Source organism: Limanda limanda, chromosome 9 (genome assembly GCF_963576545.1).
Source record: "Limanda limanda chromosome 9, fLimLim1.1, whole genome shotgun sequence".
Taxonomy (NCBI): Eukaryota; Metazoa; Chordata; class Actinopteri; order Pleuronectiformes; family Pleuronectidae; genus Limanda; species Limanda limanda.
The window spans coordinates 3,042,636-3,113,084 of NC_083644.1; the positions used below are offsets into that span (position 1 = coordinate 3,042,636).

A 70,449-nucleotide genomic window follows, 5' to 3' on the forward strand; every position below is an offset into this window, starting at 1 on the left:
AGATAATTAACAGTTAACATCACAGAGGCTTTGTGTGATTTGGCGTCAGAAACAGTTGTTTGTACATGTGTGTATTTTATCAAACAATGATAATTTAAAGTTACAGCTGTTTTTCTTGTCATTTCCTGACAAATCATAAAAGCATTTGAAATCTTCATGATCTTAAACAGATTCTGAAGGTGTAACTAACTCATATTTATTCTTTATTGCACATCACATTTCTGCGGCAGCTTAAATCAAACAGCTTTCTTCTACAGATTTCTTGACCTCTTCTTATTTTCACGTGTCCATCTCCACATGTTGGACCAAACCTCCACTTTCAATGTGTCTCCATCTCGTGGCGTGCGAGTGCGGCGGGTAACGTGCTCCCATTAGCCATTAGCCATTTCTCCTTTTGTAAACTACTGTTGGCCTACGTGTTTCATAGTCAAACATAAAACAGCACACAAATATGCAGCAAAAAAAGGTTTATTTCGGTACACACAGAGAACAGTACAGTACTGACACAGCCAGCATGAGAATGCAAGTTACAGTATGGACACAGAGAGGTCAACACAGAGGGCTACAGTGAGACACTGTAGAAAAGGAACAATATTTGATTACAGGTACAATACATGCATGTGTCAGTGCTGAATGTTTGGTACTAACAAGCACAAACTCTCTCTGTAACTCCTTGATGCGTCTGTGTTCTGTTCGAATGGGACCCTGTTCACTGGTTTCATCCGCATGGCATTCCTATGAAGAATACGGTCCAATGTAGAGAGGCTAACATGGTCAACCAGGATCCTAGTTTTTATTTGTCTGAGTGTGATAGCGTTGTTCTCATGAACCATATCTACAATTTCAGTCTCCTGTTCGGCTGTGAACATGCGTGTTCTTCCTCCACGGTGTGGTTCTCTTACAGTCCTGCAGAATATAAATACTGTGAGCACACTGTATTCTATTCTATTCCATTGTTCATCAAACAAAACAGAGGCTGAAGACACTTTTATGCTGCAGTCCTGATTGCAAATTGCTCAACAGACCTGAATGTTTAGAGATTTGAGTATTTGTGTGTTGTAGGTTGATGCTTTGAGATTTTATTTGAGAAGTGTGTGTTACAACTGAACATTGTGTGTAGTGTTTTGACAACAAGGTGATGTGTAATTTACATCAGAGTGTAAAGAAGGAAAGTCAGAGTCTAAACCCTGTACAACACTCCGCTCCATATACACTCACTTCACATCATATGTGATATGTGTTAATATAAACCATATTGATATTATATATCATTTTATACAATAATATTGTCTTTTGCACACTCTGTCTACATATTCTTACACTCATAGTATATTATATTATCTATTGTATAGTCAAATACTTATATTTATACCTCTACTATCATATATTATATCATACTCTCTGTATATTCTTTGTATATATATGTTGTGCAATAGGAGTAGACTTGACGTTGGCTAATTATTAATAATCATGAAATGATTATTAAAATAATAAAAATTATCTATCAAAAATAATTAAATTATTAATTGAAGATGATCAGTAATCAAATAACAATAAAACCACTAATGAGAAAATAGGAATTATCAATTAGAAAGTACAAGCTATCAATTAACAATGATAAGGTTATCAACCAAGAATAATGAAAATAATTAGTCAAAAACAATAAAATTATCAATTTAAGAATAATACTATCTATATTAATAATTGAGAAAGGGGGGGCACCACCCTGGTTTCCAGGGACCAACGATGTCAAGCTATAATTATCAGTCATAATGATAAATGTCAAATTAATAATGTCAATATTTTAATATTAACGATTACTTAATAAACAGTGAAGGCTTCTAAGTTCGAGCACAGGCAATCATAATCCAGCTGTATTCACACACTTATGCAGAAATTATCACAGACTACAGATACTTTAATTACAAAAGTATTTATTAAAAAGGGGAAATAAAGTTATGTTATTCAATGATTCCTCATTTTAACAAGCTCCAATATTTCAAAGATAAACACAGCAGCAGCACTTATCACAATTCAGAAAATACATGGACAACCTGCGGTCTACCTATGTATGTCTGTCTCTATGTGTGTCTGTGTCAAAGTGTCTCTCTGTGTGTGTGTGTCTATGTGTGTGTGTGTGAAATAAAGTTAGTGTTATTTAATGATTCATCATCTTAACAAACTCCCATATTTCAAAGATCACAACAGCAGCAGCATTTATCACAATTTAGAAGACACATGTATCCACCTATGTGTATCTGAGTGTGTATGCATCTGTCTGTGTCTATCAAAGTGTCTGTGTGGGTGTGTGTGTGTGTGGGTGTGTGTGTGTGTGAGAGAGCGAGAGAGAGAGAAAAGGGAGGGGGCGTGGCGATGACGCAGTCACGTAGTGACGTCACATCCAAGATGGAGGCCGACAATGTTAGGCTTAAAACTACAAAACAAAATGGCGGGTTCGTTATGAATTTAGAGCCAGAATTGAGGGCGGGTCTACCGATGAATAATCTCAAATGGCCGCCGGACCACGTGTGAGGCACAAAGGAGGAGGTGGAACAAAGGATTCTTTGTTCCGGTTTAGCTTTGGCTTCAAAATGGCGGCCAGATGTTTTCAGGCCCTTTAAATATAGATTTAACTGTTACATGAACTGTATTCTAAATACAGATCGGAACGGGTGTATAGGTCGGTTTAGAAGGAGAGAGAGAGAGAGAGAAGAGAAGGCATGCAAGGAGAGTTCAAAGAAGCTCTTAAAAACACCGTCAGAAACAAGTTACATTTACTTTACCGCTCAGCACTCAAACGGCGTTGTGTGCTGAAGTCTGACGGTAAAATCTCTGTAAGGTTCTTCAGACGGGAACGAGTGCAACCGGAGACGTTTAGTCACGGCGCTTAAAAACTGTGGCACAAGGCCGTAACCGGAAATGAACCGGAAGTAGCCGAATCGTCGTGGCTAAACAATGAGACACGGAGGTCTCCCAAACAAATACACTCAAATATTAAACAATATGCTACGTATCTAAACTAACATCTGCCCAGACAACATAAGTCTCTTACTGTACAACCCTCGCGATCTGCCTGCGCGAATGCGCGGATGTGTCGGGGGCCAGTGAATCACGTGGTCTCTCTCACGAGCGGAGCTCCTGGCTCGGCCGCTGGACCGGGCAAGGAGCGGATTTTCTCGTGCTCCGTGACGGAATGAAACTTCGTCTTCTTCTGTAACAGCGGAGATCGTGCTGCTTTACAGGAACGGAGTGAATTGTCTCTTACTCCTCAGCGGGATGAACGTCGCGCTTCTGCAGGGAACGGCTTTGTGGAAGCCGTTTGTGGATCGTTGGAAAAAAGGAAAGTCTATGGAAGTGTCGGAGTCCGTCCAGCGGGGCACTTCCTGTTTCGGTTTTTCAAGTTAAAACAGGAAAGGTTCTATCAAGATAAAACTTTGACTGAGATAAAAGAAGAAAATGAAACGACTTCAAATAAAATGATATTAAACAAACGTCTAATCGCCTCCTTAGTTACTGAGTCGTGTGGTTAGACCTCTTGAGGTCAGAAAACAACTTGAGCAGCGTGGAAAAGAGGAGGACAAAGAGAGTCTCTTAAAAATACCGAGTTAACTAGTAGAACCCCTAGGGGTTCTGTTGTTGCTGGGGAATCTGGGTGAAGAGAGAGAGGTTTCTGTGAGCTCAGCCTTTTTAAGTCATGTTCCAGGTGACTCCCCCCTGGGAGGAGGGGTCAGGGGTCAGTGTGGCCCTCCAGCCAATTGAGTTGTCAGGATTTGGCCCCCAGGGGCGGGCTTACAGTGGGGACCCAGGAAGTGACCTGCTGCCACATGGTGATAAGGGCCCCATGCTGGATTTTTAAATGTAAGGGGTTACCCGAGCCTGGCCTAAGGTTTTACGACTCTTTGTTCTAAGTCGGATCACTGGGCCTTGCCCAACATATAAGTCTATATACACATATGTATACATGTTATAATTATTATTATTATTATTATATATACTGTTGCTGCCATTATTACTATATACTGCTATTATATTGGTATAATTACTATCATATATAAATATATATTATATTATATACTATATATACTGTACTATTTTTATATACTGTCTAAAAATAACATTACCATCATATCATCAGTACTATTACCATCATCTTGCCACTGCACATTATCTACCTATTTATCTTGTGTTTCTATTTTTTATTCTTTCTACCTCAATAGTTTTTATTTTATTGTATTGTAATGTATTTTATTGTATTCAATATACCGGCTGCTATGACGACTTAATTTCCCTTCGGGGATGAATAAAGTAATCTATCTATCTAATGCATATAAGGGAGTGTGAAGAAGTTCCAAATTGGGTCAAGCGATTGGTACATGAAGTGAATGTTGTGCAAATTGTGCCGAATTTTCGCTTTTTGTGTGTTAACTGAGAAAAACTGTAACAGTTGGCATCACAGAGGCTTTGTGTGATTTGGCGTCAGAAACAGTTGTTTGTACATGTGTGTATTTTATTAAACAATGATAATTTAAAGTTACAGCTGTTTTTCATGTCATTTCATGATCTTAAACAGATTCTGAAGGTGTAACTAACTCATATTTATTCTTTATTGCACATCACATTTCTGCAGCAGCTTGAATCAAACAGATTTCTTCTACAGATTTCTTGACCTCTTCTTATTTTCACGTGTCCATCTCCACATGTTGGACCAAACCTCCACTTTCAATGTGTCTCCATCTCGTGGCGTGCGAGTGCGGCGGGTAACGTGCTCCCACAGGGGCCGTGGAAGTGGAACCTGGAACACATGTAGAGGAACGTTTGTCTGTGTTGATGTGACATAAGGATTTTATTGAGATGTATTTAAAAGTAAAAGGAAACACACTTGAAGCGCATGGTGGCCGGCGTGTCCTCCATGTTGAATTCGGCCACGGGGACGCCGCGGGCCGCCACCTGAGGAGCAAACATGGCCGCTGGATACACGATGGACGAGGTACCAACCTGCAGAGGAAGAAATTTGTAAAGTTAAATGTAAACTGAGAAGTGAGACCAAAAAAAAAATGTATTCCTTTTCTTTTAGAAGATTTTCAAAGATAAAGTATCTACTTTGGGGTGATGCTGCCATAACTTTTATCAAATACTATATATTTAACAGTAGGAAAATCAACTAATCAGTGAATGCTGTAATTGTTAAATTATTGTAGATTCTCCAATGTGACGTGTCTTCGTAATGTGAGGCTCTTTCGTTATTTCCTCATCTTTCTCTCTCAGGTTCCCAATTAAGATTCAGTCATAAATCTCTGGAGTTTCCTTCCTTTAATGAAGCTAATGATCTGCAGATTAGAGCAATAAAAAAAATCTAATCGTTATAAGTAGCCCTATTTAAAAACCCTTCATTAAAACTGGTTGTAAAGTCTTTGTCGCACACAAACACACATACTCACTCACACACACACACACTCACCACGAGACACAGGTCACAGCTGTCCAGCACTTTCTCTGCCCGGGTGAGGACGTCAGAGTCGAGCGTTTCTCCAAACCAAACCACAGCTGGTCTCAAGAGACCGTGACAACCTGTCTGCTCACACCTGAAACACACACACACAGAGACACACACACACAGAGACACACACACACACAGACAGTCAGATAACCTCATTTGAAAAGAGCACTACCTCAGATCAGGGGTGAGTTTGTACCTGGGCAGCTGTAGAACTGGGATCTGGGCGTCGTGGGTTTCCGGGTCAGGAGCTCTGAAAAGGGAGTTCGATAAAGAAGTTAATTAAATTCACTTAACACAGACGTTCCTGATTTCTGATATGAATATTTACTCAACTGAACAGGTACACGTGCACATTTCAGATACGTTTAAGGTAGTTTTATGTAAGATATGATTATTGGCAAGCAATTCATCTGGCCTTTGACAGAAAAAGTAAATTAAACATCAAAAAACTCTAAAAATCTCATAAATAACCTAGTATGATGATATAGATACTAAGAAATCGAGTCCTCACACTTATCTGTGTTCACATCTGAGCGTTTTTAACGTTACACACCTCCTGAACAAATTGACGACACAGTCTGTGTCAATAGATTTTAATAAGACACGACAACGTCTGATATTAATTTCTAAATCCAGCTGATGACGTCCTTCATTTCCTCTTGCAGCTGGGATGTAATTTGACAGTTGGACATTTGTCACAAGCATCAATTTGAAATGTCAGATATGTGACGCAGCGGCTGTGAAACTGACATTTCATTAGCGTCCCCGGTTTCCTCAGGTGTTGTTCGTCTCTCTGACACCTGACACACACCAGCGCTCTGTTGTCTCTGGCATTTCCAGCTCAGACGGATGTGATCAGTATCTCTCGGAACACATTTTCATGCTGAGGAGGAAAAGTGTGGAATTCACTGCCCGACACCAGACTGAGCTCTTACCCTTTCCCTGCCAGCGACGCACAGATGGGGCTCTTGTAATTCGCTGCTTGGTGACCACAGCTCATACAGCGGGTTCGGAACAGACTCCCTGGTTTCACAGACACGACACAAGAGACAGATAAGTGCTGGAACATCCACTCGTTTTACTGAAGACAGAAAATTGACCTCAAATTGTTCGATAAACTGACAAAATCTAATTTGTTGATTCTTATTTGAGCAGAATAAAGTTACGAGAACTCTTTCCTTCTCACCGTGGAGCTCCAGGATGTTTTGGGATCCAGCGCGGCGATGGAGCTCGTCGATGTTCTGAGTGATGACAGTAACTTCTCTCCCCTGCTGTGTGAGGCGCTCCTCACACTCGCTGATGGCCAGGTGGGCCGGGTTGGGATTCTTCGTGAGCATGACCTCGCGGCGGTAGTGATAAAACTCCCAAACACGCGAGGGATTCCGAGAGAAGGCCTCCGGAGTGGCGAGTTCCTGACACAGAAGAAATTAGAAGAACAATGACGTGTCTGTGATTCCTGCAGATTGAATGGTTTTATTAAATTACTGACACATGGACGAGTCAGCACGGAGGCGTCTGCGTAGAACTACGTCCTGATACGTCTTCAAGAATGTAACAAGGCCCCTGAGGATGTCCTCCGGGCTATTTTCAAACTTTCAGAGCAGTTTATAAGACTGTTTCTGAGATTCTTTATAGAATAGAGCGGAGAGGAGTCGACGTTTAGTTTCAGATGATCACTCAGGAAAAAGATTTATCGCTTTTTTGTCAAGGACATTTTTAATCTGATGTGTGGAGGTGGGAAAAAGATGCAAATTTCTCAAAGTTGATTTAGTTAAGTAATTAATGATTATTCTCATTATTCTGATGATTGTTAGCTCAGTCATGATTTTATCATTTAGTCTGTAACTGGGTGGATTTTTTCCTATAAATTGCCTATAAATTGTAAAAAAAATACAATTACAGTTTCCCAGGTTCTTTGACAGCTTTAAACTTTAGTCAACTAACTGGAATTCAAATCATGTTAAATTTACCGTAGTATAAAACAAATAAATACAAATACATAAATTAACTTGAATATAGTTTATTCAATTTCCCAAATTGTTGTTGAATAATTTATATAATTGTTTCTGAGTCAAAGGAATGAACGAGTAATTCCAGCTCTTTATATTTCAAGACCATTTAAAGCTATGAGGAGGGGAAGTCGTTTGACATTGGCCACAGATCTGAACCTGAGCAGGTGGAGCCGAGTTAAGACAGGAGCTCTCTCTCTCTCTCTTTTCTCTCTCTCTTTTCTCTCTCTCACTCTCTCTCTCTTTGCAGGTTTTCCTCAGTGGTTAAACTTTAATATCTCTCTGGGCTGTTTCATTAGCAACTTATACACAGTAAAAGAGTTGGTTAATGTAAATTTGTAAAAACAATTACACCATAAACAGGTTAAAGGTGAATTGAGGGCTCACCTGTGCTTGCCACTTCCTCCAGTACCCCCCCGCTCCTCTGAAGGTGGGCACTCCACTCTCAGCACTCACCCCCGCTCCGGTCAGGATGGCGACCTTCTTGGATTTGGAGAAAATCTCCCTGAACGCAGCCAGGTCTGAACATGAGAACCCAGCCGGACACAGGAGATAAATTAAATGACAGTTAACACGATGCTGTTGTTCATGTCGGTTCAGAAAGAGGAAGTGGACGCACACGTTTACCTGAACTGGGTCTGGCCATGTCTCCGCTGGCCCAGGGTTTCCTCAGGTGAGCATTCAGGTGAGAGGAGATCACGGCTCGACCGGTGAACTGTCGAAGTATCATCAAGTTGTGGAAACTGGAGAAAACACAGAAACATGCTGAAGGTGTTTTCTTCAAATGATTACAAGGCAGATTTTGATAAGGAGATACACATTACGGTTTAGGAAGATGAATAATTTGTTTACATTGAGCTTTGCAGGTAAGTTGTTCAAAGCATAAAAAATTATGTTCTGTGGATTTAACACAAAAAAAACTCCTTTATTAATATGATTCAGTCCAGATTAAACGTAAGAGGACCTAGAAGCTGCAGCAACAAAACAATGTGGATGATATAAAAAGATAAAGCAAACATGCATTTAATTATATTCAGACAATTAACAAATACAAATAAAAGACCAATAGCTCATCAATAGAAATAATTAAACATGAGTTAAGTGGTAATTAGATTAATGTTAAATCTCTTGAATTTGGGCTTATTGTTATCTGAGGATCTAGGAGTGAACAAACGCCTCATTGATGGTGGAGGAAAATAAACTTCAGAGTTTCATCTTTATTAGGACCAGCAGACAAATAGGAAACTAATAAATAATAAAACTCTTAAACAGCTTCAGTTTGAATAAGATGTGATCAGAAGAGTCAGAAACAGGTTTTAATCTCATAAAGGTCACTGCAGCTTTGTAAAGCTCAGAGGTCAAGTCAGTTAGCATGAAGCTAGCCTGCTACTTAACTTTACCTGCTAATCATAGCAAATTTAAGTTGGGATTAATTCAGTTATTCACTCATATCACGATTCCTCAAGCTAACATGTGAAGTCCTCCTCTGTTGTTGTTATGATAGCATTAAGCTAACATGTGAAGTATGAGCCTCCTCTGTTGTTGTTATGATAGCATTAAGCTAACATGTGAAGTATGAACCTTCCTCTGTTGTTGTTATGATAGCATTAAGCTAACAAGCTAACATGTGATGTATGGACCTTCCTCTGTTGTTGTTGTTATGCTAGCATTAAGCTAACAAGCTAAAATGTGAAGTATGAGCCTTGCTCTGTTGTTGTTATGATAGCATTAAGCTAACAAGCTAACATGTGAAGTATGAGCCTTCCTCTGTTGTTGTTATGATAGCATTAAGCTAACAAGCTAACATGTGAAGTATGAACCTTCCTCTGTTGTTGTTATGATAGCATTAAGCTAACAGCTAACATGTGAGGTAGAGACCTTCCTCTGTTGTTTTTGTTATGCTAGCATTAAGCCAACACGCTAAAATGTAAAGTGTGGACCTTCCTCTGTTGTTGTTGTTATGCTAGCATTAAGCTAACAAGCTAAAATGTGAAGTATGAGCCTTGCTCTGTTGTTGTTATGATAGCATTACGCTAACAAGCTAACATGTGAAGTATGAGCCTTCCTCTGTTGTTGTTATGATAGCATTAAGCCAACAAGCTAACATGTGAAGTATGAGCCTTGCTCTGTTGTTGTAATGCTAGCATTAAGCTAACAGCTAACATGTGAGGTAGAGACCTTCCTCTGTTGTTTTTGTTATGCTAGCATTAAGCCAACACGCTAAAATGTAAAGTGTGGACCTTCCTCTGTTGTTGTTGTTATGATAGCATTAAGCTAACAAGCTAAAATGTGAAGTATGAACCTTCCTCTGTTGTTGTTATGCTAGCATTAAGCCAACAAGCTAACATGTGAAGTATGAAACTTCCTCTGTTGTTGTTATGATAGCATTAAGCTAACAAGCTAACATGTGAAATATGGACCTTCCTCTGTTGTTGTTGCTATGATAGCATTAAGCTAACAAGCTAACATGTGAAGTATGAGCCTTCCTCTGTTGTTGTTATGATAGCATTAAGCTAACAGGCTAACATGTGAAGTATGAACCTTCCTCTGTTGTTGTTATGATAGCATTAAGCTAACAAGCTAACATGTGATGTATTGACCTTCCTCTGTTGTTGTTGTTATGCTAGCATTAAGCTAACAAGCTAAAATGTGAAGTATGAGCCTTGCTCTGTTGTTGTTATGATAGCATTACGCTAACAAGCTAACATGTGAAGTATGAGCCTTCCTCTGTTGTTGTTATGATAGCATTAAGCCAACAAGCTAACATGTGAAGTATGAGCCTTGCTCTGTTGTTGTAATGCTAGCGTTAAGCTAACAGCTAACATGTGAGGTAGAGACCTTCCTCTGTTGTTGTTATGCTAGCATTAAGCTAACAGCTAACATGTGAGGTAGAGACCTTCCTCTGTTGTTTTTGTTATGCTAGCATTAAGCCAACACGCTAAAATGTAAAGTGTGGACCTTCCTCTGTTGTTGTTGTTATGATAGCATTAAGCTAACAAGCTAAAATGTGAAGTATGAACCTTCCTCTGTTGTTGTTATGCTAGCATTAAGCCAACAAGCTAACATGTGAAGTATGAAACTTCCTCTGTTGTTGTTATGATAGCATTAAGCTAACAAGGTAACATGTGAAATATGGACCTTCCTCTGTTGTTGTTGCTATGATAGCATTAAGCTAACAAGCTAACATGTGAAGTATGAGCCTTCCTCTGTTGTTGTTGCTATGTTAGCATTAAGCTAACACGCTAGCTGGCTCTGGCACCCAGAGGCAGCAGAGACTCCAGCGGCTCCAGCAGCGTCTCCTTGCGGTGTGGTGACAGTCCGTCGTGCCCCTGGTTGTTCTGACTCCCAGTTAATAGCCGGGTCCTGCTGGTTGTTATGTGAGAGTTGACTTTAAACTACCTGTTGTTAGACGGAGCCCAGCTGGAGCCACAGGACGTGGAGGAACCCGGAAGTAAAGTCTTAGGTTTGGTCTCTTCTCATTGGTGGATTGGTTTTGGCTGGCAGGATATGAACCAATCAGCAGGAAGCAACGATAAATAAATAAACTGAGTTCATAAACAACGTGAGACCAGCAGAGAGAGCTCGAACTCCACAAATATATATAATATTTAATATGATTACATGTACAAATAATTAAATACAACACAAAACTAAACGTGAACATTACATATAGTCTTATGTTGATGTGATGTTCCTGTAAAAAGGAAGAAGATTGTGCAGGAAGTCCGCTCTTAGATCAGTTATTAATTAATCATACAGATAAATACATATTTAATTGGATCCTCTTTAGTGATGACGGTGGAATGATGAGTCAGCGTTTTCTCAACCTGCCCAAACTGCTCTGTGAGTCAATTACAGTTTAAATTGTACTTTAAGCTCATTAAGTAAACATTAACCTAGCACTTAACAGATTGTATTTAAAAGGGATTTAATGGAGGTGGGAAAAATATGCAAATTTCTCAAAGTTGATTTAAAGTACTTTATGATTATTCTCATAATTCTGAAGATTGTTAGCTCAGTCATGATTTTATAATTTAGTCTGTAACTGGGTTGAGTTGAGTTGAGTTGCATTTATGATATTCTGCTTATAAATTGCCTAACTCTGGAATTCAAATCATGTTCAATTTATCGGAATATAAAACAAATAAAGCAGCAGATCCTTAATTTGAGAAGCAGGAACTTGATTATAGTTTATTCAATTTCCAAAATTGTTGTGAATAATTAATTTTATTGTTTATTAATCGAAGGAATGACCGAGTTATTCCAGCTCTTTATTTCTAAATTCAAAGCTATGAGGAGGGGAAGTCATGTGACACTGGCCACAGATCTGGGACCTAGCTCTCTCTCTCTGCTCTCTCTCTCCCTCTCTCTCACTCTCTCTCCCTCACTGTCTCTCCCCCTTCTCTCTCTCTCTACCTCACTGTCTGTCTGTCTCTCTCTCTACCTCACTGTCTGTCGGTCTCTCTCTCTCTCTCTCCCTCACTGTCTCTCTCTCTCTTTCTCTATCTTCCTCTCTCTCTTCCTTTCTCTCTTCCTTTCTCTCTCTCTCTCTCTTCCTCTGTCTCTCTCTGTCTGTCTGTCTCTCTCTCTCTCCCTCACCCCCCCCTCTCTCTCTCTCCCTCTCTCTCCTTCTCCCCCTCACTCTCTCTCTCTCTCTCTCTTCTCTCTCTCTCTCTATCTTTCTCTGCTCTCTCTGCTCTCGCTCTCTGTCCCCCCCTATCTTTCTCTCACTCTCTCTCCCTCCTTCACCACCACACTAACCCCCCCACCCCTCCTGCCCGGTGCGGGTGCACGAGCCTCTTCCGCGGTGCCGAGCCTCCCTCCATCCCTCCCTCCCTCCCTCCCTCCCTCAGTCCCTCCCTCCCTCCCTCAGTCCCGCCGGTTCGGTCTCCCCGGTGGTCGCGGCCCGGCTGGCGGATGATGGCGGCGGCCCCCCCCCAGCAGGAGGAGGAGGAGGTGGACCGCAGACCGATCCGGAGAGTCCGCTCCAAGAGCGACACGCCTTACATCAGCGAGGCTCGGATCTCCCTGCACCTGGAGACAGGTAGGGGGAAGGGGGGGTGCTCGCCTCGTGTCTGGGTGCAGCAGGGGGGGGGGGGTGGTCGGTTCTCTCTCCCTCGTGTGGGAGAGACGAGGGAGAGAGAACCGAAGCAGCAGCAGCGGTGCTCGGAGGGTTAGTGGACGCCTTGTTCCTTCTGCATGTGAGCGGATGGATTCCTGCTCCTCCTGCTCCCCCTGCTCCTCCTGCTCCTGCTGCTCCTGCTGCTCCTCCTGCTACTCCTGCTCCTCCTCCTCCTCCTGCTCCTCCTTAGCCTGACTCCTCCTCGACGCTCGGCCGCAGTGAGGAGGTGTTGTGTTGTGTGAACCTGGGCCTCCTCCTCAGGCTCCTCATTTAAAATGCTGCCGTTATCATCACTGCGTTAGCTTGTCTGTGATGGTGGGGGGGTTGGGGGGGGGGGGTGAGGTTTTGGGGGGGGGGGGGGCTGTTGCGGTGAGATAAGTTATTGCATCCTTTGTTGCCATGGTCACGAAGCCATGGATCACTGCATCATCAGCATCAGCATCTGGATGCGAGTTTACAGCCAGATGTGTGCTCGCCATCATCCTCCTTTCACACACACACACACACACACACACACACACACACACACACACACACACACACACACACACACACACACACACACATTGTGAGTAGTTCCCTTACGCTTACATCCTAACTTTAACCAAAACCTTGACTTCTATTCATTGTGGACAAATTAACTAAATGGTTATCTTTATCCTTGGAGAAGTGACACAAACAAGTAAACACACACACACACACACACACACACACACACACACACACACACACACACACACACACACAGTTTTAACACTACAGGAGCTGTCCACTGCCCCTCGGTGCTGAAAAGGCCACCGAGCAGAATCAGCCCCCAGGATTCACTCTGCATTTCTCCACTGATTCAAACGTGAGAAACCTTTCCAGTATATAAATGAAACTGGGATTTGAAAAGCTGGTTTTAGACCCTCCCACAGAATGTGACAAATCCCAGTCACATGGTGTGTGACCCTGGTGGTGGAGACTCCACTCAGGCCTGAGTTTTTTCATTAAGAACACTGTTGTTCTGCTGCTTCGTGTTTAATTTGCTCTTTTTCCGTACATTATTCCACATAAGCCCTAATCACTTTAAGTATTGAGACTCTTAATATACATAAACTGCCATGTGTTATTGTGAAGCTATACTTACTCATAGAGAGATGTATGTGTTAAAACCAGCCACTCATAATCTTAATCATAATCTTAATGCGATCATGCATTACTCACATGCCTGCCCCCCCCCCCTTTCCGCCTCGTTAGACCTTGATGACTCACGGTGTTCAGACCCACCTCCTCATAATCTCCCTCCGCTGCCCTCTCTCTCTGGCCCTCAACCACTTTCCTCTCCATTTTGTTTTCTATTGAAATGCAGCACCTCCTCCCTCCTCCTCCTCCTCCTCCTCCTCCTCCTCCTCCTCCTCCTCCTCCCTCCTCCTCCTCCTCCTCCTCCTCTTCCTCCTCCTCCTCCTCCTCAGCTAATCTGGTAGCACAGATTCTTTCTCTGAGCTTAGTGGCCGGATTTATATCATCAGGCTTGAGCTTGAATCTGGAGGAGGGGGTTGGGTGGGGGGGGTGGGGTGTTGGGGGGGTTGCTGTGTTACTTGCTAACCGAGCCGCTCCTGGCTATTAGCTGAGGCTGGCGTGGCATCACAGAGAATCTGACGGGCGCTGCCAGCTCTGCCAGGAGAGGGACGGCTCTCACCTCTATCAGCCCACTCTGGTCTTGAGCTTGTGTGTGTCACTATTGTGTGTGTGTGTGTGTGTGTGTGTGTGTGTGTGTGTGTGTGTGTGTGTGTGTGTGTGTGTGTGTGTTAGTATGAATGCTTGCCCAGTGCATATGTGTGTTGGAGGCTGGTGTACATGAGCTCTAGTAAACATGAATTTATCACCGAGGTTTCCTCCAGACGTCTTGGTTCTGCTCTCTGGAGCCGTCACCAGGGAACCAGACTTAGGTGATTTCACATCATGTTTTTATTTCCACTGATGTAATAAGTTCAAAACCATCAATATACAACTTGATGTTTATTTATTTATCAATAAAGATCAACAAAGTGCGTCCACTTCCTCCTCTTGTCCAAAATTAAGAGCTGCCACAAACGAAAGCATCTTTCAGGGACATTCACATAACGTCTACTTTGATCGGGCTTAATATCAGATTTGTAAAGAGGGACGTATCCGCCCCAGAGGAGTTTTGGGAAGTTGACAAAGGAAACTCAACAACTGCAGATCTTAACTGGGCAATTGTTTCTCTGCTCTGCTTCAGAATCCAGGTCAGCTCAGTGAGAGCTTAGTCCTCCTCACAGAGACCGATCTGCAGGCATCACCACGCTCGCACTGAAACACAGAGGCAGCTCTGACACAGACCTGAATGAGAGAGGGAGACAGAGGAGGCTTAAAGGAGAGGAAGTGGAGGAGTAGACGGAGGAGGAGAGGACGGAGGTGTTTTGTTTGTAGCAGCGTAAAGACAGAGTGTTGGCTGTCGTCCACAGGCAGAGGAAGACTCTTCAGTCTCAATCACAGCAGCCGGGCCTGGAGCAGCACGGGGGAGGACGTGTGAGAGCTTTAAATGCAAAGGAGCTCTTCCCCACGCCTCGCCGTCTCCCACCCATCACACAAACCCAACCCCCCCCCCCCCCCCCGCTGCTCTTCATCCGACGGCACGTGGGTTCGTGATTTTAGCTCCGACAAGTCGCTCATTGTGCGGCGAGAGAAAACCTGAGCTGAGGAGAGTGAGTCAGACTGAAGTTCAGTGTCAACAGTCTGTGAGCTGCTGGGATCTCAGTGGTTACAAGGAAAACACAGAGTTTGGATGTTTACGTTGTAGATACGATGGTTTGTCTCTTGACGTTTTTGTCTGTGTTGTCTCTCATTTAGCAGCAATACACAAAAACTACTGGATGGATTTCCACAGAACTTTGTGAACAGATGCATTATGGGTCAGGGAAGAACCTGATACGTGTTCGTGCAGATTCAGATCAAAGGGGATCAAGGAATATGTTTGATCACTTTCCCTTAACGTTGTGAGATAAAATATTTTTCTTTATGCAGATATCTATTGTGAAGATTGCGAATATCTAGAAACAGGTGAGATCTTGTGCAGATCTGGATGATAATTCAGATTTTGGAGGTTGATCTTTATTCAGCTACTGTTCAGTATCTGTATTAGAGGATGATCAAATATCTGCTGGAATACATGAACGCTGCAGAATATATTATATCTTAATAGGACCTGCCTTGTTAAATGAAGGATACATAAAAAGGTGATTAAGTGGCCACTCAGCCTTGGTGGAGGTGTTTGCTCTCTGAGTGTCCTCCTAGTTAGCTGTATTATTAGTATATGAGTTTAATTATACTTTATAAATCAATTATAAGCACAGTTTGGAGTTATTTCAGATGGCAACACAATACATTTTGTCCAGAACTGGGACAGAACCTCAGTGAACTTGTTGCACTCAGCGATTTCACTGTTTGTCGAGAGAGGTGATGCAGAGACACGGCTCCAGATGAGATGATGCAAACGTTTCTCAGACTGCAGTATCTTTGGCTGCGTTGCATTATGGGTAACTGAGTTCAACTGTCTCTGGAGGACTTTCTGCCTCTCAGCCTGCAGATGCTTTGGTCCCAGAGGGAAGTGGAAGAGCTGTTGATGATTAAGCTCATGACAGGAAGGTGTTTTCTACTGGAAATGCTGCTACACATCCCATCAGATCTGTTCTGTAAGTGTTTGGCACTTGGTGTTGGCTGCACGGAGGAGTGTGAACAGGATGAAGTGTCCGTCAAACAAACCTGTCACTGGACATCACAATTTAAAGACTCAAGTCTTACTGCTGCAGATTAATTGGTCGGCAGAAATCAATGGTTGTGTATTTAAATACAAAAACAAACACAAACCAAAGTTTATTATCTGATTTTATTACCTGAATAAATGAAATAGCTTCACAAATCCCATGTTTCTGTGGAGCTGTATTTCTCAGTTACAGTGTTGTGCAGTTGTGTTGATGATTTGCTGTTGTTCTTGCCTGCTGGGCTGTGCCTCTGTCTGGCAGCCCCCCCCCTCGGTACCTGTCACCCCCTGTGGTTGTTTTCGAGTGTGTCCCCGCGATGCTTCAGCTGGAGGGAGGGGGGGGGGGGCGTTATCGTCAGGCAAAGTCAAAGCACACACGATCAGGATCTGTTTTATTTAGAAACAGTGTGTGAGTGTGTGTCTGTGCTGGTGAAGGCCACATATCAACACTCTGCAAACAGGAGAGGAGAGGGTGACTCATATCCCTGTGATACACCAGGTCTCACACACACACACACACACACACACACACACACACACACACACACACACACACACACACACACACACACACACACACACACACAGACCCTGCTGATCTGTCACTTTGTATTCATCGCGCTCGCAGCGGGGGGGCGGAGGTGGTTGGCTCTCGGAGCGGTGATAAAACAAACTGTAAACAGAAGAGAAAACACTGACCTCCGTGTGACCTCTGACCCTCAGACTTCTCCTGTCGTGTCACGTTATCAAGCTCGACCCCCCCGATGCTCTGCTGTTGTGTTGATGTCGACACGTTTCAGGAAGGAAGAAGAAGAAGAAGAAGAAGAAGAAGAAGAAGAAGAAGAAGAAGAAGAAGAAGAAGAAGAAGAAGAAGAAGAAGAAGAAGAAGAAGAAGAAGAAGAAGAAGAAGAAGAAGAAGAAGAAGAAGAAGACTTACAGAATCACACTTCATACAGTCAGAGCTGCACCTTTCTCCCAAACCTGTTAAAAACACATCAATGAGTCGTACTGTTGCCCAGGGAGACAAGTTCTTTCATCGCCACGAACACACACACACACACACACACACACACTCACACACACTCTATAGTTTATTTGGACTCAGCACCACACACACTGTTCTGCTAACCCAAATACGAGGACATCAAATGTGGATTATTCCAACGCTAAAAATAGTCCCGACACAGATGCACAGTTTTCTCTCCTTCGTGTAACGTTTGTTCTACAACGTCCAATTTTCAATAAGCTCTCAAAAATGAAACTTTATATTTGATTCACATCTTTAATATGAGCCACAATTTTATTCAAGTTAACAGGACGTTTGTTTTTTTGTCGCCTTCATCATATCGAAGTCACACTGTTATTAACTTCCACTGTTTGTATCATCTGCTGCTCTAGATAACAAATTCAAGATATTCAGATCATTGACTTTCTGATCAGAGCAGGTCCCGAAGCATGTTGGGCCTTGGCGGTTTTATTGTGTAGTGTTGTGAACTCTTCTGATGGTTTATCCACTGGAAGTCAGAGGAGATGTCTTCACCCTTCCTGCCTCTGTCGAGCGCTGGAGGAGCGATGCTGTGAAGCTGAGATCAGAGAACGAGTCGATGCTCCTGCTGTGAAGCTAATTATCTACAAAACGCTGCATCCTTGTTCTCGTCTCCGCTGAGGCTACGGAATACAAACAGAGAACTTCCCTCAAGAATCCTAATCCGAGCTGCAGAGGCCGGACAGATGCACGGGTGTGAGAACAGAGACACATGCAGCAGAGTGATTGAGATGAAACGTCTGGACGAGTCTTGTTTTAGTTTCAGGCTCCAAACAGCAGGTCTCCATCGTTCTGTCTCAGCTGCAGCTCGCTCACTTTCTCACTGAATCTCTATCGGCAGCGAAGCCTCAGTTCAGACTCAAATCAGCAGCAGCTTCATAAAGTCCAGAGGATGATTAATGTTTTCTCACCTGATGCAGACAGGAGGCCAGATGGGAGAAGAGGCTGATGTGTGATCAGAAATAGACGGGGGGGGGGGGGGGGGTCGGTGGAGATACATCATAACGACAGTAACGACCACATGTGGCTCAATTAATGATAATTAACCGAAGCAACATATTTGATCACTTACGATGGTTTTCCAGACGTGTGAATAGACTTTAGTTCATGTTGAATGAAAGTTCAGTCATCAGGACAGCGGGGGGGGGGGGAACTGGATTTTATCTGTTGTGCTCGAAGCTTCATTTAGAAAAACTCGACGGCAGCGGCTCTTTCCACGAATCGAAGTCGTGATGTTTTTGGTTGAATCCAAACTTCTCAATGTGGTGAACTCAAACTCGTCTGCACAGGATCCAGCTGCTTTTTAATAATTTGACCTTTTGACCTTTCGAAGCTGCTCTACAGTAAAAACTCTGTCAGTTGGTTCAGGTCTGCAGCGTTTAGCTCAAAGGAACGAGTTTAAAAACAAGTCTGACCCGTTAACTGTGGGTCGGGGGGGCCGCAGCAGCGCTTTCATTGATCGGGGCAGTTGTAGACACACACACACACACACACACACACACACACACACACACACACACACACACACACACACATACACACACACAAACACACACACACATACACACACTGATCCTGAACAATAATCAGTTTAATTTATCTAAAGAACACAGTGTTTCACAAGGAGGAAGAGAAGAGAGATATAACAATAACATTTAGTTTTCAGTTTAAAGGGCTCATTAGTCTTTCTTTATCATTGCTAGGATTTATATATATAGAACCTCTCGGGGCTGATGAGGTTCTGATGACCTGGAGACGAGCAGCTCACAGGAAGTAGCTCCTGAGAGCAGCTGCTGTCGGACACGAGAGGTTCAGGTGTAAAGAGCTCAGCGTCTCACAGGAAGTAAATAATCTGACAGCTGATAAACCGCTGCCGTCTCAGATGTGACATCACCACCTGTGTTCTGAAGCTGCTGCTCACGCTCTCATGTACCTGTGTGTGTGTGTGTGTGTCTGTGTGTAGGTGTGTGTTAGCATCCCCAAGTGCCTTTTAGTTTATTTCCACTGGTTGTGACAAGATAACAAAGATTATCGTGCAGATGGAGGCAGGAAGTCCAGTCAGTTTATGTGATGTCTTAATTAATGTTAAAACTTCTATTTAGAAATTAAGAAAAAGGCTAAATTGAAATGAAAAGTCAGAGTTTGAGAATCAGGGTTCTTCCTCAGGGAGATGAACTTCAGGCTCATCTGGTGACTGAGATATTTCCAAAGGACCAAAGTTGCAAAACACCAAATCTATCGACACCGTGAACCTTGATATTTACAGTCTGTGGTGTGAGCCAATCAGTGGCGTCTCCTCTGAATGTGAATCCCACCTGTCACTTCCTGTGAAGACATATCGAAGCTGAAGGTCGGAGTGTGTGTGAGGAAGCAGGAACATGGATTTAATGATCAGCTTCACTCGTCCAGTCTCCGTCTCATTAGAGGAATCTGTGGAACAGGGATTCTGAGTCACCCATTAAAATATCACTGAGAACGAATCCTGTGAGAGACATGATCTGTGTTGTTGTGTCGTTTCTGACTCACAACAGAGGCAACAATGCAGAAGACAACACTCATTTCACTGGATGAAGGTGTCTGTGTTGTTCACGTGTGAAAGGAAAACTGCAGAGAATGTCCTCAACCACTTCTGTGGACATCCTCCGGAGGTCATGTCTGAATTCAGCTTTAGGGACGTCCCTCACTTGGATGCTGCCGTGGCCTTGAAGGTCAAAGGTGGTTTGATATTGTGTCTCTTACCGGCTCGAACACTGTCCTGAGTTAATCTGCGATAACCATGTGACCTGTTCTCTGATTCATTCTTCTGCTGATACACAACCTTGTTGTTGGAGTTTAAAAAGCCTCCGTGAGTCACCGTGTGCAGGAGGAGGGAAGGTGCAGCGGGTGGTCCTGATCTCACTGTTAAAATCCATGAACGTCAACACACACACAGTGACATGAAGTGAGTAAACAACCCCGAGTGACAACACAAGCTTTGTGTGTCTGTGTTGTAACAGGAAGTAGAAAACAGCGAGAGGTGTTTGTGATCAGAGTCTCCTCCTCCTCCTCCTCCTCCTCATCAGTCTTCATCCTCCTCCTCATCAGTCTTCATCCCTCCTGCAGCTCAGAGTCTCTCACTGTCTCACACAGGAAGTAATTTCATTCACATCTCCTGTAAGTGAGCCCCACCTGCAGGAGGGTGCTTGTAACTGCAGGTGATGGCCCTTTATGCTCCCTGAGAGAGGAAGAGGAGGAAGAGGAGGAAGAGGAGGAAGAGGAGGGAGAGCAGCTCTCAGATCAGCTGCTGATGCTCCTTCACACTGACTGGACCAGAGCAGTGTTCACCCCACCTGGTTTATCTGCAGCACAGCAGAAGTTGAGCTTCTCACTTTACTGGAGATAAATGGCTGAAGAGGATGTGATTCTGTAAACACATGTTAACAGATCAAACACAATCCAATCAAGAAAACATCTTCATCAATTTGACGACTCAAGTGTTGTAAAAAGTCACAAATTGCTGCAAATTGCGAAAAACGACAACAAAGGAAATTGAAAATTGCATTGGATCTAAACACACGATGAACCTGCTGTTGGTTGATGCTTTATGAAGTGTGTTTGTGTGTCTGCATGTGTCTTCACATTGAAGTGGTTGTCTTAATTTGCACGTGTTGAACGCAACATCTCAGAAACACCTTGAGGGAATCTCTTCATGATTAGTACAAACATTCACTTGTATTCAAAGATGAAATGATTAGATTTTGGAAGTCGAGATCAGAGTGAACTCATGTTCTTGTGACTGACACGTTATCCCAGGAACACATCAAGAGGATCCTGAACTTAGACTGGTGGGTTTAGGATCAGGACAGGACAGCTGCTGGTGGTTGTTATATGATGTTGTTGTTGTTGTTGTTGTTGTTGAAAAGGTTTCTCAGGCTGCTGAGCTGTTACAGATTCAAACTGAAACCCTCTGGCCACAAGGCTGACGTTTGTTTTTCCATCATTGACGTCTGTCCAGGTTTTATCTGCTCTCTTCACTCAGCAGTTTCTCTCGTTGTAACTTAATTTCAGTCATGTGGACATTGTGTTTGGGACCAGTCCGACCTGCTGGTGGATTTAGCTGCAGAAATGAGTCGATGTGCAGGATATTCAAAAAGACACTTTTCTATCACATGAAAGTGGAAAACACAGATGTTCAGTTTTCTATTGCTCTGTAGTAAATGTATGAATCTTCAGCTTGTGTGTTTTTACATCAGTTCCTTCCTGATGACACATTCCCTTCCACTGCTGCTGGCTCAGGCTTCTTCTCCTCATCGTTTGGAGTCTAGTGTCAAACAGAACGATTCAGTAGATAATGAGAAAGTGTAATGTTCGAGTGTTCTGGGTGTAAAACGATCTCAAGTGTGATTAATATCCAACACGTCCCAGTGGGGCCGAGGGAATAAAACTCTAGAGACTCAGAGAAAGAGGTTAAGTTTGTTCACGTAGATTCACTGTTACACAAACTGATGTTTTGTGTTGTTCCTCATATTCAGTTCCTCTTCGTCCTGACGCTCCTCCGCATCGTTCCTCAGTGAAGCTTCTCTCTGGGAGCTTGTTGCATAAGGTTCCAGCAGATGGAGCCTCCTGATGCTAACTGTGATTAACAAAGATCTGAATAAGCTTTAACTTTACCGTAACCCTTACCTGACGGGATTATACACAGACCCTCAAACACACCTTTGTTAGTTTCCTTCAAGAAACCTTTAAACAAGTTAAATCAAAAACGTTTAGATGCAGTAAATCCTGAGTTCTTCACTTCCACTGGTTTTATTGTTTAGTGGGAAACTCTAAACGTAGAAAGACCTTCAAAGTGAATTAGATGAAACCATCAAATCATTTCAGGACTGCATTGATTTTTCTGAGTACTTCCCTCATTAAGTTAGTCACCAGTGAAATGTATCGTTGACCTGGATTGATTTCATGTGACCGATAAGGAGTCAGAGAGGAGGAGGAGTCAGAGAGGAGGAGGAGTCAGAGAGGAGGAGGAGTCAGAGAGGAGGAGGAGGACTGTGATGGCTTCAACTGCTGCTGGATATTTTCTTGATTAATTGTGTTATCGTTCGATCTATAAATTGTCATAAATAATACATAAAAGGCACTTTAAATACTTATATACTCCCTCATGAATCGTCTGTAGCAGAGGTTCACAGTGTGTCTGTGTATCCCTCGTTCACCTGCTTGTTGATGATGATGACTCGTTGTGTTTCCAGCTGAGGAGGTCGAGAGGTTGGCGGCGATGCGCTCTGATTCGCTGGTGCCCGGCACGCACACCCCCCCCATCCGCCGGCGGAGCAAGTTCGCCAACCTGGGCCGTCTGTTCAAACCCTGGAAATGGAGGAAGAAGAAGAGCGAGAAGTTCAAGCAGACGTCTGCAGGTGAGAAAACCACTCCTCACCCCCCCCCCCTGGAGTCATCAGTGTAGCTCACATCTCCGAGGGCAGATGAATGTCTCCCTGTGGCACCTAGCAACAGTAGCACTGATGAATGGGAGCACAGAGGTGCTGCAGAGCGGGGGGGTGATACAGCGGCCGCAGCACAGATCTGCTGTTTATGATCGAGGTGATGAAAGATGGGTGGAACAGCTGAGCAACAGCCCTGTTGCTGCTCTGGGTTCAACACCAGGAAATAACTCAGCTCCTTAAGTCGTCTACATGTCAGCAGGAAGAAAACAATCTGTCAAAAGATAATAATCATCACATTTAAAAAAAAAAGTAGATCAGAATAATCCAATTAGCTTTAAATGGTGAGTGTGAGTGCTGCTGTGTCTTCACGAGCGAATCAGAGAGGCTTCCTGCGGCCAGGCTGTTCCATCAGCTGTCACATCTCCCCCAGGGCTTTTATTTACTTCCTGCTGAAAGCTGCCTCCTCCGTCTGTAGCCAAATATCACACAGTACATATATATATATATATATATCTATACGTATATACAGCTCACATAGTCATTTTATATCTAGACTCTTTCCATAGTTCAGTCCAAGTCCATTAAATATTCTATGATTCATTTTTATTGGGACCTGGGATGTTAACATGACTCCCAGCAAAACAGATAAAAAGATGAAACTAACAAATGTAAAAACACACTTCATGTTGACGACCTTGTTTATGTGACATCACTTCCTCTCTGCTCCCTCAGTGCTGGAGAGGAAAATGTCCACACGTCAGAGCCGGGAGGAGCTGATCAAGAAAGGAGTTCTGATGGAGGTTTATGAGAAAGGTGAGAAGACGTGGGACAGTAAATATGTGAAGTTGTTGTGTTGAATAATCGATTTAGCTCCAAACTTTTATTCTTAGTTAGGAATGAACGAGGAAAGAGAGAGAATAGATTCTTGATGCTGTGTCTTGTCTCCTCCTGCAGGTCGGACGTCTCCCTCCATCCGAGAGGAGGAGCAGATGGAGAACGGCCGCTCCCCCGAGCTGTCGGAGTCTGAAGGTTCGGAGCAGATGGACGGAGCCGCGGCTGAAGGTAAGAAGACGCAGAGATCATCTCATCTCATCTGGAGCTGAAGCATCTGACTGACGTTGTTTCTCTCTTCAGGTTCCCTGGACTTTCCGATGGCCAATGACGGTGCGTGTCCACAGGACCACGCCCAGAAACCCAGCCAGGCTCCACCCACTAAGAAGCCCGCGGTGTACCACGCTAACGGCGCCGAGTCGCCGCTCTCCAGACCTCCGACGCTACACAAACAACCTCCTGTGCCGCCGCCCAAGCCCTTCGCCAGGCTGCCCAATCACCTCACAGGTGATCACATGACAGCTGCTCCTTCACACGCTGCCTGACTCTGCACGCACTCGCCTGACTCTCTCACTTCCTCCCTCTCGGTGCAGACGGCGCCCCGGTCAAGCTGCCATGCATGTCGGGGAAGTTGTCTTCTCCTCCTCTACCTCCAAAGAAGCTCATGATCTCCGTCCCGGCCGGGAGCATGGAGCCGCCCTCTCTCGCCTTCCAGAAGTGCCCCGCCCCTCACGGCCACACGCCGATGGGCGGGCACTCGCTGCAGTACGGCACGCTGCCCGCCGCTATGCACCCGCCCAGTCGCATCATCGAGGAGCTCAACAAGACGCTGGCGCTCACCATGCAGCGGTTTGAGAGGTGAGGGTCACATGGTTCCTGCCACAACATGAAGTTTTCTGTCAGTTTCTGTTCACGTTTATTTTTACAAACCATCATTAGCACTTTGATCCTGACTTTCTGTTCACTGGCACTTTTCACTCCATCACATCCATGAGCTTTCACCTCTCACCTCTGACCTCTGACCTTTGACCTCTCCCCCTGGCCTGCAGCTCCCTGATGCACACCGCTCCCACGGTGATGAACGAGTGCAACAACGACAAAGAGAACCTCCCGAACGTAGAGGACTACGAGGAGCTGCCGGGGATGTACAAGGACGAGGATGACGAGGAGGAGGAAGAAGAAGAAGAAGATGACGAAGAGGAGGATGATGAAGATGAGGAGGAAGAAGACGATGAATCAATGTTTACAAGTAGGTGTCATTCTTTCCCTGAAGTGTTTTTTCAATAAACCAACTTTTTAACTTGTAGAAGAAGAAAATCTACAAAGCTTCACTCGATGGTTTGATATTAACAAAGCGTCTGTTTGTGTTTTCGTTTGCTCGCTGTAGGCTCGCTCGCCATGAAGGTTTTACGAAAAGACTCGCTGGCCATCAAGCTGGGAAACCGTCCGTCCAAGAGGGAGCTGGAGGAGAAGAACATCCTGCCGCTGCAGTCGGACACGGAGAGGATCCACTTTCGCCAGCAGACGGCCACCAAACTGACCAGGTGAGCGGCCGGAGCAACATCGAGCGGGTCGAGGTGTCACGGCAGCGAGTCACTGAGGCAGCGAGTCACAGGGCAGAGGCAGCGAGTCCCAGAGGCAGCGAGTCCCAGAGGCAGCGAGTCCCAGAGGCAGCGAGTCACAGGGCAGAGACAGCGAGTCCCAGAGGCAGCGAGTCCCAGAGGCAGCGAGTCCCAGAGGCAGCGAGTCCCAGAGGCAGCGAGTCACAGAGGAGAGGCAGCGAGTCACAGAGGCAGCGAGTCACAGAGGCAGCGAGTCCCAGAGGAGAGGCAGCGAGTCACAGAGGCAGCGAGTCACAGTGGCAGCGAGTCCCAGAGGCAGCGAGTCTCAGTGGCAGCGAGTCCCAGAGGCAGCGAGTCACAGAGGCAGCGGGTGCCAGAGGCAGCGAGTGCCAGAGGCAGCGAGTCACAGAGGCAGCGAGTCACAGAGGCAGCGAGTCCCAGAGGCAGCGAGTCCCAGAGGCAGCGAGTCACAGAGGCAGCGAGTCCCAGAGGCAGCGAGTCACAGAGGCAGCGAGTCCCAGAGGCAGCGAGTCCCAGAGGCAGCGAGTCCCAGAGGCAGCGAGTCACAGAGGTAGCGAGTCACAGAGGCAGCGAGTCACAGAGGTAGCGAGTCACAGAGGCAGCGAGTCCCAGAGGCAGCGAGTCACAGAGGCAGCGAGTCCTAGAGGCAGCGAGTCCCAGAGGCAGCGAGCCCTGAGGCTGCGAGTCCTAGAGGCAGCGCGTCCTGCGACAGAGTTTTGAGAGGAGCGTTTACACCGTTAACTCAAATATTTCTTAATGTAGAATCCATAAAACTTAAAAAAATATTTAAATTTAAGTAATAAATTATCTGTTTTTTTTTTTCAACAATGAATCAGACATCTTATTATATTTAAAGTGTTTAGATTATTTAAGATCAAAGTCTGTTAATGATTGAGTTTCTAGATTTTTGGTCTGAACTGAGCTCATTGAACCAGACCAACTTTAAATATTAGCAACTATATTCTTGAACATATTGTCTTTGAGACGTGAAGTCAGACGATGTTATTTCTCAGAAAGAAGGTCAAATACTTCAGTGCAGTAACTTCAGTAAACTCTCAGCTTTTCTATTCAAGAGCAAAAATCACTGCTTTGCCTAAAGATGAAAACATAACAATCGTCTAAAACCTGAAATCCTCTTTGTGTTTTCCTTTGTTCAGGAGGTTGAGTCAGAGGCCGACGGCCGAGGAGCTGGAGCAGAGAAACATCCTCAAACGTAAAGTCACGTTTCAAACAGATTCAATATTTTAAAAAGACAAGATGTTGATCCTCAGGGTTCGTGACCGAGTTTCTTTTTCTGTCGTTGTCTTCAGCTCGAAATGATCTGGAGGAGCAGGAGGAGAAGAGAGAAATCAAGAGACACTTGTCCAAGAAGGTAACACAGAGGAGAAGGAGTCATGGAAATGACAAAGACCGTTTTCTACAGTTTTGAAGATATTAACCAATCTAAACGTGAATAGCATTTGGTTGGAAATGAGGCCATGAGACTGAAAACAGAATCTTGTTATAATGAAAAGACACGTTGGTGCAGTTTTGATCAATTACTCCCTTTTTGTTTATCTTGAAATAATCAGAAACATGAGCTCAGTTCCAGTAACAGACAAGTGTAAAATCCAGACCACAAGTCTATGTGTTAATGATGAGTTCTTATTGGACGTTAACCCCCCCCCACTCTCTCTTCCTCTTCCTCCTCCTCCTCTTCCTCCTCCTTAGCTCAGCCAGAGGCCGACAGTCGAGGAGCTGAGAGAAGCAAAGATCCTGATTCGCTTCAGTGACTACGTGGAAGTCGCCGAGGCTCAGGACTACGACCGGAGAGCCGACAAGCCGTGGACGCGGCTCACCGCTGCTGATAAGGTCACAATCTGAAGTTGTCTGTTACACACACACACACACAGACACACAATCTCTATTCTGTATGTAAATATGTGTTTGTGTGTTTTCAGGCTGCCATTAGAAAAGAGTTAAATGAGTTCAAAAGCACAGAGATGGAGGTGCACGAGTCGAGCAGACATCTGACCAGGTGAGACACAATACTGCCCCCAGAGGCTGTGGAGCTCATCACACGTCTGATAGTAACAAAGTTATTATATGTATAAAGTTTGTCCTGATATTAAATCCAAAGGCTTAATTCCAGAGACTCTAAATAACGATGGACGACAATAGTTTTCTCAGAGTTGGTTTCTAATATGATTGTAGGTTTCATCAATCTTCTGTATTTTCTAGTGTTTGTGTTTTTAAATCTTACGAGTTAGTTTTAAGTTGTTATTCTTCCCTATGAGCTGAAATTAATATTTTCCCGATCCCTCAGTTGTTTGTTGAGATATTTCACTCTGAGTTAAACTGAAAACCCACTCGACAACTTTTAACACTGCATGTCTCTGACTGTTTTTCTTCCTGCAGGTTTCACCGACCTTGACCCGGCCCAGTCGACCTCTGCCATGTTCTCCCAGCTCACACTGCTGCTCGCTGCCCTCGTGCTGATGCGACCTTCGACCTTCTCCAGCCACAGAGTCAAACCGACGGGACTCAACACAAACAGGAGGTTGAGTCGTCGCAGGAAACGGACAAAACAAGACTTTCTAAAGGAGTTCACTTTGGGCTGACGTCTCCTCTCGGTGGAGATTTTACAGACTTCTTGATATTCAAAGGCTCTTAACTGTAATTTTTTTAATGATGAAGAGGTGGAGAAACGTTTACTTTGCAGCACTTTGGTTTTTGAACAAAACCTCTGGAGGTCAAACTGAGTCTGTGCCAATTTCAAGGATGTGAACAGTCGCAGGACTTATTTTTTAACACTGGGATTGTTTTCTTGCCTTTCACCTTGTGCTCACTCTCCATCTTCACCTGTTTGAACCACAGATGACATCTCAAGTATCGTTTCTCATTTTGCCAACAGAATTAAACCCGAGCAGCAACTTGAGCTGTTTGTGCAGCTGGAGCCAAAACGTCCTGAGATCCTTATCAACGTCCCAGGATTACTTCTTCAAAGTCTGTAACAGTAAAAACTTAAAATCTCCAGATTCATTCCCATCTATCAACTCAGCAATAATTTCAGATCCTCTCCTTAGCCCCTCTATCGATGAGTTCAGCAGCTCAAACGCTTTCCAGACTCCAGACGTCAGATTTAGACCAAAGCGACTTGGCGAGCTGCCGGGGTCGTGACCTTGAAACCTTCCCGGAGCGACTGCGTCATGGTGATAAACAGTCGAGTCCGCAGGGATCTAGAAATTGCCAAATTCACTCGTTTCCATTTGACGCAGAATATTATCTGTAGACGCGGTAAAACGTTGCAGAGCAAGGAAGTGGTCGTCATGGCAACAAGGAAACCTTTTAACTTGTGTGATACAAAATAATGAAAACCTGCCACTTTACTCTTTGTTTTTTTTAAATCGTTCACAGTCGATAATGGGTCCATGAATTAAGTTTTGACCTTGTAATTGAGAGAAGTGTGTGTGTGTGTGTGTGAGAGAAATATCTCAGAACTATAAGACATGTTGTACATAAAGAAAGTAAACAAGACTTTTCAGATGTTTTTTGTAAAGCTGCATGTGGGTATTAATTTATTGTGAGTCTTCTATGATGTATGCAGATTCTTAAAGAAAGAAACTTATTAAAAAGTAATAAGTTGATGCTTCCTTTGTTCTCTTTACAAACTTATACATCCACACATAGCATGCTTCAGTGATCTGGTTCGACCTCCTCCTCAGGGTTTTCTTATCCAAGCCTCTCGTCATAGTCTTTAGGGGAAAGCTGGAAATTGACTGGTGAGTCTGTGAAGTGTTTCCAGAGTCGCTCGGCTTATCATCGACAGCCAGTGATGAGTTTTCAGTTCAGTCGAGCGGAGACAAATCCCCACGAAGAGTAAACGCCACAGTCTGTTGGTCTCTCTGTGTGGAGTTAGAGAGGAAGTCCTGCTGCATTCTGGGAAAGCATCACGCCTCTGGGTCCTCCTACACAGCGTGCACCAGGGCGCTGCAGTGTTTATGCCACAGGTCGATGGCTTTCGTCACGATGGCGTCTGTGTTGTCCTGCGGTATCTGGAAGGAACACGTGACCGAGAGGTTTTACAAGAGGTACATGTACCTACTGTTACTACTAAAAACACGTTTTATTTACTCACATTGCACAGGAACTTGACTGTGCCCTCCGGCCGGTTGATGCCCATCAACTTGATCTTGTTGCTCAGCAGAATCTCCAGAGCAACAAACACCAGAATCTTACAGGAGCCGCTGATCACCTTGTCCCAAACCCTGAGGAACATGAAAGGGTTCGGTTACTTTGACCAATTTAAGGAACTTCAGCTGAAGAAGAGAGTTTCCTCAGGGTGTTACAAGGTCTAATTATCTCAATCTTGGGCCTTAAAAAGTGTTAAAGATGTCAGAGTATTACGTACTAGGTCTTAAATACATGTAAGTACATCTTAGTAATGTTAACATTCATTTAAAGTTTTGGAAACAACGATTACAGATGGAGATACACAGAGATTTAAGAGTTTTAGATGACAGTAAAGGTAATTATGAATATTATCTAATTCCCTTGGATCTGAATGAATCTTACACACTTTAAAGCTGGTGGACGGGAGGATTGTCTGACCTCTGCAGGCTGGATTCAGGCAGGCAGCCGGCGAAGCAGCGTCTGAACCAGAGTCCGTACGGCAGCTGAGCCAGAGCTCCGGTGGTCTTCAGGTGGTTCAGCAGCCGCGGCTCCTCCTGACTCAGATAATGCTCCAGGCTTTTCGGCTGCACCACAACACACCAGACACAACCGAGGGAAACAACAAGGTCTCAATTCATGATGACGCACGTTAGAAACATAATGTGATCCAAACCCCTGAGTCATCAGAGTGTGGTCGCATCAATTGAGGTATTGTACAAACTAAATTTACACCGGACTGCGTCATACGCTTCATATACGTATGATTATAAATATAATTTATCTGTATAAATTTAGACTTCCTGAAAACTTGACTTGCCAGAACAAGACCTTGGATTCATGTTTCCTTCAGTAAACACTGACACTAGTGTTCACACCACTTGTCAACATCCGGTTTGAAGCTGCTGAACAATCAAATCTTTGTGGGAAGCAGCAACGTGATGTTTATATTTGATTAAATCGTATTTTTTGCTTGTGTTTGACGCAGAACTCTTAGCATGAGGTTTATTTACTGGAAATATATGTTGATATATATTCTGTTCACTGATGAAGGTCACAAGATGTGATTCTGAAAACGACCTTGTGGTCAGAATTAGGGTTGCAAAGGGGCGGAAAGTTTCTGGTAAATTGACGGAAACTTTCCATGGGAGTTTGAGCTTGGGAATTTTGAAAAAAAAATAAAAAAATAAGCAAATTAAACGCTGAGCAATAAAAACATCATTCAAAACTCTATTTTAAAGATGTATGGAACGTTGAGTTTCAAGCCTCCACTGTGCATTCTTCCATCACATGCACAGATAACTCCCAGCATGCTTCACTCTACAGCAGGGCTACTGAGGCCTGCTGTAGAGTGAAGGACTAGTCAGGTAAGTTTACATGATATTACTGGGAAAATATATTAGCATGCTGATTGAGGATTGTTCATCTGTTCATCTAGTTTCCATTCATTTATCCATCAATTGTAAAATATGTTCACAGACGATTCCAATTGTTTGGCTAACTATTTATATCTCTGGCATTGCATTAGTGTTTTTTTACAAACTTTTTTCTCATCTTATTCTACAGAACAATGCCACGTGCACTCTCTCATGTGTGGAGACATTTCACCTCATCCAATGTAGAAGGAAAGGCTGTGTACATTTGCAAATACTGTGCAAAGACCTATGTTAAGAATGACACAACGATGCAGAAGCATATAGTCAAGTGCCCAAAGCTTCCTCAGGGCTCAAATCAGCCTATGACAAAACAAAATGTTTATATTTATGTCTGTATATGACAAGGTAAATACAGTTAGTATAAATTAACCACAACATTTCCAGTTTATTCCCGTTAAATCCCTGTTAATTCCCATGGAAAGTTTCCAACTTTGAATATTCCCGGAATTTTGCAACCCTAGGCAGAATTTTTTTTTTCATTTATCATAATTTCAAAGTTTTGTTAAAATCTGCAGTTCTTACGAGATGAGGTATGGAGTCTCCGAACTTCGTGTGGAACGTGTTGATGAAACACTTGATGAGCCAGTAGCAGTCGACGGGATCGTCTACGATCTCCTCCATCGCTCTGCTGATGGACAGGAAGTCCTCGTTCTCTTCATCCTGGAAAGAAAATAAAAGCAACACAACGTGAGACACGACGCCGCAGCATCAGAGAATAAAGTGACCACGAGGGAACTGGTCAATCAGCGGCTCGTGCTGACCAATGAGAGGAGTGTGTTCGTACCGGGGGCGTGGTCTCGGAGGAGCGCTGCAGCACCTGGCTCTCCAGCTGGAACATGCGCAGGTAGACGTGGGTGAAGGGCGTGGAGGAGTTGATGTACCTCATGACCTCCAGAGCCTCCAGGATGTCCTGGTACTGCTCCTTCCTGTAGCCCCCCACCAGGGAGTGGGAGTCACTGTGGGGGGGCAGGACACCTGTGGGGGAGGGGGGGGACACAGGTCAGGAGGAGTTTTCACAAAGTATGCAAATTCTAATGAGGAACTTTACTTTATACTTCTTTTACTCATATTTATATTGCATTATATAGTTGAATATATTTTACAGTTGTATACATTCCATTGTAAATCCTTACAACAGACACAATTTGATTTGAGGATTTTTGTTGTGTTTGCATAAAAATAATTAACTCCAAAAATGTGTAATTTTGAGTATTAGACACAGAAAGGCAGCTCCATAGTTTCATATATAGAATGATGCGTGTTGATGTATTTATAGAAAAATTACAATAGTTCCTAAGATGACTTTATCGAAACCTCATGACAAAGGAATGTAAATGAGGTTTGAAATTATATAGTTTATCCATAAACTTATAAATAACTATAAATAAAACAAATACACCAAATATATAGAACTTGAATTAAGAAAATAAATATAAATGCACAACTTTTCCAGGTTGTATCTTCTTTAAAGATAAAAGCAGACAAAGATTATGTGTTAACGACTTTTTCTGCTGTTTATTAATTGGCCAACTGATGAATCGGACTCAATTAAAGACAACACCTCAGTTTATGATCTACAGTGGATTTCTGCTCGGGTACTGGAGCAGGACTGATGGTGATTGTGTGTGATCCTCACCCAGCAGTACCTTCCACACATGGACCCGGTACATGGACGGGAGAGGGAACCTCTGACTGAAGGTGCTCAGCTTCTCCAGATCTGTGGAGACACATCAGATCATCACACTTTGGTTTGATTTCACCAGCAGTTCCACCAGGTTCCACACTGACTCCTCTCCTGTGTGCTGCTGACGGTGAGGAGACACTGACCCAGAGGATGATCCTTCAGCAGGATCTCAAGGGACTTCTTCTCCTCCACTCCTCTGAAGCCAACCTTCTCATAGTAAGCAGAGCGGAAGTTTCTCTGAGGGTCGTCGGCCATGATGTGAACTGGAGTCTGGGTCCTGCAACAAAAACACTGTCTTCACTTTCTCTGAGAGAGATGGAGAGAAAGAAAGAAAGAAAGAAAGAAAGAAAGAAAGAAAGAAAGAAAGAAAGAAAGATAGATAGATAGATAGATAGACAGATTGACAGATGAATATATAGACAGATAGATATATAGATAGATGGATGTATATATACATATAAAGATAGATAGATAGATAAATAGACAGATCGAAAGAAAGAAAGAAAGATAGATAGATAGATAGATAGATAGATAGATAGATAGATAGATAGATAGATAGATAGATAGATAGATAGATAGATAGATAGATAGATAGATTGACAGATGAATATATAGACAGATAGATATATATATATATATTTATATATAGATAGATAGATAGACATATATAGATAGCTATTGATAGAGAGAGATAGAAAGAAAGATAGAAAGATAAATAAATAGATAAATAGACATAGATCGAAAGAAAGAAAGCTAGACAGATAGATGAACATATAGATAGAAGATAGATATAGACAGACAGACAGATAGACAGAAAGATATATAGATAGATGGATGGATATATAAATATATTGATAGACAGATAGATGGATAGATAAATAGATAGATAGATAAATAGACAGATCGAAAGAAAGAAAGAAAGACAGACAGACAGACAGACAGACAGACAGACAGACAGACAGACAGACAGACAGACAGACAGACAGACAGACAGACAGACAGACGGATATATAAATAGATAGATAGATAGATGGATATATAAATAGATAGATAGATAGATAGATAGATAGATAGATAGATAGATAGATAGATAGATAGATAGATAGATAGATAGATAGATAGATCGAAAGACAGACAGACAGACAGACAGACAGACAGACAGACAGACAGACAGACAGATATATAGATATATAAATGGATATAGATAGATAGATAGATAGATAGATAGATAGATAGATAGATAGATAGATAGATAGATAGATAGATAGATAGATAGATAGAAAGAAAGACAGACAGACAGACAGATGATAAGATTGACAGACAGACAGACAGACAGATAGATAAATAGATAGATACATTATTGAGAGGATCTTCTGTTATAAAGTAGAAGATATTCTTGCTCTTTACTGATAAACAACAGCCTCTAACTGTGTCAGTTTGTGATAAACATCTTCACTTTAAATATCTTAATACACACGTGTGAGCTGAGTTACGTCATAATTGTGTGTTCGTCTCTTACCTCGATGTTGTTGTGTTTACAGCCTGTAGCCAGCGTTAGCTTCAAGCTAGCTGCTACATAGCTCCTGCAAGCTAAAAGGCTAACGTTGAGTTTAGACACCGAAAACAACGAACTCCGGACGTTTCTACCTTTTTATCTGTGAGTCCTAAATGTGAAGATACATCACTTCATCCGGTTCGACCCTGAGATCATCAGAAGCAGAGTTTATGACACGTTTGCAAAGATAAATAGATTTTACCAGCTGCTACACGTTAGCTCCGGATGTTGTTGTGGAGCACTTCCGGGTGGATGTTCCACAATAAATGTCAACTAATAAATCAATCTGTATTCAACATTTTGTCACACAAATAAAGGCCTCTTAAAAAAGTAAAAGCATATTATGATACTAAAATATCAACGATTAAACTTATAAATAACAATAAATAAACAATTATGTCTTTAATAAGATGTTGGCAATAAATTCTATGGAAAGTATTTTATAAAATTGCTCATTTAGTTGAACTTCATAATTTAATAGTACTTAAATTACCACTTATAAAAACCTAAATCATCCAAATAATCGGTGAGAATTTGACATTTGTCTTTATGTATTTTTCCTCGATAGAATTGATAGATTGATGTTCCGCTTTTTATTTTTATCATATAATATGTTCACATCTTTCTAATTTAATTGACTCAACTTTTTTTCCAGAATCCTGTCCGTGTATTTACTTTTATAAAACAAGGGTTTAGCTGTTTTCTTCAAATTTGTTATGGATATCCACAAATATTTATAGCCTTTTAAGTTGTTGTGGGATAGATGAGTATTTTGTTGAGGATGCTGCTCAGCTGTTTATAATAATAAACTTATACTGTTGTTTTGCTCAAATACAAGTAGAAGTACATGATCACACTTGTACTTAGCAAGTCTGGGTCTTGTTCGTTTCATTGTATATATTCTCTTGTTGTATTATTTATTAAATTGGTTGTTGTTAGCTTTCTCTATTCACACCCAGAAAGAGTGACTGTTATTGTAGTGCTACACTACAGGTCCATTTAAAACACATAACAAATTTTAGATAACACTTTAAAATAGCTAAAGTAAATACATATATATTATTTTTCTGCATTTGTCTGCAAGTCTCTTTTTATGGTTGTACTGTCAATATCAGATTTGGTCTGAGGAAAAGTAAAAGGCAAATATATAACATTTCTAAAGTCAATTCTCAAAAGAAACTTGAAATCTATTGAACAAAACATGATGTTGAATGTTAAATATCCTCGAAGGTGCAATTCAAAGGTGAAAACACTATATTTATCCAACATTATTCTTCTATATGATTACAGAGAATTAAGATGTGCTTAGCGCTGAGCTCTTACAGTAGCTACCTAATCTGAGGAATATTATATCTTAACTCAGTAATATTATATTTTAACTCTGCATGAAACTGACCATGAACAATAACAGAATCCACAAGAATCTATAAGGTTACATTTTATTGTAAGATACTGAAAGATCGTTACAAAACTGGAAGCTCTAAATCGCAGAACAATAAATGTTTCAGTAAAAAAATTTGTAGTAGTTAAACAAACATATGAAAATCCCTCCTCACACAAAGCAGGATATTTTAATATCAAACACATGTAAACATGTTACCACCATTAATGTATGTTACCAATGCAAGGCGTAAAAAGCAGTTATATTCTATGAAAATATATTTGAAATATGTGTATGCAAGAGTTTGGCCACTCTTTCTAAACCTATTTTAAGGGCCCCAACATTTATAATAAACATAATATTAATTTCAAATCCAAATACCTTAAGATGACTTGTATTAATACTTTAGTCCGTTTTCAGAATTTAGTTAATTCACGTGATCTTTGGAACTATCATCTTTAAAAGCTTAGCAACACCAATCTAAAATGCAAAAAACTATGCAAAAAGTACAACACACAATTCTCTCTTTAACCCAGTTGTTTTTTCCCACATTAAAAATACTAATTTGTAAGAAGAGAGCATGCATGTACAGGATCTCTTCCTCTCTGGACTTAGAAGTTGGAGTAGCTTGAGTGACTGTAGGTAGTCGTCAGCGAGGAGTTGGAGGTGCCCAGGTCCATGCTGCCCCTGCGGGAGCCTCTTCGTGAGCCGCTCCTGGAGCCGGTGGTGGACCCTGGGTTAGAGGAGTTGTATGGACTGCTGATCCCTCTTGAAGACACAGATGATGCCTGGAGCATCTTCACACCAGTGCTCTCCTCCACCATGCAGTTATTCAGAGCCTCCTGGTAAGAGATGTTCAGTTTGCTCTTGGGGCAGGTCAGATTCTTTGTGTGGTGTCTGATGTCCTGGAGCTTCTGGGCTGCTCTCCCATCCAGCCAGCCCATACTCAAAGCATCTTCCAAGGATCTTCTGCAGTCCTCTTCTGGGTCATAAAGCCCCCCTGTTACAAACTGGTACTCCAGGAACCTCTGTCCTGCTTCATATGGTAGCCACCTCTCCTTCATGGCCTCGGCAGCAGACATCTTCCTCTTGATCTTTACATCATTAAAGCCAATATAAGCTTTCTGTGCAGCCTTTAGCCTAGTTTCCATTTTGTCATCTATTAAGCCCATGCGGCAGGCCTCTTGGATGCTAACCCTACGGCCATTAGCGGGATTCACGATTCCTCCAGTGCAGGCTTGGGCTTCCAGCAGTCTCTGAGCAGTGATTGAATCCAACAGACCACGATTTACAGCCTCAGTGATGGCTATCTTCTCCACTGTGTCTGTGTCAAAGATGGCACCCACGGGTTCCTGTTCACCCACTGCCTCAACAGGAGAGGCCAGAGTGATGGATGCGCTGGAGAAATACTTGGAGGCGTCAGGTGAGTCCAGATCATCACTGGCTGAGCAGCTTCGCTCAGTGACAGTCGTGGTTCTTGTTGTGGTCATCTTGGCCAGAGTGGGTGATGAGGGTCGCATCGCCATCGATGATGATGATGACGTCACAGACAATGGACCTGATGCTTCTGTTCTTGAAGCTGATGATGATTTCACTGACGAAGAACTTGATGTTATTGTTCTTGAAGCTGATGATGATTTCACTGACGATGAACCCGATGCAGCTGTTCTTGAAGCTGATGATGATTTCACTGACGAAGAACCCGATGCTGCTGATCCTCTTGAAGCTGATGATCCCTGTCTGGTCTTTTCTGTGAGGATGTCTGCCAATTCTGTGAGCGTGATGCTGTGTGACCGGTACTGCTCTAGAACTGACTGGTCAATCACCCGCTTTTCAATCAGCTCACTGATGTCATATTGTTTTCCAGTCTTCCTGTCATTGAGGACAAGGCGCACAGAGCCATCTGGAGCAGTGATGGTGACCTCCTCCCACTCACACTCCTGCTCAGAGAGCTCTTGGAAGGTTTCAAAGTCAATATACCCCTTGTCGTAAGCTTCACGTACGGTCATTTCTTTATTAGTTACTGGATCCACAATGACCACTCTCCTCTTTCTCAGAGTGTTCTTCTCACTCGACGCCCTCTTGTCCTCGAGGGGCAGGAGGCTGAGGCCAGTCTTCTTATCTGTCATACAGCGTTTCTTAAGCCCCAGATAGGTGAGGTTCTCCTCTGTGTTAGGGTCAAAGAAACCCTTGGTGTCATCATCCTCATCAGTCAGGATCTTGTTCATTTTTTCATCAAAGTAACCTTTCCTAAAGGCCACATCCACGTCAATACGATGACCGGCTTCAGGATCAATGATACCACCACTGGCGATCTGGGCCTCTAGTAGGCGGATGCCGTGACCTCTCTCCATTATACCTGTCTCTATGGCCTGAAGGAGGGAGATGATCTTGTCTGTACCAGGCATTTTGTAACCAGTCACAGCTCTCTCTGCTGATAGCAGCTTCTCCTTGAACTCTGGCCCAAAGAGTTTTTTATCATAGGCTTCATTAACAGTCAAGTACAGGTTGTTGACTGGATCAATGATGAAGCCTGAGGCAGCCTGGGCCTCAAGCAGCTCCAGAGTGGTCCCAGGTCGCAACAGACCATCTTTCATGGCCTGATAGAAGGGAATCACTCTATCACTGGCCTCATCATAAACTCCTGCTATGCAGTTGGAGCCCCTCAGGTAGATGCGCAGGCGGTCTTCGATGTCCTTTCTTGTCAATTTGCCCTTCTTTAGTTGGTCCACATCAGACTGTTTCAGCAGATCTGCATCTACCAGATCCTCGATGTTCACCGGGCCCCTGAGCCCAGGCACAGTTAATGGCTTTACAGATCCAGGGAGCAACAAAAGACCTGAGCTTGGATCAGCGCTACATTTTTTCTTCAGAGATACATACGTAGTTGCTTGTTTGGTTTCTGGATCCAGATAGCACTCAGGAGATTGATTGAGGGCCCGGTATAAGTCTTCATCTATGAGATCCCGTTTCATAGCAATGTCTTTGGTTAGGAATACACCGAGGGTAGGGTCCAAAATCCCTCCTACAGACTGTTGAGCCTGAAGTATACGGAGAGCTGTGTCTTTGTCAATCAATCCCTTCCTCATGGCCTGGCCTGCTGATAGGAGCTTTGCACTGTTCGGGTCCTTGTAACCTATGGCGGCAGCCTCAGCTGCAAACAGCTTTGATTCATCCTCTTTATCCACCACTCTTTTGGCACACGCTTCTTTTACTGTCAGTTTCTGATTAGTTCTTGGGTCAATGATGTAGCCTGTAGCTGCCTGGGCATAAAGTAGCATATCAGCACTGTTAGAGGGCATAATATTATTTTTCTTGGCCTCTGTAAAGGACATTTTGCCTAAAGGTCCAGCTGCAACCCCAGCAATCGACCCGGTCCCCTTCAGAAAGACTTTCTTATCAACAGACACCTCTGGGACAGTTTTCTCCCCTTTGACTAGTTGTTGGAATGTCTTTTTATCCAGCACGCCACATTCAAGCAACTGCTGTGCCGTGACTGTCTTACGGACGCCCTCAAAGAGTAATTTAGAGGGGTCAATAGTTTCAGTGACTGACAAGAGTTTTAGGCCAGTGCGAGGCTCTGTCTTGCATCTATCCTTCAATGCCCCATAGCTGACATCATTTCCAGTTTCTGGGTCAAGGTAACAAGCAGGACTCTGTTTTAGAGTTTGACGGAGATTTTGATCCAAAAGGTTGCGCTTGATAGCTGTGTCTTTTGGCAGGAACACACTTAGATTGGGATCTAGAATTCCTCCAACTGACTCCTGGGCCTGAAGGAGTCGTACTCCAGTCTTCTTGTCAATTATTCCCTTCCTCATGGCCTCAAACACTGAAAGAAGCTTGGCAGAGCTTGGATCCTTGTATCCCACAGCAGCCGCCTCTGCTGCCAATAGTCTGTCTCGATCTCTCATATCTATCACTCCTTTAGAACAAGCATCCTCGACTGTCAGCTTGTTATCAGTTTTAGGGTCAATGATGTGGCCTGTGGCGGCCTGAGCTTCCAACAGCAAATCTGCACAATCATCAGTCAGAATCTTTTGTCTTTTTGCCTCTGACAATGACATTTTTCCTTGACCCCCTGCAGTCACTCCAGCAATTGGTCCAGTCCCCTTCAGGTAGACCACCTTTTCCACAGACACCTCTGGGACAGTTTTCTCTCCTTTCACAAGCTGGTTTAAAGTTGGCTTGTCAAGGACTCCACATTCAAACAACTGCTGTGCTGAGACTGGCTTGCGGACCCCTTCAAACATCAGTCTAGAAGGGTCCTTCCGCTCAGTGATTGACAGAAGAACCAGCCCAGTGTACTCTGTTTTGCATTTTTTCTTTAACGCCTGATAGCTGGTATCAAGCTCAGTGTCAGGATCGATATAACACTTAGGACTCTGGTTTAGTGCATGACAGAGATCCTCATCCAAAAGTTTGCGCTTGACAGCTGTTTCTTTAGGGAGGAACACACTGAGGTTGGGATCTAGAATTCCCCCTGCAGACTCCTGGGCCTGAAGGAGTCGTAGCCCAGTCTTTTTGTCAATTAATCCCTTCTTCACTGCATCAGACACAGAGAGAGGCTTAGCGGTGCTCGGATCCCGGTAGCCCACAGCAGCAGCTTCTGCTGCCAACAATCTGTCTCGATCCCTGTTGTCCACCACTCCCTTGGCACATGCTTCCTCCACTGTGAGCTTCTGATTGGTTGTGGGGTCAATGATGTGGCCTGTGGCAGCCTGAGCATCCAGTAGCATATCTGCACTCTCTGTGGGCATGATCATCTGTTTCTTGGCCTCTGATAAAGATATTTTCCCTAAAGGTCCTGATATCACACCAGCAATGGATCCTGTTCCTTTTAGGAAGACCTTTTTATCCTTAGACACCTCTGGGACCGTTGTCTCACCCTTTATAAGCTTGTTGAAAGTTGGTTTGTCCAGGACTCCACAATCAAGCAGCTGTTGTGCTGTTACTGGCTTACGTACACCTTCAAAGATGAGTTTGGAAGGATCTAGCTTCTCAGTGATTGGCAGAAGCAGCAGACCTGTGTGTGGTTCTATCTTGCATCTTTTCTTCAATGCCCCATAGCTGACATCCTGCTCAGTTTCTGGATCAAGGTAACAAGCAGGATTCTTGTTTAGAGCTTTACGAAGGTTTTCATCTAAAATCTTGCGCTTGATAGCTGTGTCTTTAGTTACAAACACACTGAAATTGGGATCTAGGATTCCTCCCACTGACTCCTGGGCCTGCAGGAGGCGTAACCCAGTATTGCTATCAATTAGACCCTTTTTCATGGCCTCAAACACAGAGACAGGCTTGGCCACGCTGGAATCCTTGTATCCCACTGCAGCGGCTTCTGCTGCCAATAATTTGTCTCGATCCTTAATATCCACCACCCCTCTGGTGCATGCCTCCTCTACTGTCAGCTTCTGGTTGTTCATAGGGTCAATGATGTGGCCTGTGGCAGCCTGGGCCTCCAGGAGTAAATCTGCACAATCAATAGGCAGAAGCATTTGTTTCTTAGCTTCTGATAATGACATCTTGCCTTGATTCCCAACTATAACCCCAGCAATGGATCCAGTCCCCTTCAGGCTGACTTTTTTGTCTGCAGACACATCTGGGACAGTTTTCTTTCCCTTTTCGAGATCTTTCAACGTTGGCTTGTCTAGAACACCACAATCAAGCAGCTGTGCGGCTGTGACAGGTTTCCGAACACCATCGAAGACAAGTCTGGAGAGGTCTGCCTTATCTGAGACAGGAAGGAGCAGGAGGCCAGTGTGTAATTCTACCCTACATCTCTTCTTCAGGGCCATATAAGTGGCACCCTCCTCACTGTCTGGGTCCAGGTAGAGAGCAGGCTTCTTATTCAATGCACGATATAGGTCATCATCCATCAAATCACGCTCAATGGCTGTGTCTTTGGGAAGGAACACACTTAGTATGGGATCTAGAATGCCTCCCACAGACTCCTGGGCTTGAAGCAGACGTAGTGATGTGTTCTTGTCAATCAGTCCTTTCTTCATGGCCTTATATGCAGAAAGGGGTTTGCTTGTGCCAGGACCTCTATACCCTACAGCTGCAGCTTCTGCTGCCAACAACCTATCTCTGTCCTCTTCATCAACGACGCCTTGATCGCATGCCTCCTCAACGGTCAGCTTCTGATTTGTTCTCGGGTCAATGATGTGGCCTGTGGCAGCCTGAGCATCCAGAAGCAGGTCAACACTTTCTGGTGGCAGGAGATTCTCTGCCTTGGCCTCTGTGAAAGTCATCTTGTAGAGGAGTCCACCCACGGAGCCTGGACCCTTTGGACCTTCAACAACTACTCCAGCAATTGGCCCTGTTCCTTTGAGACTGACTTTCTTGTCGGCAGACACTTCGGGGACAGTCTTATGTCCCTTCACCAGCTGGTTAAATGTTGGTTTGTCTAGTACACCACAGTCCAGAAGCTGACTTGCTGTGACTGACTTGCGGACTCCATCAAAAACTACAGTGGAAGCATCCAAGGTTGGGGGTGCTTTTTTCAGGTCAGCCACCAGGGTTTCTCTGACTACCATCCCATCACGCACTTCTTTCTGGAGGCTTGACAGTTTAGCTTTATACGTATCCTCAAGCTCCCTGAGTTCTCGCATCAGCCTCTCTATCTCACTCTTCTGAGAGTTCCTTTCTCTCTCCATACGCTCCTTATCTGTGTCATACTGCCTAATCAGGCTATGCTTGCTATCATACTGCTCCTTCCAGTAGCTTGAATCCTTCTTAGCCCTCTCGTTCTCATCCTGTAGATGTTGTTTATTACGAAGCTCGGACTCTAGGGACAGTTTGATACGACTGAGTTCATCCTCCAGCGTTCGGGAGCGATCTTTGTCCTTGTCGGACAATTGGAATTTCCGCAGCAGATCATCTCTCTCAATTACAATCTCACTGTACTTGGACTGAGTGGAACGCATCATGTCCGTTGCCTGCAGAGGGGAATAAAGCAGAGGGAAACCAGTGAGACACAAGATTTGTCAACTCAGAGACACTTCAAGAATTGTAACTTTGTTTTGCACTTTACAAAACACCACACAATCATTTCATCAATGATGCTGGAGGTGGATAAATGAGGCTAGCACACACACTTGTATGTTTTCTAGCAGCAATATACTGAAATATGTCCAACATTGTGGTTTGTCTCAAATAAAGAACATATAGAACATTGTCTGATGGAAATTTCTGTTATGACTGTAAATTATTTTTCATTTGTGTTCGTTAAAAACTTGAAAAAACAGGCAAACTCCAAGATGATAGTTTCCATGTAAAATTATTAAATTAAATGAAAGATGTTATTAATGATAATAGTCAAAACATCTAAATAGCAAAGTCTGTGTGCGTCCTGCTAAAAAATAATTTACATAACATTGTATCATGCAAACTGCTCACTATAAAGACAAACATGAAAACAAAACCTGTCAAGACTGGGAAGTAAAGTACATATATATATATATATATATATATATATATATATATGTATGTATGTACAAATATATTAATCTGTGAAATCAACCTTCCCAGTCCTGCAGATCCAAACACTATATGGACACCACAATATTTACAGCATCTACAGCAACAAACAAATTCAATATTTGAACTACGACTTCAGATTTAAATAATTATTGTGGACATTCTGTAAATTTGAAAAGCAGCTCAAATATAGACAAGAAGACTAATAATAATAAAGTAATAATAAGAAATAATTTTTTTTTTTTTTTAATGTACACTTGTGCTGTTTTCACAAATTTGCAAAATGTTTCCAGTAAGACCAGCAGGATGCCACAACAAAATTCAAGCTGTATAAAATGACATTGATCAATCTGAGAAGGAAGAAATGGCAAAAAAGCATGCAGACCCCACATCTCTGTGGGAGCGGGGGGTGACAGCGGTGGGGGGGGGGGCTCAGCAGGCAGAGCGGCACAGAGGAATGTCTGTGTGCAGGTGAGTGACATGCAAGTTCATTCAAACACATTCAGATGTATGTGTTTGAATCAGAGATACCAGAGGGGAGGCGTCTCCCGTGGATCTACAGGTGTTCTACCATGCATGCAAAAATTTTGGCTACAGACAGCGAGAGCTACTTGACTGTTCCACTGTGATTTGGAAAGACGAGGACTAAGTGCCGAACGTCCATGTACCTCAGTGACCTGCTTTTGTATTCTCTCAGCCTCCAGCTTGAGTTTCTCCCTCTCGGAGGAGAGCTCTGAGACCAGGTTACGGTATTCTATGGTGCTGCGCTCGCTGGCCTGCAGCTGCAGGTCCAGGGCAGTTATCTGAGAGGAGAGCTCATCATCACTTCCTCTTGCAGATTTCAAGACTTCCTCTTTCTCGTGTCTTGCCCCTCGCAGCTCCTCCTCCAGCCTCAGCCTCTCTTTGGTCTGGGCTTCTGTCGATTCTTTGAGTCTCTGAAGCTCAGCAGAGTTGTCATTCTGCACTTTACTCTTCTCCTCTAAGGTTCTGTAAAGACCTTCGTTCCTCAGGTTTGCCTCTTTGACTCGGGCCTGCTCCTGGAGCAGCTGCTGCTGCAGAGCCTTCAGCTCGGCGCTCAGCTTGGTCTGATGCTCTGCGGACGTCTTGCTTTGCCTCAGGCTTCTCTCCAGCTCTTCCTGCAACCTCAGCCGCTCTTCTTCCCCTCTTTGTCCGGACGTGCTGGCTTGTTCTTGGCTCTGGCGCAGAGCAGTGATGGTGCTTGTGTACTCTCTCATTGCCAGTGTGGTCTTTTCCAGATCTGTTTCCACCTGCCCTCTTCTCGCCACCTCGTCCAGGTTAGCCGTCCTCAGACTCTCCACCTGGCTCTCCAGCCCGTCTCTCACGGTCTGAAGGTCCTTGATGCGTCCCTGTAACCTGCTCAAGTTTTGTTCAACTCTGCTTCGCTCCCTTCTTTCCTTCTCCAGCTCCAAACGTATGGTCTGAAGCTCCTCCTCGCACTCACTCAGCTGCGTCACTACTACGGATGAGTTCGCCAGCTTCCCCTGCATCTGGGCAAGACTCTCTTCGAGCACACCCTGCCCTTCCTCGGTGGTTTTCCTCCTGCGGGTCTCCTCCTCCAGACTGTGCGTGACGTAGGCCAGCTGCTCGCTCTTCTCCTGCAGGGCGTTCATCACCTCAGCCAGCTCCTCTCTGTACTGGCTGCTCTCCGCGGCTATCTGGCTCATCAGCGCCTCCACCTTACTCTCCAGCTCTCTCCTCCTCCGCCCTTCCTCTGTGATGACAACACGCTGACCGCGAGCTTCCTCCTCAGCCCTGTTCTTCTGCTCCTCGGCCTGGCTGAGAGACATCCTGATCCTCCTGAGCTCCTCCTCCAGATTCCTCCTGTCGGCCTCCATCCGGTCGTACCGCAGCTGGAGCTCCGTCGTGTCCTCCTCCCTCTGCGCCGACAGTCTCTGAATGTCTGTGCGACTTACTTGGATGTGGGATTCGTAGCTCAGCTTTAAGTTATTGACCTCGGCAGTGCATTGGCTCCTTACCTTTGATATCTCCTTCTGTAGCTCCTTAAGCCTCGCTGCCTCATCAGCCAGCTGCCTCCTCAGCTGCTCAAGCTCGTGATCCTTAGTGACCACGCTCTTCTCCACCTCCACCTTGGACCAGCTGACCGTCTCCAGCTCCTTCTGCCTCTTCCTCAGCACAGAGTCATACTCCTCCTGCTGGAGGGTGTAGCGCTCCTCTGCCAGCCTCCTCTTCCTCTTCTCTTCCTCGAGTGAGTAGGTGAGGCGTGTCACCTGATCGTTGAGGTCGGACAACTGGCCGTGAGTGCTATCCAGGCTTTCCTTGGTGGCGTTGCACTGCAAGGCCGTGTTCCGCTTGACCTCCTCCATCGACAGCAGCTGGTTCTGGGAGTTGGACAGATCCAGCTTGTAGCGGGCGACAGCGTCTTCCAGGGATTTGTTCTTGGAGTTGCGTTCTAGCATATCTTCCTGCAGCAGGCGGAGCTTTTCCTCTAACAGGTCGATCTGGGTGTTACGGATCTGGAAGCAAGACAAAACAAAGATGAATACATGGACCAGATCTGGAGCAAAGACACATTCAGCTGGAGTCAAGTCCAGTTTTCTATTCTTTGGTCTCCAACGTCAAAGGAAAGACATCTGGCTCTTTCACAAATGTTCCCCAGCTACTTTCTTAGGGTTAGGGTTAGTAACCAGTCTGCTGTTTGCTTCTGGAAACAGGGAAGATGTGAACTGAACCAAATCCAAGTTTAGGGACTAAAACATAAAACAACAAAGTGTGCTGAAGTAGTAATTTCCCATCAATAACAATGGGAATTATTTAAAAGATTTATGTTCTGAATTGTTGTCCAAACAATTTAGTCTGTGTTAACTTTATCTAAAATATAACTTGACTTATATTAAATTAACATAACATGTAACCTAAATGTAATTAAAGTGAAATGTAACTTAACTCACAAATATAACCTAACTTAATTTAATCAGATCATAACGATGTAAATAGGCCAAATAAATGTTTCCCCATGATGTAAAAATTCTTAATGTTTGAAAAAATATCTGCTAAGATAAAATACAAACAAAAACTGTGTTTAAAAATATAAATTGTACCTTGAGCTCCTCCATGTTTCTGAGCAACTGTGCCAGGAAGCTGGAGTAGTCACCGGACAGCGTGAACAGCTCCATGTAACGGGTCTGCAGCTGCGTGGCCTGGAACACAGATCAAATACATAAGTATATATATACTGTACATCACCTCAGGGAATTCTCCAGATCGACACAAATCCCATTGACCTCCCTCTCTCGAACATAAACCCGGTGGGTCACATAAAGTGGGAGAAGTTACCTCCTGATGTAGATCCATGGATGGGGACCTCAGCATCGTCCTCTTGATCGGGATGTTGAGCAAAGTCTCCAAACCAGATGAGTAGGAGGCGAGATATGCTTCATAGTCCTGGAAAGAAACAGAGTCACAGTAGGATCAACGCCTCAAGTGGTCACAGGCCTCCAACAACCAATCAAAATGCAGCTTGAATCCATGTACGTCCAGATGTACAAAATATTATGACCAGTCAATTAGAAGAAATTACAGACATACTGAGAGATAGACTGAAAACCGCAAAACACAATATCTCTGGCATTTTAAAAGCACAAATTTAAATAATAATAATAATAGTTTAAAATGTTTATAAGCTTCCTCACCTTTACAGAGTTCACGCAGGCCTCGTTGTCCTTCAGCACGCTGTCTAATGTCTCCCTTCGGGATTTGATTTCTGAGTTCAGCACCTTGAAAAGCAACGATACAAAGAGTTAAACGTGACTTTAGACCATAAACGAGCCGGTTAATCATGAAGGTGATGAAGGACTGAGCAGAAACCTTCTGGTTGTCAATGTGCTCTTTCAGAGTTTGGACGCTTTCGATCTTGGTGGCCTGCAGCGCCTCCTGCTTCTTCCGTGTGACATCGATCCAGTCGCTGAAGGAGGAGCTGGTTTCCTTGTAGTGTTGCAGCTGAGGCTTATAGAGATCCAGATCCTGGATTCTGAGTTAAAACGAGAATAAATTCATCAGTACTTCCCGAGGGAAACTTCCAATAGCCATATTTATTTTGGAAACTTAGAGAAAAAAGATTGAAACAAATGATTATCTGCTTTACAGGTAAATCAATGCATTGTGATTTTAAATTCATAAATTAATCATTGAATCTATGACAATAATAATAAGTAGAAAGCCTCTTTGCACAGTTTCCTGGGAGAACTGGTCCCAGATGTGTGATAAAAGTCTCACAGTAAATAACTCAGGAGAAATTAGATTTTAATATGAAACACTGCCTGACCCCTGACCCCTGACCCTTGTTCACCAGCCTGACAGGAAGTCAGTGCAGGGCTCCACATCACTCTTCATTCAGACAGATTCTGATACCTGGTGTCGATCTGTCCCTGGATGCGTCTCCAGCGGTCGGACAGCAGTCCCACTTGCTCGGAGTATTTGGACAGCATCAGGTCGCACCTCTGGAAGGGCCCGCCCACCTGGCCGTTCCAGTGGCTCGCCTTGGCAAGCTCCGCCTCCATGGAGGTCAGAACATCCTGCTTGTGATCCAACTCGGCCTTAATACTCTGTAAACAAAGAAACGAGAGGCTGATGCTTAACACAAAAACAGGACAGAGCTCCGAGGCAGATTCTCTAATTGAATCAGATTAATTAACTTTCTTTTTAGTCATAAACGAAAAATAAGACGTCTCTTAAATACCTTCAGGGAGGAAGTGTAATCCTCCACTTCACTCTGCGTCAGAGAAGTCGTCTCTTTCTCCGTCAGTCTCGCTTCATGAACTTTCACTATGTCCTCAGCACGTGCCACGCTCTCCAGCATGTCCCTTAGAGCCCGGAGCCTGATGAAGGGGAGGAGATAAATGAGAGGTGGTATCTTAATAAACAATAAATATTTTCCACTCGCCAACATTTTCAACGTCTATTGTGCTTATTTAACTTTATTGAAATCTGCTCGAAAAGACACGATTTAAGCTCATAAGTTGAAGTGCGTCTACATTTAGAACATATTCTCATTGGTCTCCTTCCAACACTACTGGTTACACTGTCAGATAAGTAGCGTTTGATAAATATGTCCCTTTATCATCAATCAATCAATCAATCAATCAATCAATCAATCAATCAATCAATCAATCAATCATAAAGGTGTTCCACAAGGATTATGACTGGGTCCCCTGAAACACAGAAATATTTCCCAGCACTGTTGTGTGAACTTTTATACTGATGATACCACACTCTACATATTTAACTCCACTGTGAACCGGGCTCACCACTGATCAGTTAAATCAGTTTGAAACTTCTTCAAAATTTCCAAACAGACGAAATATCAGATTTTACACAAACTCAAACTGTCTCTCTAAAATATTGCAATGAAATGTCGGTGCAGTCTCAATATCTTTCTGGTAAAATAACATCATACAACCAATCATATTATCTACTGGGTAACAGAGATATTACATATCCTGCTGCTACAACCTCTAAACCAGAGGAATGTAATTTAGCACTTGATCTTGATCTGGTTCCTCTGAGTCTTCCTGAAGTATGAGGTTGTGTCTGTCCAGTACCTCTGCAGGTAGGATGAATGGCTGCTCTCCAGACTCCCCAGTCTCTGGTTGATGATGGTTAACTCGCTGCGGAGGAACTGGGCTTTATCGGAATCGCTCATGCCCTCCAGCTCCTTCAGGATGTGCTCCTTCAGACGTAAATACTCCTCAAGCATCGAGTCTATGTCGCGTTGCACCTCCTGAAAGAAAAAACACACAAATACAGTTACTGCCACGAACATGAGGAACGTTTGGTGTAAGACGTGTTTTAGTGCTCCCAGGTTGTCTTGTATTTCTGAGTTTGTGCCTCTACCTCTAACTGTGAGATCCTGAGGCCACAGTCGTGCTCCCCATCGTCTCCCAGGCAGATGTGCACGTGGCGACTCAGCGATCCCTCAGCGGCCTCCAGCCTCACTCTGAGTGCATGCATCTCTGATAGGCTGCGGGAGGAGGATGAGGATGAGGAGGATGAGGAGGACGACCCCTTCTTCTTCCCCCCACCCTCCGACTTGGTCACTTTCCCCGTTTCCTTCTTGATCACATTCTTCTTCTGCTCCGCTCTCCGTCGTTCTTCTTCGAGCCTCCGGGCCTCTTCCTCCAGCCTCCGAGCCTCCGCCTCAGCCGCAGCTTGTTCCTGCTGCTGCAGGAGAAGCAGCTGCTGCTGGCGCTGGCGCTCGGCTGCTTCCTGCGCGGCTGCTTGTTGCGCGGCCGCTAGCTGCGCGGCTGCTAGCTGCGCGCCGTCTTGTCGAACAACTGAGGTAGACACAAGATATGTTTCAGGAAATGTTGGAGGAAAACAGCTAAAGAAGCGATAAGGCTGAGAGACAAAAGTGTTTTCAGCTGTTCCAGACAGCTTCACTCCAAGGTGAGCCTAATAAAGAAATCATAGTACAACTACAGAGCTGGTTTCGCAGGTGAATATTCAAAATGACAAAAGTGGTTGTGCAGAGACTGAAAGATTAGACCTCATGTGGGTTATTGGTTTTAAAAAGGGACAAAGATTGCCTGATGTCAGAAATGTGTGTTTAAGAGCACATTATTAAAGGTGCAGTATGAATAAAGGTATTTATCAGGATTACACAGAAACGACTGGACAGATTTCCACTTGTTAAAAGCATTTGATTTGTGTGTGGTCCACATGTTGTGATACTGACTGTAAGTAGGCAGCTGCACCACCAGCTGGTCGTAGCGGCTCTGGGCTCCGCTGAACTGGTTCTCGACCTCCTTCTTGTCCTCTTCAGCAAACATCTGCGAGCCTTTGCAGCTTTGCTTGAACTCCTCGTACCTCGTCTCCAGACTCTTGATCATCTGGCGATACTCCTCAGGACGCATCTTGGACATCTGGAGACGGACACACATTATGATTTAGTTTGGTCTAAACAACATCGGAAGTTAGGACACAAGAGAATCGTAAGAAAACCACTTCAATTAAAAGGATAACGATAGAATAAAAAGGTCTGTTTTTGTGATACAGCTTGACTGAAGCCTGCAGGTTTCCACAGAGCGTCATGGTTTTTGATTTGGTTTTATTTGGATTTGAATCTGGCACTGGAGCCGTTTTCTCACAGATGTAAGACTAGAGTGTTGTGTGAAGCAGAATTGTCCCGTGAGAAATCAGAGAGTGGCTCCGGAGACGGGATTCATCACTTACGATGGTCATGTCGAGGGAGCTGACGCGTCTGATATCAATGAGACAGTACTGCCAGGCGATGAGACTCTTCACGTTGATGTACAGCTGGTTCCAGATGGACAGGATGGCCTCGTAGTACTGGTCGTTCCTTCAGACCAAACACATTCAAGTTAAACCTTTGCTCATGGTTTTTCTTTTCACGCAGGGAGTCTTCTGTGCGTGTTACCTACTTTTTGGCCAGGCTGATACCGAGTGGGTTGGGCGGTGGAATGATCAGACACACAGACGGCACCAACATGTCCAGGCCTCCTGGGCCGGTGACGTCCCACTTGCTGCGCTGACTGTTGTCCTTCAGGATGGCCTCATTGCCCTTCAGGATCACCTTCTGCAGTGACAAGGAAACACACAGAGGTTCCTCCAGCTGCACACGACCAGCATCTCATACGTTTGAGGATCTTGAAGCTCTACATTTGAGTCGAGACCATAACTAGAGGTTTTCAAATATCCAGTTTGTGTCTGTGAAACGAACCTGGTCTCGTTTGAAGTCGCACAGAGCCTTGACGATCACGCCGCTGCTGCTCTTGTCCTCTGGGTTTCTGGGTTTCAGTCGCACGATGGTCCTGGACTTGCTGACCAGATGTTGAACCTGCCTCTTGTTGTCCATGATCCTTTCCTTCTCCGTCTGGAGACAGGATTAAAAAAACAAGTTAGTCTGCATGTCAATAATAAGGACAAACTGTAGCTTATTGAAACGGAAGAAAAAAGAAGCAGAATTAGGAATAATCTTATAAGAAAATAACATGTGATGAAATGAAAGGGTGTTCCTGTAAATAACACTCCCAGGACCAGTGACCTTTGACCCTTGGCCACCAAAACCGAATCAGTTCATATTTGACTCCGAGTGAAAGTTTGTACCAAATTTGAAGAAACTCCTTCAAGGTGTTTTTGAGATGTTGCGTTCACAACGCCAAAAAAAAGTGTTCATGACCTCATAGTAAACTTAACCTTTGACCTTTGAACTTCAAATTCTAATCAGTTCATCCATTTGTCCAACTGAACATCTGTAACGAATTTGAGGAAATTCACTCGAGCTGTTCTTGAGATATCGTGTTCACAAGAATGGGACAGATGGACGAACAACCCGAAAACATGACGCCTCCGGGCCACTAGGTGTCACCAGCACAGAGGCATAAAAACATTCCTCACATTAAAATATTCTTAGTTAGACTTTGAATTTATAATCTATACACACATAACTCTAATGATTAAGAATAAAAACACAATATAAAATAAACAATTGTGTAAAATCGCTTAATAACTGGACCAGCGTTGTGTTGACCGGTGGAGTGGGAGGAGTTTAGTGTTTAGTGGGAGGAGTTTAGTGAGTCTGCTCCTCACCTCCAGGCCCTTGAGGAGATCCAGCAGGTTCTCCAGGGACGTGTTCTTGTCGCAGGTGAACTTCTTGCGAACGCTCTCGTGCTCCTTCTGCAGGTTGCTGTACGTGTCGTTGGCCTCTCTGAAGAACTGTGGAGAAAACACACACAATGTTCAGCTCCAGACCCACAACAACTAGACAGACTGGGGAGTATTTTGATATTGGAAATTCAGATTGGATCAATTTAACCCACTTTTTTATTCCACCTGTAAATGCAAAAGTGCAAATCTCTCTCTGGTCACGAACATTTCTGGGACAGCGTTTGAACAATGTCTTGTGAAAAAGGGGCCGATTATATCAGATCATTCTTTTGTGTTTGCATTAAAATTGTTTTGTTTGGGCCATGACGGAAATAAACGCATAAATAAATGTTTTGTGTTGCAAGATTCTTGAGGATATCTGGGTTATGGGATTAATACCATGTGACATAATTCTAAAAGACGTCCGGTCTCTTCAGATTGTTTCTGGACATTGAGGAGGAAATAAACTGACTCACAATCTAAGGACTAAAGCTGATACAATAAAAATAGATCATAAGGTTGTTCATATTTATATTTGTACGTTTTTACATATATTTGTACATGTAGTTGATGTAGTTATGTGTGTATCTACTCGTCTCACCTGGCTGTAAGCTGCATTTTCCTTCAGATGAGTGTCGATGCATTTAGTAATCTGAAGGAGCCAACTCCACTGAGTCTGCAGTGTGTCTTGGTACGCCTGGAAAACACACACAAAACAAGTACACATGTTAGAACCAAGACTCACACCTGCACACGTGTGAATGAAGGTGAATACTGTGTTCCGATTGGTCCGCTGATGTGTCCGCACCTCGATCTTCTCGGCGGCCGGGTGGCCGTTGTTCAGGAGCGTGTCCACTTTGTTCTTCAGCTTGTTCAGGTCCTTCTCCTTCTCCTCCAGGGCGCTCATCAGTTTCTGTTACATAAGAGAAGATTCAGACACAGCTGGGGACACAGCTAGGGACACAGCTGGTGATTGCTTCCATTCGAGATTCAGCTGATGATTGTTTCCATACGAGATTCAGATCAACCTCCTAAAAAGGCCTTGGTGTCATTGAGGGCTCGGAGGATTCCCGAGAACATTTAATCGACTCGAACTAAAGAATTGAAAGTGGAACACGGAGTCTTTTCACTCACGGAGTATTTCTCCTGCTTCTCGGGGATGTAGCGGTCGATGTTCTTGTCTCCCCAGTCGAACATCAGCTCCTCCTCCTCCCTGTCGTTCACCCACATGATCTCTTTGGAGATGTCCTTGATGATCTGCTGCAGATCCTGCAGCTGCTGCGTCCGACCGTACGAGATTTGCTGGAAGAGAGAGCGAGAGGTTGATATACAGAGATGAGAGTTTATCTGGAGATACACAGCAGAGGGGGCGGGGGGGTATTTAGCTCCATTCACCTGGAGACTGTCCCACTCCTGTTCCAGAGCGTGAAGATTCCCTTTATCTCCTTTTGACGTCTGTGGGAAGAGAACAACAGCGATGAGATAAATACAGAAAAAGCTGAGGCACCGTGAAACAAAAACCCTTAAATAAGATCAGTTATTCTTTAATTTATCTTGAATGTGTAACAGATGATTCAATATAACTTAGGCCCTGAAATCCCTTAATTCGTCGTCATAACACCTTATATGAAAAAAAGAAGAGTACAATTTAAGGGTGGCATATTTTTCCCTTAAATTTACAAACCATATTGAAATATTAAGGTTTTTAAACTAAACCTCATATCCTTAAAAACCGCTGCACACTTGCATCCTGTGATTGTGTTTTTGCAAATTTTTATCCAAAATCATGATGAAAACATCTCTGACATCATTATTGACTAATTTAAAATGTCACGCGCTGCTCTAGTTTGTTCTCTAATGGAAAATAAAAAAAGATTATTGTCTCTTCTGCTTCTGTCAGAGACAAATCCCTGGTTGTCCCTCAGCTCAGTGTCGATGTGTGTGTCAGTGTTGAGGTGTGTGTGGTCGGCGCTGAGCGGCCTGGACCCACCAGGTCGTCTCGGGCTCGGTCCACCTCGGCGCTCTTCTGGATGGATTTGTGAAACCTCTGGTGATTGGTGAGCTGCTGCTCGATGGCGTCATGGTCGTCTCCCCACGGAGACGTTTCAATCAGACGCTGAAACACAACACACGCAAAAAGAATGAATAAATGAAAGCAGCAGAAAGTTCTTGATTCGTTTCAGTTTTCTATTAATTAGTCTGATGTGTGCGTGGTTACACCAGCAGGGGGAGGCAGAGAAACACTTCATGAATTCTTCTGTTTGCACCACAAGGAGCCAAAGACAAACCGGTTTAGAGCATCAAGACTAAACAAGTCTTCATTTCAAAGTCAACTCTTCTCCTGGTAACGTGATATTTATCTCTTTAACCGTCAAAGCGTAACAAATGCATTGTTGTTAATATCAGACTCAACTTAAATCCAGAGTCTGTGTCGTCACGTGACACTGAAACCGAAGATCAGGGGAATGAACAACCTGACATGAGGCCGTCGGAGCGAGTGGTACGAACCACATTCACGTCATGTTTTCACTTCTCACACTTTGTCGGCAGTTTGAATTTGAGTTTTTATGTTTCAGACTTAAATGCCACAAGAAAATGAGACCGATTCAAACTGAGTAAAACATCAGGAAATGTAAATAACATGTTCTGTGAAGCTTCTACTGTTGCCGTGGTAATCAAGATTAAAGTCGAGATATCGGCTTAACTGTTATGAATATTATCATTATCCCATTAGCCAAGTCGAACATTATTTATTATGCATCATAAGCACTGAGACCTGAAACCTAAAAATACTAAACTTAGTTCAAAGTTCTGTTATTTTCAGTCTCATTTCACAAGATCTTTATTTCTGTTTCTGAAGGAGGAGCTGCGAGGTCTAACGTTGTAGTTGTGCGTTTTTATTTGTGCGTCTGTGCTCACACACCTTCTGCTGTGTGATCCAGGCGAGGGCGTCAGTGAAGCTCCTCCCAGGCTCCTCCCAGGATCCGCCCCTGGTGCTGCGCCTCCTTTTCATGGAGCCGCTCATCTGCATGTGGACGCCCTTCAGCTGGTCCGTGCACTGCTCCAGGCTGAGCAACGGGAAGAGAGAAGGGACATTTTAACAAGAGGGGATGTGAACACAGTGAAATCAGAGAGGACAGGGAGGAGTCAGTCTTTCTCGCCTCCTCAGGACGCCGTCGTTGGGTTGTCCCATCTGTCTCAGGTCCATGGCGCAGACCTTCAGCTGCTCGATCATCTCTCGGCCCATCATCATGCTGCGCTCGGCTTCGCCCGGATTCCCGCCCTGAACCACAGGAACATGAGAAGAGAAATCATTCACCTGCATCGTAAAGGCACTTTCTTTATTCGTCCCTGGGAGGAAATTGCTCTGTAGCAATAATCAAAGGGGATTTTTCACAGCTACATTTCACCTTTTAGCAGCTCTGGGTTCACAGAGCTCAACTTACCTTCTGTGCACGTTTATAAACTTCACAGGTTCTGGATTAAAAGAGTAATGAGAGCTTCTTTTTTTAAGCTATTGCATTAGGACAGTTGGTTTTCTCTGTTTTCTGACTGAGCGGATAAATGCTGATTTATCTAAATAAAAAGAGTTGCACATAAACTGCTGAAGAGAGAAAAGCAGAGTGCACATCTGGTTTTTAGTCTATATTACATCTGGAATATTTACATCTATGTTTAAATGAGCAAACTTTAGATGTTCATACACTCACTAGGAAACTCCTGCACATTTGTTAGAACTGTTTCTGAATCAGCTGTAAAGTTTAAAGTCGATAAAAAGGAGACTCACAGCTTCATTCTAGTTTTTGTTTTGTTTCTCCCACGCAATTACATTTTAAGGAGTGAAAAACGCATGGTCGACATTTTTACTTGTCGAGTCAGGTCAATTATCTTTGCTTTGACTTTTACAAAAGAAATAAAAAAAGCTCCATGACAGAGACATGAAACTGGAGGATGTCTGTCAGAGGGATGAGATGGAGCTGAACTTCAGAATTTCACACATTTCAATCGACCAAAGTCACACAGCTGTGAGAAGAGGTCAAATCCAAGAGGAGGAGTCAACAGGCCGATAAATCACACGCCCACTTCTGCCAAGAATAAAACCATGAGTTGTTCACTTGTGCAGAAATAGAAATTCACACTCGATGTTGCTCCACACAAAGCTAAAGAGGTTTGTGTGTGCGTGTGTGTGTGTGTGTGTGTGTGTGTGTGCGTGTGTGTGTGTTGCAACTTCAATGTGTGCAGAACTCGCTCTGATGCTATAAATCAATAACTGACAGTTGAACAGCGCTCAAGGCCGTTTGCTGCCAAAACCAGATTCAAGAGAGAAATAAACAAAATTCTTTCATAACCAGCCTGGTTTTGGTGACATGTTCAGACACACACGCGCACACAAACACACACACACACACACACACAGACAGTACAGTTTAACTGAACCACTCCACATCCCGGTCATTCTTCGTGCACCAGAAGAGAAGCTGCATTCCTTCTTCACCTTTATTGTGAAATTAAAACCTCCTGACTGAGCTTTTATTTTGAAATGTAAAGGAAACAGTAGTTGTGGACTCACAGTCTGAAGCTGGTGCTCGGCGCTCTTCAGGTACTCCATGCACTGGGCCTGCAGGCTCATGGCCCTCTGGAGGATGGCATTGTGGCCGGAGCTGCTGTAGGGGGCAGCAGAGGACACTCATCACCAGCAGATCATGAATCATCAACTTGTGGTTTCAACTTTTTAACTGTTAATGAACCAATGGGATCCGTTTCTGTCTGTTAATATTCTAATTGGCCCGAAAAACATCACTTTTCTGATTTTTCTTTTTCATTTGTATGATCCTGCCACAAAATACTTAGGTCACATGAGGCCTGGATGAGGATAAGGAGTTTATATGTCATTTATAAAAGTTAAAATGGGAGTTTAGTTTGAGTTGTATTGTAGGAATCATGTGCAAAAGCTTTGTGAGTCATCCTTTTTTTCCTTATCTTTTAATTTTAGACATTGCAGTATAATTTGAAAATGTATTCACTGCATTGAGCCCTGGTTTATGTTAATTTATCACATCTCGCACTTGAAATGGTGAATAAAACAATAAAGCTGGTAGATACAGGACGAGCCTGCTCTGGTTTTCAGTGTTTGAGAAGTGAGAAACTAGAAAATGAAAGGATTTTAATGGAAAGCACTGCGATGGAAAAAGGGTGAAAACATCCACAAACTTATTTCCTCTGCATCAAACTTATTATCACAATGTGAGGATGTTCTCAGACACTAAGATCAGTATCTAGTGGATCCAAACACGTATTTGCTTCCTCTTCCTCTTGGAACAACATGATTGATTTTATTGTCAAACAGCCTTGGATGAACTCTCTCTCTCTCTCTCTCTCTCTCTCTCTCTCTCTCTCGCTCTCTCTCTCTCTCTGTTGAATAAAGAGTGAGCTGTAACTCAGAGTGTTGTTCTCCTGGGACACAAGCTTCTGTGCAGAGAACCACCTCATGAATGATTCTCCAGATTAAAGTCATTCGGGATCTAATGACTCAACATGAACACACAGTAATAATCAGTTGTGTAATTTTGGGATAGGATAAGGTGATGGAGGTGACGCCTTCAATAAATACATTAAAAAACTCTTGCAGGAAATTAAACATTAACTTCAAACAACCCTGCAAACACCCGCATAAAACAGGTGTTTGAAACATAAAAACACAATAAATATACCACACAAAAGAAAAACTATAAAAAAACAATATATATTTACTCACTATTTACTTCTTATTTACTCACTTTTTCTAATATTTATACAAAGTAACATTTATTTAGACATAAACATATCTATATAACAATATATAAAAGATAAAAGATATCAAAACTGAAGTTAAAAGTGAAATGCAAAATGCAAGTACATGTAAACAGTGTCAAATTGCAATATGCAATGTAATGCAGTATAATATATGTTCATGATGCAAATTCCAAAACGTGTGGTTGTGGTTGTGTGACTCTGGGTTTGCAGGACAGACACACACACACACAAGACATGATTTTCATATCACTTCATATCCAGCAGCTGCTCGGACTGACATGAATCCTGCTGCAGCGGTTTGTGAGCAACAGGTGGAAGAAAAGAAAACATAAAAGAAAATCCACCAGAAATGATCCATACAAAAAATGATCCATACCTCATCATACCGCCTTGCATGCCGCCTCCCATGCCGCTTGAGCTGGTCATCATGCCGCTGCAGCTGGTCACCATGCCGCCTCCCATGCCGCCTCCCATGCCGCCCCCCATGCCGCCTCCCATGCCGCCTCCCATGCCGCTGCTGCTGGTCATCATGCCGCCTCCCATGCCGCTGCTGCTGGTCATCATGCCGCCTCCCATGCCGCTCATCATGCCGCCTCCCTTGCCGCTTCCCATGCCTCTTGCGTTGCCGCTGCTCCACGTGCCGCCCTCCTCCGCGCCCCACATGCCGCCTTGCATGCCGCTCCCCATCCGGCCCATGGTCGTGCTCGTCATGCCCCCCCCGGTGCCTCCCTTGGTGCTCTTGGAGTAGCTGAAGGTTCGAGTCCCGTCCGCGTACGCGTCGTATCCGTTACCGCCTCCGTGCACCACCTCGCTGCGTGCGTAGTAGGTGCCCGGGCCGGCCAGGTCCCCCTTGGAGCCGGCCCTGCGGGTCTGGTTGATGCCCTGCTGGGACCCGTACAGGCTCATGGTTCAGTGGAGGTGACAGCGGCTCTGTGGGAGGTGAGAAGCCGGAAGATGAGCTCCTTAGGTCGGGTTCCGGAGTGTCTCTGTCCACCTGTGAGCTCCGGGTCCTCGGCCTCTCTGCGCCGGACTGCGCGCTGCGGCGGAGGCGGATCGGGTTAGGTGGCTGGAGACCACACCTCTGAGTGTGTGTGTGTGTGTGTGTGTGTGTGTGTGTGTGTGTGTGTGTGTGTGTGTGTGTGTGTGTGTGTGTGTGTGTGTGTGTGTCTGTGTGTGTGTGTGTGTGTGTGTGTGTGTGTGTGTGTGTGTGTGTCTGTGTGTGTCTGTGGGTGTGTGCCAGAAAACACTCCCCACTTTCTCCTCCTAAATCAGCTGGAGGCAGAGAGAGAGAGAGAGAGAGAGAGAGAGCGAGAGAGTGTGGTGTGTGGTTGTGTGTGTGTGTGTGTGTGTGTGTGTGTGTGTGTGTGTGCGTGGTGTGGGTGTGGCTGTTTGGCTCCTGTGGGGAGTGAACGTTGTTGAATAGGACGACACAACACAGAAAAGTGAGAGTAATTAACTTTTTGAAAAGTTTGAAAGTTTCAAAAAAAGTTCGCAGATTTTAAAAAGTGACGACTTCTGATAAAGTTTAAGTCATGTTTGAAATGTTGAGATGTTCTGGACAAGTTTTGGAAAATTGTTAAGTGAGAGCAACTTGAAAAGTGAAGGTGTTATTTGGAGAGAGTGGAAAGTATTTGCACATATGAGGGATTCACTTTTAAAAGTTTTCTTAAAAAAGTTCTCAGATTTTAAATAGTTATTACATTTATGGGCGTGTTAGTTTAAAGTGGAAAACCTGTTTAGAATGTTAAGAAGTAAAGTGAGGACAATTTGAAAAGTGGGAAGTGTTTGCATAAGTGAGTGATTCACTTTTAAAAGTTAGGATTGTTTCCTTAAAAAAGTTCTCAGATTTTAAATAGTAATTAAATGTATGGGCATGTGAGTTTAAAGTTGAAAAGTGAGGGATTTGCTCTTTTAAAAGTTGTGATGTTTGTATTTTAGAGAAGTTTCAAGTCTTTAGAAAGTCTCGATATTTTAACAGAGATGAAAGTAAATGGAAGAAATCTCCAAAGAGGAACTTTCTTAAAAAGTTAGAACATATCGGACAAGTTAGTGAAATTTAAGTTTGAGTGTGAGAACATTCAATAAAATTTAGAATATGTGGAACCTTTTTGGACCGAGAGGGACTATTCGGGAATTGAGGACATTTTGTAACATTAAGTGCATAAAAATAAAAAACATTAAAAATACAGATCACCTTCGATCGTCTTCTACCATGAAATGTTTTCAAATACTTTTCCTTGCACGGACAGATTTATTGTTATTTCCTGCTCTCTGTTGAAACGTCTCTTAATGGTTGAGTCTCTTTGAGTGACAGCTGTCATGGAGCTCGGGGGGGAAACCGTCCCACGGGAGAAACCTCCACCTGAACAGGTGATGACGCAGTGGAGATTCAAACAGAAACAAGCTGCATCGCCCCTCTGTCTTCTTCAGGACCAATCAGAACTTCTATCTCTCTCTCTACAGTACACACCCTGCTCATCACTGTCTCACACACACACACACACACGACACAGACACACACGCACACGGCTTAAACACACGCCTGCAGCTCATGGGTGTGACTCGCTGGAAAAACAAGTTTAACAGCTGCTCTTGAATGACTCTGACTCTGGTGGAAAACTGTTATGGCTCTCTATGATGGGAATCACACATATTGAGAACATTTCAAACTGGTTCAATAAGAAAAGATAATGTTCATCTTTTGTTATTTAAACAGGTTATTTGATAAATGTTTTTCCTTTTTCTGCCAAAGTACAGCAACAATAGACGTATGTTCTTTGCAGCAGGTTCACTGAGTACTTTTTCTAACAGGTGAATTATAACACTTAAATAATTACCTCATTAGAGCGGTATGGAATACAAGGAATACAAATGTTAACTGTGACGTACAGACCAGTGGGAGATTTAATGCAGTTCCATGCAAACTGTCATTCAGGCTCCTGCTCTGCTCCTCAAATCCAGTCTACTTGTGTTTTTTATCTATTTCTAAGAGGTTTGAGTCCGATATGAAACTGTTGAATGAATTTCTCAGAGCAGACGTGGAGCTAAAGAGGAATCACAATAAGATTTACTGTTTCATCCGTCATCTTTCTGTCTGCACTTGAGCAACATGAGCTTGTTGCATGAATGGAAAATGTATGGAAGAGTCGTCCTGTACACAAGAGTCATGAAGGATTCTCCACCACAAAGTCACAGGCTCCTGTTTTTAATTATATTTTCAAGGCAAATTCAGATGCAAATTCTTATATTTTTACTCAGGTGATAAAACCCTTTTTTTTTATAGCCACAGTGAGATGCATGACCAGAGATCCAGTGTTTCTCCTGTAAAGTTAAAGGCCTGTTTCACAGCCACACTCACGAGAGCCTCTGACAAAACTCAAAACCAGCATGAAATAATAATTGGCAAAAATCATACAATCAAATATTTCAAGTGTTTTTAATTAAGGTGAAGTTTTCTGTTTTTGTGTCCCTCAACTCCTTCATTTCTGTGAGTGGGAGGAAGAGGAGATGCATCAGGAAGAAAAGGGAAACTTATGGATCACAAAAATGAAACTCCAACAGCGATGCATGTTTTTGCTGGTCTCACACTTTACAAGCATACTTTCTACGTTTCTCCTCCTGGCAGAAATCACGAGGATGATAGTAAAACTAATAACATGTGTCTGTTCGGAGCTGGAGCCCAGAACCTGCAGGTCGTGGGCAGAGTCCTTGCACCACCTTGCACCCCCCTGGCTCACATTAGACTCCACAGCCATTGAGGAATGTAGCATGTGTGTGTGTGTGTTTGTTTGTGAGCGTGTGGGATTGCAAAGCATTTGTGTGAACATGCACTAGGGGAAACTACGAGAGAAGGGAATCGCCAACTGGTGGATTATGGAGAGTTTCTTTGCTGTTGATTTATTATTTCTTGCAAACACTTGTTTTCCATCAGCTCTGTGGGTTCATCGGCTGCAGGAGAATACTTTGCCCGTCATTCTTCACATGACGATGAACACAACACACAGACAGAGATTCTGCTCTGGTGTTTGTCTTGGATCTGGAGTCTGCACGGCGGTCTGTCGGTGATTCACTCAGATAATAAACTGCCCTAACATTTTTTCTCAGGGAACAAATGTTCCACCTTGGCATCTTGTTCTTGCCCCTGGCAGATTGCGAGAACACGCCTTTGCCTGTTCCTAAACTTGCAGATATGCACCTTTTGCCAAAACAGCATTTTTAAAAAGAAAGATGCACTTAGTGTCATCGTCTGCAGCAGCTCTGCAATTGAGCTTGAACTCTTGAGTCTGCGTGAGCATGATTTAGTGCAGGACCTTTAGCACTAAATTAAAACAAGGTTCTCAAAGTAAGATTCACGATCTGCTGAACAGAAAAATCCTTCAGAGCAGCAGAAGACAGTATTTTTCCTCTGGTTTCATGAGTTATATCATTTCAGGGTGTGTATCCGAGGCGTAGTCTCGGTGTTCCCACCCTCAGCCACCTCCTTTCATTCCTCATCACTGCAGACAGGACAAGGCTTGCACGCTGAAGGGATTTCTGAGGTTGCATGATTGTACAGATTGTGTGTCTGTTATGTGTGAGGCTCGGGGACAGGAAACAAAAACATGGGGGAGAATCACCATTACAAATCTTGAAGGGGAGTTTGATCGAGCACTTAACTGTGGTTATTAAAATCTGAAAAACGTACACGATCAGGAAAAGTTATTTGCGTGGTTGAACGCTGCAGAGACCTGTTGTTTCCTGTCTTCACTGCTTCTCACTTACATTTAGAGCCGAATTAAAATCCCTGTAAATTCCTGCATAAACATTTCAGAGCTTTCAAGCCAAATCCACCAAAAATAAGGAACTTTCCCTTTTTTATGTTCAGTTATAAAGTGTTTAAAGCACCGATAACCAATCAAAACCAATGACTCCACACCAAACTATCCTTAAAGCTTACAACCCCACAGACTTTAAGCCTCTTGTAGGTCATAGTTTTGGTTTCACACGAGATTAGCTGTTGTTATTATGACTGTTCTGATAATCCGTCTGTGCAGCAGCAGACGGAATCAGTGATGAATCATCTCCAGGGACAGATGTTTTTCTCAGAGGTGGGTGGAGGACAAACCAGGGATGAAACAGAGCGGGTGGAGTTCAGGATTCTTAGGGTGGGCACCAACACACACACGTCAGTGATATTTACATTAGAAGGTACAGGAATTGAAAGGTGTGTTTCTCTGGCCTCGGTGATTCTGATCATCACTGTTCTGTAAAGATGTGGGTCCCGAGATATAGTGATGGTTCACAACAACATGATTAAAGTCATGTGTAAGAAACAGATTTGACTGTTTCACAAGTAATATATTAGTTAGCTAGTTTTATTACATAATTACCAAGATGCAGGAGCCGTTATAACCTTTCAAATAAAGGTGACTATACTTGACGCCCTTTGATCGTCTCTTGTCCTCGAGCTGACGAAGCCTCCCGGGCGAATACAGGCACCACACCCACTGTCACACCTGCAGGAGGGACTGGATTCAAGGGAGGAATGCTGCTTATTAATCCGACCGTGAATTAAAATCCCCTTCTTTTGCATCGCATGTTGCATTTCTGACTCAAAGAACGGCGTGTACAGACACCTCATCTCCGAGAGACGTTTGTAAGAGGAGAAGCGTCGGAACTGTCTCGTCTTGTCTGATACTTGGCATAATGCATTGTGTGTGTGTGTGTGTGTGTGTGTGTGTGTGTGTGTGTGTCTGCAGTGTGTGTGTGTGTGTGTGTCTCAAGGGAAAGTCATCATTCAGTCAAAGGATTAAAAGGTTGGATGAGTAATGATGATAAATGCAGGTGGTCAGGGTGTGGCTGCTCTTCTGGCTTTGTTCTTGTTGTTAATATTACTGGAAATTATTTTATTCAGAGCTGATTACATACCGAAACACAGCCGGTCAGATGCTGTTGAGGAAATTATTACATATAACTAAATATATATTAAAGATTTCACCTATTAGCCCAACGCAGTCCAATTTAAAACTTCATCTCGATATCTTTCTATTTGCATCAGAATCCTTCTCGTTGCTCGGCTCAGCGTCGCGTGAGGTGTGACTCCTGGTGAGATTCAGATAAAAGACACACACACACTCTCGAGGCTGAATTATCATCAAATACCTGTCGAGCTTCTTTCTACACTGTTGTTGTCGTATAGATTCCATATGGAGCCGAGAGCAGAACAGGTTCAGCGCTGGTGCACGGGTGCGGCCCTGAGGTGTCTGCCTTGCTCTGCAGCCTCCAGGCAGGTGACAGGTCGAGGTTTACATCCAACAAGCAGCCGTCAACGAGATCAATAACCATAAAAATTGTTGAAACGTGTAAGGGAAACACACAGTTTTCTTTACCTGCACCTGTATGAGCAGGTGCTGCAGAGAAGACAAGTAATATGATATAATATAATATAATTAACATTAAAACAACAGTTTCTCTTCTTTACATGATAGAGGTTTGAATGTTGAGCGCAGACTATTTATCAGAAATGAGGAAGTCGCTCAGTGGGTGTGGTTCAACCACAGGAACTAAACATTAAACAGGGTCACTTGCACTATTCACACTTCAACAGATATTTACATGAACTGGGACGACTCACTGGAGCAAATAACAGTCAAATTCCACCAGTGAGTTTCTCCTGTTGCTCATTGACACCAGACAACCACTTTCAATTGGTTGGTTACTGTTGTTGCCATGGCAACCTGCCTTTCAAACACAGCGTTTTTAAAAATAATCCTAACAGTAGATTTTTGTTTAGACTTTAGATCTAAATGAATATCAATTTAAAGTCAGATCCTGAAAGTGTCGGGGTTCACGACCAAGACACAAGAAAAATGACAATGTGCTAAAAAAGACATTTAGTTTATTTAATTTAAAACATTTAGTCCCGCCCACTGGTGCGTGAGGAAAATTATTATTCATTTATTATTTTGGAAGAACTCGTGAAATTAGATTTGACTTGTTTAAAGACACATTCATGTTCAGATACTGACTCTGTGGTGGAGGTGAGGGTGGAGCTGCAACCAGAAACCAAATACACAGACACACACACACAGACACAGACACAGACACACACACACACACACACACACACACACACTGAACCATACAAAGGGAAGAGTAGGGACTCTTATGCTGTGATGACCGTAAATTATTAATGCTGCACATTGGACTGAGGGAGTGTTGAGAAAGGAGTTATTTCCTCGTTGGGATTTCTACCTGTGCAGGTGTGTGTGTGTGTGTGTGTGTGTGTGTGAGCGTGTGTGTGTGTGTCTCTGTGTGTGTGTGTGTGTGTATGTGTATAAGAGAAGATAAGACAAAGACAAGACTTTGTGCCTGAGGGCGTTTGTAATGCACGATCTGAGCTCAATTTCAACATGGCTGCCTGCTTCTCCACAAGTTTCTGTTGAAGTTTGTATAAAGTTAAAGACGAGTTGCACACAAACACACTTTATAACGATGCTATACACTAACAGGTGATATGAATACGTGCATCTGCTGGAGTGTTGAATGTGGGGAAAGCCTGGGGGAGCAGGTTGCAGCTCACTGATCCTGTGACACAGTGGAGGACAGGTGCAGCAGCAGCAGTGGGACATGGATATGCCTCCTGGGGGTTAGGACCATAGGACACAGAGCCGGGGGGGTGATGTGAAGGTGGGGCCTTCAGCGAGCTGTCACATTACACCTGAACGAATGTGGGTCAATGTGGAAGACGAGTGATGCCGCTCCACCGCCTCCCGAAGGAATCCTCTCACTCCGGGCCTGACAGCTCTGTGACGGGACCTCATTAGAAAGACTCAAGAATTTTTCTGTTCCTTCCGGACGATCGACACAGCGACTTAAAGATGTTTACGTGGCTTTGACATTTTTTCAATTTTAAGATAAGAATTTAATTATTTTTTGGATTTATCTAATATTAAAACTGGCTTATTTCTTTCCCCTTTGTACCACAGTAGCTACTTTCCCCCCAGAACTGTCTGATATATTTGTTAAGAATCATATTTATTTAAAAACCATTACCTTAGCAGCACAAACATACAGTGAGCATCAACTCAACGCCAATTAATAATGTCCAGCAGGTGGCGCTGAAGCACAGGCTGAAAATAAAGATGGAGGACACGTCTCCACTACCACCATCAGGAAGTGAAGCCACAATATCTCGAGATTCGTCCGCCGCCATCTTTGCACTTTGGATGTCGATTGTCATTCATATGCCATCAAAGCCAAACTGATCAGAAACTCAAAGGATTTGAAGTCGTTAAATTCTGGTTTCTGTTCAGTTAGAACAAACTAGATATTGCATGTAGCGGTAATAACAACGATATAACTCTAGCATGAGCCGTAATTAATGCGGACGCTATTTATGTCCAACTTAAAATCACCTTTAAGCTTAAACAGCGAATATGAAAACATCAGCCTGTCATCCATCGTCTGGAAAGAATATTTCAATCAATAAATCCTCACCGTGTAACATCACCTGATAAGATGATGATTGCAAATATGTATTAAATTATTTCCGACTATTTATTTTCTTATTTAGGTGTGTAGGTGAAGGGGGGGGGAGTGGGGGGGGGGGGGTCACATTCTGTTTAGGGCTCCAGGGCCGTCTGACAGCTCTGGTATGTGCTGTCTAATGGGTGTGGCTGGCAGAGAGAGAGAGAGGGTGGGGAGAGAGAGAGAAGGAGAGAGAGAGAGAGAGAGAGAGAGAGAGAGAGAGAGAGAGAGAGAGAGAGAGGTTACTCTTCAGCTTCTCCTCCTCCTTCTCCTCGTCCGTCTTATGCCTTAACAGGTCCCCGAGGAGGAGGAGGAGGAGGAGGAAGGTGGGGTGAGGAAGGAGGTGAGAGATGAGCACAAGTTGTCGCCTCTCTGTTACACTGTCAGCTCTGAACACCAGCTCCATGCTATCAGACACACACACTGTCACACACACACACACACACACACAAACACACACACACTGACACACACACACACACACTGACACAAACACACACACACTGACACACACACACATACTGACACACACACTGACAGTATCTTCATTACAGAGGGAAACATCTGTCACTCACAGGAATCTCTCAAGGTCACAGACACACACACGCACAGACACACACACTGACACACACACACACACACACACACACACACACACACACACATAAACACTCTCTCTCACAAACACACACACACACATAAACACTCTCTCTCACACACACACACAAACACACACATACACACGCACAGACACACACACACACACAAAAGGAAGAATAAATAATAAACAGTATATGATAATATTAACAGTAATAAGATCGATGACATGGTCTCGTCCTGTGATCGTGTGACGCCCCCTAGCGGCGGACAGGCGCCACATCATCCTGACACGCTGCTATTGTCTGTTTGTGTGACGCTCATGAAAAGAAAATCATGTGACGCAAAACCTCCTCAGTGGGACACACAGCAAACACACAACACACACACACCCACACAAACACAAACACACACACACACACAGTCACACACAAACCACCTGGACTAACTGTACGTGGGTCCTGGTTCCTGCTGGAGAACCGGACTGGTGTATTATTCCCAGCAGCTCTCCGGGCTGTGGGATATGGAGGACCATACATGACTTAAGTATAAATAAATAAATAAATAAATAAATAAATAAATAAATAAATAAATAAATAAATAAATAAATAAATAAATAAATAAATAAATAAACAAATAAATAAATAAAAAAGGAAATACAGAAATTAATACAGAAATAAATAAATAAATAAATACGTTAATAACAACAGAAATGTCTAAATAAATGTCTTCCACGTTTATTTATTTATTTCTGTATTTATTTATACATTTATTTATTTATTTATTTATACTTAAGTCATGTATGGTCCTCCATGGTGGGAACACTGGGAGCTGCACAAAGGGGGGGGGGGGGGGGGGGGGTTGTCTCCTGCAGATGCAGCTCGTCCTCTGGAGCTCCTCCAATCGCAGCGCATAGCGCCACCGAATGAGGGCGTGGTCTGCTCCCCCCTACACAACCCCACCCACCCGGATCTGTCCCATTGACGAGCAGCGACACCCGGAGCCCCCCCCCCACTCCTCCCTCTCCTCCCTCTCCACTCCACAGCTCCACGGACCCGCCGGTCACTCGGAGCTCGGCCGCGGAGGAGCAGCGATGCGCACTAGCAGGAGGTCACGGTCCGGACCGGTGTGAGACCACCTCCACCCCCCCACTCCACCCCCCCATGGATGGATCCCGCTGCAGGAGCTTATGGAATATGAAACGCGCACGCACGAGCACGAGCACGAGTACGAGCATGCCTCCTCCTCCTCGTCTCTCCTCCGGGTCCCCACCATGAGGACTCGGTGATCCGGATCCCCCCGCCCCCCCCCCCCTGTGGTGTGAGTCTATCTGCACGGAGGGTTTCTCTTTGTGTCACGCAGCTTCACGCACGGAGCCTCACGCACGGAGCCTCACGCACGGAGGAGGACCAGGATCAGCGGCAGCTCCAGCTCTTTGTGGCCGGGTCGCGATGGCCCACGGCCGGCCGGACCAGCAGCAGCAGGACGACCCCCCCTCGCTGGGGAACGGCTTCCCCCCCCCGGTGCCGGAGCCCCCCCCCGGGCCCCGGCTGCTGCCGCGGGTGGACGGCGCGGTGCTTCCGGCGCTGGGGGGGTTCGGCAGGAGGCAGCAGCAGCTGGTGGTCCTGACCTGGATCCCGGCTCTGTTCATCGGGTTCAGTCAGGTCTCGGATTATTTCCTCCTGGCGCAGCCCACCGGAACGTGCCTGCAGCCCCCCCCCGACGGCAACTGGACCGGGGGGGGGGCACCGGCGCTGCTGCTGCTGCCCGGGGGCAACGGCACCACCGGGGGGGGGCAGGGACCGGGACCGGGACAGGGACCTGGACCGGGGGACGGGATGTGCGCCTGCACGGAGTGGAGTCTGGAGCTGGAGACGGGACTCAGCCAGAATGTGGTTACCAAGGTAACGAGGGAGCAGCATGTCCCAAAACCATCATCTTCATCTTCATCATCAGGCTGATCCCAACACAGCTGACGAGCCAGTCACCCACTGACCTCGATATGAAGCTGTGTGTGTCTGTGTGTGTGTGTGTGTGTGTGTTTGTGTGTGTGTGTGTCTGTGTGTGTGTGTGTCTATTTGTGTGTGCACTCCTGTCTTTGTGAGGACCACTTTGACTCTTTGATCTTACACAATCAGGAGGTTTTGTGATCTCACATCGTCAAAGGGCTGGTGAAGGTTTAGGATTGTGTGTCTGTGTGTGTGTGTGTGTCTGTGTGTGTCTATAGTTATGAGGGACAATTTTGGTTTAAAACCTTGATTGTGAGGACATTTTTTAGGTTAGAATTAGGTTAAGTTAAGCATTAAGTTGTGATGGTTAATGTTGGGGTGAGTGGCTGTAGAGAATGCATTGTGTCCTCACAACTATAGAGAGAGAAGTGTGTGTTTGTGTGTGTGTGTGTTTGTGAGTGTGTGTGTGTGTGTGTGTGTGCACTCCTGTCTTTGTGAGGACCACTTTGACTCATCGCTCTAACACAATCAGGAGGTTTTGTGATCTCACATCGTCAAAGGGCCGGTGAAGGTTTAGAGTTGTGTCTGTGTGTGTGTGTGTGTGTCAATTTTGGGTTAATACCGTCATTGTGAGGACATTTTTTGGCTGGTCCTCACAAAATCAAAGGGTTGCTTCAGGGTTAAGATTTGGTTTTAGGGTTAGAATTAGGTTAAGTTAAGGGTTAAGTTGTGATGGTTAAGGTTTGTGTAAGGGTCTATAGAGAATGCATTGTGTCCTCACAACTATAGAGAGAGAAGTGTGTGTGTTTGTGTGTCTGTGTGTGGAGGAGGCAGCGGCTGATAACTGGAGTTATACAATACTGTACTTACAGTGTGTTAGAACTGGAAGATATGTCACTACCACAATATTAACATATATTATACATGAGTCTATTATTTCTGTTTTAAACATCACCGAATGGTTAATCAATGCAAAATCACTCATTATCATAATCAAGGGTAATTAAAGACCCCCCCCCCTCCCTCACATTAACACAACACTGCACCACTCAGCCACTTCTCACTGCTCGTGGAATCAGACGCTTGAGTTGTGTTGATATTAAAATCTGACTCAGTGGATCAATTATCACTGAACGAGGGTTAATGAGACAAAACTGAGATGAAGACGTTGTGGATCAGTCACATGACCTTTGTCCACCGGTGCAGATCCACGCCCACCTTCACGATCACATCAGAATCAGATCCTCTGTGAACTCAGGCTCCAGCTGCTGTGTCGTCTAATAGATTCACAAAGACAATGAGATCCAGTGAAACACAGGAATTCTCTGCTCGTTGTTTTAATTGCAATTTGCCAGGAATCCAATTAGTGCAAAGACAGTTGTACAGACAGGAACATGCTATGAACACGAGAGGATTACACAATTATTAACACCGACGCTATTTCCACGCTGGGCTGAGTCTCTACCTCCAGGGTCATAAACAAACATCGTACAATTTGTGCTTCCACGTGTCCTTGGCTGAGTTTCAGATGCTGAGATCTGCAGCTGTGTGTGTGTGTGTGTGAGTGTGTGTGTGTATTTATGTGTGTGCTAATGACTTATGACCTTGGAGGGAAACGACTACAAGTATTGATTTCTCATGTTCTCGACTCGTGTTCACATTCACACACGTGCAGCTTCTCTCTCTCTCTCTCTGACACATGTACGTGCTCGTGTTTCTCTCGCTTCTCCTCAACATGCACATTTGAATATTTCAGAGTGTCGGCTGCGTGTTTGCTCAATCATCAGCCTTCGTGAATTATGATTATGAGTCACGGGGCTCAACCACTTGGACAGATGACAGATTTCTCACCGTTTGCGTTTAGCTCTCAGATAAAAAAATCCTGCTTCTTCATGTTCACCTCTCAGTCTAATGCAGTTTTGTTGTTTCTCTGTGTAAAGTTGACCACTGCTCTTGTGTCTTTCCTCTGTTTCAGTGGAAGCTGGTGTGCGACTCGGCCTGGAAGGTG

At 44.0% G+C, this 70,449-nt stretch overlaps 5 protein-coding genes across 6 annotated transcripts in view; 2 read left to right on the top strand and 3 right to left on the bottom strand.

The window, feature by feature from the left end:
* Nucleotides 1–4,486: 4,486 nt before the first annotated feature.
* LOC133010049 (NAD-dependent protein deacylase sirtuin-5, mitochondrial-like) lies at nt 4,487–10,967 on the bottom strand. The gene is made up of 9 exons (XM_061077462.1): nt 10,906–10,967; nt 8,134–8,249; nt 7,894–8,027; nt 6,684–6,909; nt 6,433–6,520; nt 5,694–5,747; nt 5,459–5,582; nt 4,880–4,995; nt 4,487–4,792 (listed from the first exon to the last, which is right to left on the bottom strand). The coding sequence occupies exons 2-9, from the start codon at nt 8,234–8,236 to the stop codon at nt 4,720–4,722; spliced, it is 918 nt and encodes a 305-aa protein (XP_060933445.1). The 5' UTR covers nt 8,237–8,249; nt 10,906–10,967; the 3' UTR covers nt 4,487–4,719.
* A 1,459-nt stretch (nt 10,968–12,426) lies between these two features.
* Nucleotides 12,427–27,683, top strand: phactr1 (phosphatase and actin regulator 1). Its single transcript, XM_061078120.1, has 13 exons — nt 12,427–12,550; nt 22,665–22,829; nt 23,589–23,669; nt 23,811–23,918; nt 23,991–24,194; nt 24,281–24,545; nt 24,737–24,936; nt 25,075–25,231; nt 26,428–26,483; nt 26,581–26,642; nt 26,981–27,121; nt 27,211–27,287; nt 27,668–27,683. Exons 1-13 carry the CDS (start codon nt 12,427–12,429, stop codon nt 27,681–27,683), a joined length of 1,656 nt encoding a protein of 551 aa, XP_060934103.1.
* Nucleotides 27,684–28,795: 1,112 nt separating this feature from the next.
* tbc1d7 (TBC1 domain family, member 7) lies at nt 28,796–34,319 on the bottom strand. Of its 2 annotated transcripts, none has more exons than XM_061077464.1 (8): nt 34,187–34,319; nt 32,683–32,816; nt 32,492–32,572; nt 31,640–31,830; nt 31,378–31,515; nt 29,861–30,006; nt 29,388–29,517; nt 28,796–29,304 (listed from the first exon to the last, which is right to left on the bottom strand). In XM_061077464.1, the coding sequence occupies exons 2-8, from the start codon at nt 32,792–32,794 to the stop codon at nt 29,218–29,220; spliced, it is 885 nt and encodes a 294-aa protein (XP_060933447.1). In that variant the 5' UTR covers nt 32,795–32,816; nt 34,187–34,319; the 3' UTR covers nt 28,796–29,217. The 2 variants fall into 2 exon arrangements, with proteins under 2 accessions (XP_060933447.1, XP_060933446.1); XM_061077463.1 differs by having other exon boundaries at nt 34,059–34,319.
* A 1,245-nt stretch (nt 34,320–35,564) lies between these two features.
* Nucleotides 35,565–58,396, bottom strand: LOC133010054 (desmoplakin-B-like). The gene is made up of 24 exons (XM_061077469.1): nt 57,782–58,396; nt 56,165–56,258; nt 54,756–54,877; nt 54,518–54,662; nt 53,585–53,710; nt 52,990–53,049; nt 52,729–52,896; nt 52,403–52,507; nt 52,196–52,291; nt 51,538–51,663; nt 50,669–50,821; nt 50,370–50,524; nt 50,161–50,287; nt 49,664–49,850; nt 48,823–49,205; nt 48,531–48,709; nt 47,669–47,807; nt 47,341–47,534; nt 46,798–46,960; nt 46,623–46,706; nt 46,267–46,374; nt 46,032–46,130; nt 43,620–45,446; nt 35,565–42,410 (listed from the first exon to the last, which is right to left on the bottom strand). The coding sequence occupies exons 1-24, from the start codon at nt 58,291–58,293 to the stop codon at nt 36,087–36,089; spliced, it is 11,676 nt and encodes a 3,891-aa protein (XP_060933452.1). The 5' UTR covers nt 58,294–58,396; the 3' UTR covers nt 35,565–36,086.
* Nucleotides 58,397–67,943: 9,547 nt separating this feature from the next.
* LOC133010532 (solute carrier family 22 member 23) overlaps nt 67,944–70,449 on the top strand; it is a 19,160-nt gene continuing 16,654 nt past the window's right edge. The window contains exons 1-2 of the mRNA XM_061078121.1: nt 67,944–68,396; nt 70,417–70,449. The exon at nt 70,417–70,449 is cut by the window's right edge and continues 71 nt beyond it. Of these exons, the coding sequence (XP_060934104.1) occupies nt 67,944–68,396; nt 70,417–70,449 (486 nt within the window). The remainder of the gene's footprint in view (nt 68,397–70,416) is intronic.

Bases quoted from the DNA above. Each gene is read 5' to 3' on its own strand.
- LOC133010049 (XM_061077462.1), bottom strand. From the start codon at position 8,236: ATGATACTTCGACAGTTCACCGGTCGAGCCGTGATCTCCTCTCACCTG. The intron at 6,910-7,893 runs GTGAGCCCTCAA...CTTCTGTGTCAG, and splicing joins GGAGGAAGTGGCAAGCACAG to GAACTCGCCACTCCGGAGGC. The intron at 6,521-6,683 runs GTGAGAAGGAAA...CTGTGAAACCAG, and splicing joins AAACATCCTGGAGCTCCACG to GGAGTCTGTTCCGAACCCGC.
- LOC133010054 (XM_061077469.1), bottom strand. From the start codon at position 58,293: ATGAGCCTGTACGGGTCCCAGCAGGGCATCAACCAGACCCGCAGGGCC. The intron at 52,292-52,402 runs GTGCGGACACAT...TGTGTTTTCCAG, and splicing joins CGGCCGCCGAGAAGATCGAG to GCGTACCAAGACACACTGCA. The intron at 51,664-52,195 runs GTGAGACGAGTA...TTTTCTCCACAG, and splicing joins AAAATGCAGCTTACAGCCAG to TTCTTCAGAGAGGCCAACGA.
- tbc1d7 (XM_061077464.1), bottom strand. From the start codon at position 32,794: ATGGCCGACGACCCTCAGAGAAACTTCCGCTCTGCTTACTATGAGAAG. The intron at 31,831-32,491 runs GTGAGGATCACA...CCTCCCCCACAG, and splicing joins TGTGTGGAAGGTACTGCTGG to GTGTCCTGCCCCCCCACAGT. The intron at 30,007-31,377 runs GTAAGAACTGCA...GTTGTGGTGCAG, and splicing joins GAGACTCCATACCTCATCTC to CCGAAAAGCCTGGAGCATTA.
- phactr1 (XM_061078120.1), top strand. From the start codon at position 12,427: ATGGCGGCGGCCCCCCCCCAGCAGGAGGAGGAGGAGGTGGACCGCAGA. The intron at 24,546-24,736 runs GTGAGGGTCACA...CCTGGCCTGCAG, and splicing joins ACCATGCAGCGGTTTGAGAG to CTCCCTGATGCACACCGCTC. The intron at 27,122-27,210 runs GTCACAATCTGA...GTGTGTTTTCAG, and splicing joins GGCTCACCGCTGCTGATAAG to GCTGCCATTAGAAAAGAGTT.